Source organism: Pyrus communis, chromosome 1 (assembly GCF_041283825.1).
Source record: "Pyrus communis isolate YQ-2024b chromosome 1, ASM4128382v1, whole genome shotgun sequence".
Taxonomy (NCBI): domain Eukaryota; kingdom Viridiplantae; phylum Streptophyta; class Magnoliopsida; order Rosales; family Rosaceae; genus Pyrus; species Pyrus communis.
Window position 1 is genome coordinate 22726580 of NC_142565.1, and position 72089 is coordinate 22798668.

Below are 72089 nucleotides of genomic sequence, written 5' to 3' on the forward strand. Positions count from 1 at the left end.
GCTCAACTCCACCGTAGCATGATGTTGTCCGCTTTGGGCCCCGACCATGCCCTCACAGTTTTGTTTCTAGGAATTCACACGAGAACTTCCAGGTGGGTCACCCATCATGGGATTGCTCTCGCGCCCTACTCGCTTAACTTCGGAGTTCTGATGGAACCCGAAGCCAGTGAGCTCCCAAAAGGCCTCGTGCTAGGTAAAGATGGGAATATACATATAAGGCTTACATGATCCACTCCCCTAGGCCATGTGGGATGTTACAATCCACCCCCCTTAGGGGCCTGTGGTCCTCGTCGGCACATATCCGGCAAGGGCTTGACTCCACCGTAGCATGATATTATCCGCTTTAGGCTCCGACCATGCCCTCACGGTTTTGTTTCTGGGAACTCACACGAGAACTTCCCGGTGGGTCACCCATCATGGGATTGCTCTCGCGCGCTACTCGCTTAACTTCAGAGTTCCGATGGAACCCGAAGCCAGTGAGCTCCCAAAAGGCCTCATGCTAGGTAAAGATGGGAATATACATATAAGGCTTGTAGGATCCACTCCCCTGGGCGATGTGGGATGTTACAGAATGTGCTACAATCTGGAAGAATTAGGATTGAGGCTTGGAAGACAAGGAATCAGAAATTAAAAGGAAACCTTATCCAATCTTATCTTATCCAACCTTATCCTTAACAAACCTTATCTAATCCTATACTATCCTTATTCTATCTTACCTTATCTCCAGCTGCAAGGAGGATTCCTTATCACATTCAACCACTTCTAATCTGATTTAAGGAGTCCTAAAACACTGCAAACAACTCAATCCTTTTCCACCACAAAGTAGGTCGTGCCCTAGCCCTATAAATACAAGTTATTGCCACAACTTTTAGGGGAAAAAAAAAAGACAGAAAAAATAGAGAGAAATAGAGGTGTGCCACAAACTTGGGAGGAAAGGAAGAGCCAAATCTGCCATCTAGGAGAGGGGGTGCCGAATCTGCCATTGCTGGAGCTTTTCTAGGTTCTTTCTATCCTTAGTTTTAGTTTCAATGTTTAAATTAGATTGTTTTTATTTAGTTATGACAAACATGTGTAACTAAATTTCTTTTTAACTAGAGGTGAATTCGAAGCCATGATCATATATTTTATATAAATTGATTACATCAAGTTATTGTTTCATAAAACATGAATGTGATTTACTTATCTATTTTATTAAGAACTTGTTCTTGTATGTTTATTAAGGATGCACACTTAGTTTTCATGCAGGGATTTGATGCTAGAATATAAGGGAATTTCACCTAATCGTTATGAACTTATATTTGCAAGTAGTAAAGGTCAGTAGTCATGATTGTGTTAAGTAAATACCTGGCAGGAGTATCATGTAGTTCATAGTTACGAATGTCTTGTCAATGCTTATGATTTTCACAAAACTTAATGATCTTTGATATATATCTCTATCATGATGTTCATATAGGGAATAGAACGATCCCTACTTACTCGTACTACGATTGCATAATTAAAGGGTTTAATTTGTGTGTTAGTTTCTACCACATAACAATTCTTCCAGCTTTCAAGCTCATTAAAAAAATCCTGCAATCTGGATCCTCGGTAAATCTCTTTATAGCATTATCCCTTGCAGACATAGTCATGAAAAACTAAACGTATAAAAAAATATATAAGTTAAAAGATTAAGCTCATGAACCACAAATTTATACAAGTATTAAAACCACAATTCAATAAACACAATGACAAACTAACTTGTAAAAGCAATAGAAGAAGAAGCCAAAGCAAACTTCTAAATAGTGCACACCTCTCTTACAAAACCAATAGTACTCAAATTAACAATAGGTCTTAGTTTAATATGGAACATACATTTTGTGAGAGCAGTAGCTACTGTTTATAATAGATCAACCTAATAATTCTCCTATTAGAATCACCATAGGATACCAACTATGAATCCAAACATATTATGAGTGCATCAACAAAATAGACTTCCAGTCCCACAAAGACTATGATAAGCTGAATTAATTCCTACAAGAATTAGCATAATTTTAAGTTTTCTAGCAAGTCTTTTCTATGTCAATTGAAACACTACGACTGGCTATAATATTCAGTTTCATACTCACATTCTAACATTCTCCCACTTGAGTATGAAACAAATTAATCACACAGCCTTTCATTTCATAGAAGTGAACACCAAGTTTTTTCAGTATGAAACAAATTGAAACACTACAATCGGCTGTAATATTGAGCGTACGTTATGTGTTCCTTGGCTTTAGTCCACAACAAAAGGGTTACCGATGTTATCTTCCATCCACTCGACATACATATGTCACTATAGATGTTACCTTCTCTAAAGACAAATTATTTTTTCCTCCCAACCATACTCCTTAGGTGGAGACAACCTTAATTGACGATTATGGCGGGTTCGGTGCAGTGGAAGTTTCCTCTGCTGATTGTCGTGCTAGTCCAAATGGGCTCCTTGGCCGAGATGGTGAACGCCCAGATGGCACATATGGCAATCCTGCTGGATCGAGAGACAGAGCCCAAGAAGGCAGAGCCCAAGACGGCAGAGCCCAAGAACTTGCTGCATCGAGAGATGGCATTCCCAAAAATCATGGCCATGGGCCATGCAACAGTGACAACTACTGCCCATACCGTGAAAGCCCAAGCTGGCCATGTAGCCGTCCAGTTATTGACAGCCCAAGTGGGCCTGATTTGGTAATGGGAGCTGTAGGCCTTGCACCGAATACCCAAGCTTTTGGGATGATTAATAATAACCCAAGTGAGCCTGATTTGATAGTGGCAGTTGTAGGCCCAAGTTATGGGCGTCCATAATTAAATAGACAGATGTGTAGCTCCAGTGAAGCAAAAAATGTCAACCCCCCCTATACTCCTCAAGAACGCATCCATGATCCAACGAGTATTCTTGAGGTAAGTTCTTACTCAGATAATATTAAACCATAAAATGTGTTACCTCTTCGACAAAATCGAGGAAAACCACCAGATAGGTACTCTCAAGAAGGAAAGGTGCAGTACCTCGTTGCAAACTATGTATCCACTCATCGACTCTCACCAAAATATTGTGCATTTGTTCAGCAAATGGAGACTATCAAAAAACCTACCATAGTGGAAGAAGTCTTGAAAGATCCGAAATGGATAGAAGCAATGCAAGTTGAGATGGAAGCATTACAAAAAAATAATACATGGAGTGTGGTTACACTTCCCAAGGGCAAGAAATTAGTAAGGTGCGTGTTCACTATCAAACATAAAGCAGATAGAATAATTGATAGGTACAAGGCAAGGTTAGTGGCCAAAAGATTTACCTAGACTCTTCGGGTACAGTACCAGCAAACGTATGCTCTCATTTAATAACTCATATATTTCATACATTTATACCATCCATTCCTAGTCCCCTTCTGATATTTTTGAGTTAAACTAGTTGCATTTTACCCTCTTTTGTGTTAGTGTGCAGCTAATCGTATTTGGGAGCTCAATTGAGGACAAATAAAGCAAATTGGTGCTAAAAGTGGAGAATTGAATAAGGATGCTAATGTAGACAAAGAATTAAAAGTGAAAATCAATATGGCTCTTTATAAGACCAATAACAAAAAAAAAAATGTGGGAATTAAACGCCCAATTACTGGGATGTATTGTTAATCTTTAACAACCTCTTTAACATCATAAAACCTAGCCTTTCAGCCACTTTTACACACACCTTTCATTCTAAGAGAATTTCACAACTCTAGTCACTATTTTTCTCTCTTTTCATCCACACTCAAAACTCCACCCATTCTATACACTACAACATCACCAAAGACTCATCCCGACAGGCTGTTCTTGGATAAGTTCAACATCAGAATTGCTTCAAGGGTTTCCTCTCTCTTTGATTTATGTTCACTCATGTTGTGTATTTCCAATTTCATCTCTGTGAACATGATGTGTAACTAAATTCATAGCTAGGGATTTCAATGTAGCCTTGCACAATTGACCCATGTTTTTTACGTTAAAGTATTCAATTCATCAATCTGTCTCTTGTTTCATTCACTGAACCTATTGTTAAATTTGTTTGTTGATTTTAATTTTTGATCACCATTGGGGTTAACTACAGATCATTTGATCAAGATTATAGTAAACATCATACTTAATTTTGGTAGACATGTGAATGAATGAAGAAAATGCTATGCAAACAACCTGCCATGTATTTTCTTCGGTTCTTTAACGTTTTCTTGCATGCTAAAGACCCTTAATTTGAAACCGAAGTTGACCATCCCAATTAGGTTGTTAATTAAGAGAATTTGAACAAAACCACACATCATATGGCTGATCATATATATGTAAAACGAACTATGCAAAACAGGTTGGTAATTGAATACGGTTTAATTTTATAAACATGGAATTGGTTTTGTAATGGTGAACTCGAAATCCCTGGACCCATCCTTATTGTTTCTCAATCAGCATATCAATCACTGTTACATTTTTCTTGCATTTTTAGTTATTTTCATTAACAACACAAAACCTATATTCAATTTGTTATTTTCATTATTTAGGTAGGGTTCTTTTCAAGCCAATAATTTATAGAGGTCTAATCAGTCCCTGTGGTTCGACACCCTTACTTGTGCCATTATACTAACCATATATTGCACTCGGAAGGAACACAACACCGTTGCAAAAATGAATACCATTAGAGTTTTATTGTCTCTTGCTGCTAACCTCGACTGGCCTTTGAGATAGTTTGATGTAAAAAATGCATTTCTGCATGGAGGTTTAAGGGGAAGAGGTGTGCATGGATTTTCCATCAGGATACGGCGTTGCAAACTCCTAGCTACAACTAGAACTCCTTAGCTAACACTTTAATGGAAGAAATAAAGGTTTTTCTCGAGAAGGTTCTGAAAGAACGACTGCCTGAGTAGCCCAAAAAAGTCACAAAATTTTCAGAATTAGGTTGGAAAAGTGTGTAGATTTTGGAAGGCATTGTATGTTCTCAAACAGCCACCCAGAACGTGGTTTAAGCGGTTTACCTAGGCAATGAAAAGTAACCTTGGTCATTATATATGTGGATGATATGATTGTCGCAGGTGATGATACAATTGAGATTGAACAGTTGCAAAGATACTTGTCTTCTGAGTTTGAGATGAAAGACCTTGGGGGACTTAAATAGTTCCTAGGGATTCAAGTTGCTAGGTCTCACGAAGGAATATACCTATCACAATGGAAATATGTATTGGATCTTCTGTCTGAAACTGGTATGCTATGGTGTAATCTAGTGGATACACCTATTGTGTAGAGTCATCACCTCACAATCTATTAGGATTAAGTCTTGACAAATAGGGAGAGACACCAAAGGTTAGTAGGACAATTAATTTACCTATCGCTCACAAGGCCAGATATTGCTTACGCAGTAAGTGTGGTGAGTCAATTTATGCATGCACCTAGTGAGGATCACATGGCAACGGTTATGCGAATATTGAGTTACTTGAAGGGATCTCCAAGGAAAAGACTAATGTACATAAAGCATGGACATATGGAAGTGAAAGGGTACACAAATGCAGATTGACTGGAAATATTACTGATCAGCGATCCACTCCAGGCTATTTTATGTTTGTAGGTAGTAATCTTGTAACTTGGAGAAGTAAGAAGCAGGATGTGGTGGCAAGGTCTTTGGCAGAGGCTAAGTATAAGGGAATGGCACACGGTAATTGTGATCTTTTGTGGCTTCAAATTCTTCTTACTGAGATAGGGTTTAAGCTTAGAGGTCCTATGCTGTTGTACTATGATAATCAAGCAACACGAGAGCTAACAAACAATCTGGTGCAGCATGATAGGACTAAACATGTTGAGGTGGATAGACATCTCATAAAGAGAAACTAGATGTTAAGTTGGTTGACATTTTGTTTGTAAAAACAGATGAACAGTTAGCGGATGTTTTGACACATGCAGTCTAGGTTAGGAGGTTTCAAGATTCACTCAACAAGTTGGGCCTAGGAGATATCTATGCTCCAATTTGAGGGGTAGTGTTGGTGTGAGTCAAAGTTTTAGGTGGAATAGGAATGTATTTATATTTCCTCGTTTGATTATAATTCCCCTTAATATTCCTTGTACCACAAGGTGAAGTTGTGTATATATTACCTCCTAATAGGAGAAGAATAATAAGAAAGATTTGAAACTCTGAATTATAGTTTTATCTAACATCTCGACCGTTCAGGCTATATCTTGCATCAATAGCATCTCTGGGTCACTAACCTCTTGTTTTTAGTTACAGAATGAAGAACAAGGGGAAGATAAAATTTGCACCTAGGAAAAAAACTAATAACGATTATTATTGGGAAATGTAATTTCATTTCATTTGAAAATAATAATATTACAATGAGAGTATATATACATGTAAAATTAACACATGTGCAAAGTAAACCAAGCCTAACAAACTAAATGTCCTAAGAAATACTTAGCCTCTAAGTTTTATCCCTTGAGGAGACATTTACAATTTTATCCTTATTATTCCCCTCCAAACTAAACTGAGGAATCTGAAGAGATAGTTTGTCTCTGAGAAGAAGGAACCGAGGCTTGGACAAGGACTTGGTACAAATATTTGCAACTTGATCTTGTGTGCACACAAAATGAACTGGAACTTGCTTGGCTAATACTTTCTCCCTTATATAGTGATAATCGATCTCAACATGCTTGGTTCATGCATGAAAAATCGGATTCTTTGCCAGTGAAATGGCAGAGATGTTATCACAACATAACTGAGGAAGAGCAGGAGGAGAATAACCAATGTCAACCAACAACTTGGATATCTAGGGCAGTTCAGCTGTAGTATTAGCAAGAGATCTGTACTCAGCTTCTGTAGATGATCTTGCTACGGTTGGTTGCTTTTTAGCACTCTAACTGATGATTGAATTGCCTAGAAAAAACACAGAATCCACCAGTCGATCTTTTGTTTAATGAACATCCTGCTCAATCAACATCTGAAAATGCTTTAATTATCATGGTTGTAGAACTGTTAAAAAACCACAAACCAAGAACAATGGAACGTTTAACTAAGGATTCTTTTAACAGCTTGAAACTGAGATACCCTGAGACTATGCATGTACTAACACACAAGATTCACAACAAAGCTTAAATTAGGTCTAGTCCATGTAAGGTATTGTAATGCACCTACCAAAGACCTGTACTCAGTAGCATTTTCAAGAAGTGGAGCTTCATGATCCAATTTTTCAATACTAAAAGGAGTTGCACAAGGTTTTGCCCCATCCATGTGTGATTTTTACAGAAGATTAAGACTGTATTTTGATTGGTTGATGAAAATCCCAAATGATGATCTTTTAACTTCAATTCCCAAAAAGTAATGTAGAGGGCTAAGATCTTTGATAGGAAACAAATTCCTGAGTTGTGCAATAACTTTTTGACATGCTTCAGAAGATGGACCTGTCACTAAGATGTCATCCACATAAACCAGTGTGAATACTAAGTGAGGATCCCTTTTAATTAACAGAGAATGATCATTTTTGGAACCAATAAATCTTAAATAAACTAGAGCACCATTCAGTTTTTCATGCCAAGCTCTAGGAGCTTACTTGAGTCCATACAAAGATTTGTGAAGATGACAAACATGGTGTGGTTTTGTGGAGTCCTAAAAGGCAGGAGGTTGTTGCATAAACACATATTCAATGAGTGTACCATGGAGGAAAGCATTACTTACATCTAATTGGTTAATCAAATTGACAGGCAAGAGTGAAAAAGAATTCTGATGGTTACTGGTTTTGCCACAGAACTAAAGGTCTCTAAATAGTCCAATCCCTCTTGTTGATTGAATCCTTTTGCAACTAAGCGTGCCTTGTATCTGTTAATGGATCCATCAGACTTTCTTTTGACCCTAAATACCCATTTACACCCTACAATGTCGTGAGAGGTTGTGGAAGGAACTAAAGACCATGTCCTTGTACTTTGAAGTGCATTGTACTCTTCTTGCATAGCTTGGCGCCACTGGATGTTTTGATGATTGCAAATAGGTATGAGGTATATAACTTGAAGATACATGTGTTGAGAGTGGATGCTTTGTTGCATTAAGGGCCTTAGGTTTGAATATGCCTGATTTGGACCTTGTCTGCATTGGATGAGTGTTTGAAGAAGGTAAGGGATTTTGTAGATTTGTAATTTGTAAGTCTGAAGGTGGCAACTTTGTAAGAATAGAGGTTGATGACTAAGATAAAGATAATGCAAGAGGTGAGGAGATTAGAGGTGTTGGTGAAGAAGAAGATGGTGAAAGAAGATGGGATGTGATGATGAATTAATGGAGTAGGTGTGGTTATGGAAGTATATAATAAGTGGTGATATGGGAAATTGGACTCATCAAATAGCACATGCATGGAGATATAAACTCTCTTGGTGACAAGATCAAGACATTTATAACCTTTATGATGCAGGCTATATCCCAAGAAAACACAGAGTTTGCTCTTTGGATGTAACTTGGTAGGAGAATAAGGTTGTAACCAAGCCAAAAGCTCTGAGTGTACTGTAATTAGGTAATCGCTTTAACAATAACTCCCAAGGTGAAGACTTTGATGCAGTTGGTAGTCTATTAATGAGATAGATGGCAGTGGCAAATGCATCAACCCAATATAAATGAGGAACCTTAGAAGCTATCGATAAAGTCCTAGCAGTTTCACCAAATGCATGTGTTTCCTTTCTGCACACCCATTTTGCTTGGGAGTATGATGGCAACTAAGTTGATGTTGAATACCATTATCAACTCAAAACTTGGAAAAGGTAGTACTCATGTATTCACCACCAGAGTCAAACCTTAATGCAATGATCTTAGTACACAGAGAATTTTCAATAGTATTCTTGATTTGCACAAAGATAGAGAACACCTCAGATTTATATTTCAAAGGAAAAAAACCAAGTATATTTGGTGTAATCATCCATAAACAATACATAAGATCTAGAACCATTGAGAGAAGACACAGGTGTTGGCCCCCAAACATATGTGTGAATGAGTACTAGGGGCTTACCTGTAATGCAAGTAGCTAATACAAATGGAAGTCTAGAACACTTGCCTAATGCACAATTTGAGCAAAATGACTTATTTTGACTATGTAAAACTGAGATACATGATTGAGTGACCAATTTATTTAAAATCTTAACAGAAGGGTATCCTAACCGTTAATGCCACTCTTTACTTGAAGCTTTAATAGTTGCAGTTAAAGCTTTAGGATTCACAGCATGAGACGAAGATGGATGAAAGGGGTAGAAGCCATCTTGGACATGACCTTTAAAAAGCATCCTCCCCGAAGAAAGATCCTTCACAGTGAAGTGAAAAGGATAAAGATGCATTGAGCACCAGTTATCAAGCAAGAATTGATTGGCAGAAAGTAGATTGTGCTTGAGATCAGGTACATGAAGAACATTATGAAGGAATAATATGTGAAAACAAGTTCATTTGAGCAACGTCTATGCATGCAATTAACAATTAAAGACGGAATCATGCTTGTATGCACTCAAAAACAAAACTTTACCCATGAAATTCAAGGCTTGGTAGTTGTGGTGAACCAAGACTCAACTCAAATCTTAAAGAAAAGAGTTGAAATTTTTTTATACCTTTGAAGCACCTCTTTGCTTAGCAAATGATATTCACCCATGTGAGGGCCTTCTTTCCTTAGTCTCCTTGCTCCTTGGCTCCATGGATGTGGATGGAGGAACTTTGCTTCTTGGCTCCATGACTTCTTGGATATGAATAAAGGAATGGATTCTCCAAGTTCCCGATAAAGGGAACCTTTAAGTTTCCACACCAAGGAGAGCATTGAGGAAGATATGAGTGACCTAGGAAGAAATGGATGCTAGTCCATTCTACCTAGGGTGGCCGGCCTCCTAAGAGAAGAGAGAGCCTTTTTGTGTTTTTCTCTTTTCTCTCTAGAAAACCCTTAATGAGGGAATGGGTTATAATTTCCGTTCTATAGCCACTTACATTGAGTGGCATAATTGAAATTAAAACCAACTCTCCCTCTATGGCCGGCCATGTGGGTTCATTGGGCTTTCATGCCCTTTGTGTTTTCAAGTTGTCATACAACTTGAGTTATTAGACTTGATATTCGAAGCCCATTGGGCCTTGAGGCCCAAAACTAACCCGAGGTCTAAAATGAACTTATTCGTTTGATTAATTAACATATTAATTGATCCTAGCCATAAATAATCAAACCATTTAATTATCCAACCATTTAATTATCCAACTCTCTACCTTACTCGATGTACGATCCATTAGGTTCCTTTTCGCGAGGCAGTGGGCGATTAGAACTCTTCAAATTGATTGTGAATTGAAACTTACTTTTCAATTCTCCCTTTAGGGATTATACACCTTTAGGACTTCTACAAACCATGAGTGACACCTAGCAATATGTCATGGCTACCCAAGCTAATCAGAAGAGGTGGAGAACATATTCAGTTTGGGATTAAAATGCAATACGACATTTCTTAATACAATACTCTTGACCACAATGTTTGATTTGATAGTTTATTCATGTCTTCTATCCAATGTGATTCCCTTACTTATATGATTACCTTGAAAGTGATTTGGAATGAATTCCTAAATCTCATTCATACTCTGGCAAGAGATTCTTAATCATATTATAGAGTATTCTTCCTCAAATGGTTTGAAGGTTAGAGATCCCTTGTTGTGCATTCACTTGCCTCCATGGCTAAGTGGCTTAACCCTAACTATGCCAGGGACACCCTTCGACGAAGTGACTTTGACATAGTCAAAGATCAAGGACTTAACCATAAGACAACTATGATGCCTCAGGTTAAGGGACTACTTTACATTATCCCAACCATGAGTTTTCATGTGACATGAGTATGAGAACTCCTTGTTGATTGCATTTAGTGGACTCATTCTCTATTGAGCATCTACATGCTTGTCTTGGTGTCAATCATACCAATGACTCGAGACCAATCGCGCTCTCTAAGAGAAGACATAACACATACTGATCTTAACGGACTGTCAATGCCCAATTGGCAATCCTATGATCAGGAACGTTTTGGATATGTATACAAAAGAGAATGGTCTCATGAATCTAACTTCTTTAGATCACATTCTCCCAATTACATATTCCTTGGGACTTATCGTTTAAGCATATAACATGTGAAATGTCTGTAAAGTATCATCATATGATTGGCTTCAGGGCACATTTCCAACACATTATGCAATTGAAAATTATAATTGGCAGCAGGCAAATTAGAAGAGCCAGAGTGAGAAATAGGTAAACCTTTTCCATCGCCAATATAAACTTGTTCTGGACTTGTATTTGCTTTTGGAATTTAAAGATCGGCATAAAATTTGGTCACATGATATGTAGCCACTGAGTCTACAAGCCAAGTATGAGTGGAATTAGATGTGTTGGCCACCATTGTAGAGTGAGAAGACTTGGCACTATAGTTTGCATTCATCCGTTGAGGGCAATCCCAAGCTTCATGTTCAAATTGTCTACAAATTTAACAGGAGATTTTCTTGCCAGGGTATTGAAAATTGTTGCGACCTCCACGATTGAAATTCTACCTTTGATTATTGTTACGATAATAATTATGCCTCTGATTGTTGTTGTTGTTGTTTCGAAAGTTGCCCCAATTTTGATTATAATTGTGATTCAAATTGTTACGATCCAATCCACAGCCTTGATTGGAGAAATTTTGAGAAGTAAAGGCTTAAGAGTTAGGGTTTATGTTTGGTGGTGTAGGAAGAATACCAGCATATGAAGAATAAGCCTGAAACGGTGTTGCAGAAGAAGCTTTCTTGCGATTATTAAGTTGAATTTCTTTGCTCAGAAGCAAACCATGAAGTTCATCAATAGTTGTAGAACCAATTTGAAATTGTATCGCATCCACAAAGGAATCAAATTCAGGAGGCAAGCCATGGATGAGTAATAGATATGAGTTCAGAATCCTTAACTAGAGCCTGCACTTGCAAGAGCATTTGCAATTTCTTTAATTTGTTGCAAGGATTGAGCGACAGTGGATTCACCTTTTGTAAGATTGCAAAGACAAGATCGGAGCTCATGAATGCGTGATTGAGAGGTGGTGGCAAGTCTAGATCCCAATTTTGCCCAGAGTTCACGAGTAGATTGTAATGCCAACGTTGTAAGGAATCAATGATTCTGAAAGCATTAAGTTGATCCAGATGAGAATGTTTTGATCATTCTCAAACCAAGTCACAAACTCTGGATTCAATGTAGTAGTGTGATTGCCTAAAACATCGAGGAGAAACTTAGGCAGTGCTGCCATGGATCCATCAACCAAACCCATGAGATTATACCAACAGAATATTGGAGCGAAAGGAGCACTCCATGTCAATTAATTGGTGGTAGTAAGCTTAATAGGAACCATAGAACCTATGTTCTAAATCGTGATGGAGGTGATTGCAAAAGAGGTTGAGGAATTAGGGCTTGGAATTGCTGAAATTGTCGAAGGAGAAAGATGAACGGGAGACGCTGTGGCCGATGATGAAGAAGTAGAAGTCGCCATGGCCAAGATTTAGGGTTAGAGGTCGACGATCATAGAAGACGTTAATCGAAGAAGAAGATCAGAGCGAGAGCGGGATATTGGATTGAAAAAAGTAGGTCGTTAGACAGAGAGACCGTTGATACCATATTGGGAAAGGTAATTTCATTTCATTTAAAAATAATAATATTCCAATGAGAGTATATATACAAGTAAAATTAACACGTGCAAAGTAAACCAAGCCTAACAAACTAACTGTCCTAACAAATACATAGCCTCTAAGTTTTATCCCTTGAGGAGACATACAATTTTATCCTTAATAATTTTGCGTGAAACAATGCCTGACCACACGCTAGAGAGAGAGAGAGAGAGGGGTACGGAATAACATACAACAAACGCAAAGTCGCGCTACATATTCACATCACGAACTCTGTGTAAACGGGTTCCAAAAACAATAAGATCATCTTGATACAAGCATTCACAAAGAAATCCAAATTCGCCCAGAGAAAATGTGTGTTCCATTTTTAGTTGTATACTGAGATCCCACGCGCCCGCTCCAAAAGGGTTAAGTTTGGTGGTTGTTCCTTCATGTTAGCCTAATCTTGTGGACTCCTAGCCTCCCAGGATCCCGGTTTGTCGCATACAACTTCATATGAATCCATAAATTGTACCATGTTATCGTGTAAATAGTCTCCGACGATATACCTCTCTTGAGTCTTTGGTGGTTTTGCAAAACCAATATCGTCATCTATGGCAGTCCGTTGTAGTCAAACGTCGCAGTAGTTTCTTAGCCACACAGAAGCAGATTTGAGGATACGAAGTTCACCATTGAGGAGATCCCGAGCCATTTGCCGTCGGATATAAAGTCTTTCACATGTAATGGGAGAACTTACAAGTCCCAAAGACTATGCATACACTCAAGAAGCACATAAAGGAGTTAGTACATTTGTTGTCAGATGCAACATTATGTTACAACATGTCAATATGCGTATGCTTGAGAATTCCTTGATTCAAAAGAACTGTAATTGGTGTATGCTCTCGTGAATATTAGCATTATCATAGAAAATAATGAACTCTTGTTTAACTTAGCTTAGGCAAGTTCTGTAAACGGAAGGGGTAAAATACCTAGCATCTTTACCATGATAGATGCATCATAATCCTCAGCTAATCGGGTTAATTTTGATAACATCTGATGTGCTTTAATCTCTCCGCTGCTGTTTGTTAAAGGACGTCGAGCCAATCGACCATCATGTTCTGTAGCTTCCTTGGCCAGGTCACTAAGTTCTGAATATTAAGAAACTATTTGCAGATGGGTCACAAAGGTAAAATGAGCTCAGAAGCACATCAAGCAATGCATACGAGTAAGGTAACATGAAGAGAACACACCTTGAGGAGAGGTGCAACATAGAACACGAGCAAATGCACGAAGTGACTCTGGAATTCCTTTCCCTTTTCCACTAGCAGACCTAACTTCCCTATGTCATCATACAGTTATTGTAAAAGATTTTCATCACAAGTTATCAAGTCGTCACGTGGATAAACGCATTAATTAAACAAGACTGGATATGGAACAAAAGAAGCAGAATATTTGGTGACTTCACATATTACCACTACATTCGGGGGACAAGGACCATCACGTAGGCAAAGGAACAAAATGAGGGGAAAAACAAAAAAGGAAATAAAAGAGATACAGTGCATCACTACGATAGCGAAAGAATCCACTGAAGAGTCGAAACAATTGACATCATTACTGATTGGTCTGTGATGTCTCTTCAAAAGTTCCCACTTCATTTCACGAAGTACATCATGATGAGGTATATTGCCCTGGATCTGGACCTGAAAATAGACCATAGGCATCCCTAAACATTTACAGATTACATATATCAAAACCATCATCTAAAAAGAAATGATGTAGAACATGTATTCAATATCTTACTAATTAACATTGGGTTGCAGAATATTCTTGTTTATCGAGTCTTCAGCAAACTTACTGAACAAAGAGATTACAAGTACTCAACTAAATTGCAATTACTATGCTCCCATGAAAGACATCCAACTTATCAAAGAGGTTCTTAAGCAAGTGCTAGATCAAAAATATTCTTGTTTATCGAGTCAAAGACAGAATAGTTTTGTTACCAAAAACAAACTTCTAGTCAAAGTGTTAAATCAAAGTAAGAAGTGTGAACTAAGTAAGCTACAGAAAGATTTTCCCAACATAACAAAGCGATCATTGTGACTAAAGGAAGCTGAAATCCAAGACTGACCTGGTCGTGAATGTTGTATGAATGTGTAAACCCAAAGTCCAGCAGCAGGGTAGCATTTGAAAATTTTCCGTATCTTATCAGTACCTATACAAATAAATTGAAGTCCAGAGTTACAACTTTAAACAATCACTTCTGCAACGTAACCATAGTCACAAACTGCTCCACAGGGTGTTGCCATGTACCTTCCATTCAAAATATATAAATGCATAATAGGGAAGTTAGTGAAAAGAAAATACATACTGTAAGTAAAACCCCAAACTTCAGTAATTTCTAAATATTAATTCCACATCATATCTCAAACAATATTGTGCTTTTTACTCTAACATAGACCCTATGTGCATGTGCTGTGATCCGTTATCTGTTAACAAACAATGACCACCAAGGAATAAAAAGTTTCGCAAATTTATTTAAAAAATACATAAGAAATTAGCAGAAGGTCATGAAATCTCAAACCCAAATGAGATACATCTAAATCGAGTATGAGTAGTCTAGAAAAACTGTGCATCACTCTTCTTCAGTGAATTTTGACCATTTCCGGCCAAGGTAAGCCTCGAAATTGGTCCCTATCATTGTAGATCATGTCTAGGTTCATGATTGGTAAGTTTTTGGGTGGTTTTGGTGGTGTAGGAGCTCAGAAAACACAAAGGAAGGTCACTGATCATTATGAAAGTTTCCAATCCGTGGTGGTTTGGCCACTTTCCAGCCATTTTTCCAGTCAACTCCGATCTCCATTGGGCCTCCTAAGGGTATGAATCTCTTCTCTACATTTCTAACTTCAAAATGGTTTTTTAATCATCAAGTTTGGTTAAGTATTGAACTAGAAAGTAGTTAAGAAAGTTGGGAATAAATTTCCAGATTTCTGGAAAATTTGGCTGATGTGATATATAATAGCACTCAAATTAAACCCTCTTTTTGACAATTGTAGTATAGATATAGTAGGGATCGTTCTAGGCCGGGGATTAGGAGGGATTGCTAATCTAATGAAAACTGACTCAAAGATACAAAAATATGCTTAAAAACACTTAAACAAACTCAAAGACTCTTAACTAAACTTATATGACTCAAAACAAACTCAAAAGACTCAAAACAACACAAAACAACCAAATAGACTCAAACTAGACTCTAAGACTTAATTTGGGCGAAAATAGGTTTGGTTTTGACTCAAAATACTCAAAAACACTAATTAGGACAGATTTGACACAACTAAATAAAGGGGATTGGGTTTTTGACGAATTTAAGATAAAAACAAGTAACTAAAAGACTTAAATAGGATTTGGACGAATTTGGGAAAAACGATGGATGATTAGATAGCTAGAGGGTCCTTCTCCACACATGACACACTTGCATACAAATTGATTTCCAGTTGCTTTTCGATAAACCATGAACCTCAACACCCCAGATTAACCGTGACATCACTAATTAACCCTCAGATTTTCCTTAAGTTATTGGATTGGATGACATCATACGACAACCCAAAGCATTCTTCAAAAGTTCCCTACATGACATCATAATAGAGATACAATCAAAGATCATTACGTTCAATGAAAATCATAAGCATTGACAAAGCACTTGTAACTATGACATCATGATACTCATGCTAGGAATTTACTTAACATGATTGTGAAAACAACCTTAACTACTTGTGAATATAAGTTTGTAACGATTATGTGAAACTCCCTTATATTCTAGCACCAAATTCAAGCATGCAAATTAAGTGTGCACCCTTAATCAACAAACAAGAATAAGTTATCCATCAAACGGTTAAGTAAATTGCATTCACAATTTATGAAATCACAACTGAAATTAATCAATTCATATTGCAAATATAATCATGGTTCAAAGTCTCCTCTAGCCAAAACAAAATTAGTTCCTCATGTTTACAACAAAACAAAGAGAATATAAATTAAACATTGAAAACAAAGATTGAATACACCTAGAAACGCTCCAACAATCCAAGTTTGAATGGCCAAAACGTCCAAGGCTTCTCCTCTCTTCTTTCTCCTTCTTTGTTGCGGCACAAGGGTGTTTGGGTATGAATTATGGTGATGGATGGATAGGTTGGATGGTGGTAGGGGATGGATGATGGCTGAATGAATGGAGAGAATGAGAGATAATTCGTATCGATGTGTATGGATGTCTCCAGTCCCCAATATGTGCGGCAGATTGTGTTTATATAGAAGGAGAAAGGTTAAGGCAATAAGTTATTAATTTGGGAAGGTTTTTAGTTCCAAATCCTCAAGGAAAAAGGGTAACAAATCAGAATTCTAAGAGGAAAAGGAAAGGAAAGTTGCGGCATTGACTAGAATAAAAGGGGAAAGAAGATATATGGCAGATTTTGGAAGAAAAGGGTAAGAAAGGTGCGGCATAGACTAGGATAGTGCAAGGAATCTTTGGTTTGTGTCCTAAAATGCATAAGATACCTTCAAAGTTGCTGGAACTTAGGGATATTTAGGATTAGGAAAGGTCAAACAAAAATAGGAAACCTTGGCTTAACTTTCCTACTTCAAGTAGGAAACCTTCTTTGACTAGGAATCCTTCTTTGATTAGGAATCCTTCTTAGATTAGGAATCCTAACACCTTTAGGTCTTCAATTTCGTCCATTCCTTTTGCTCCAAGCATAAGCTATCCATTCCAAGCCCAATTTTGCTCCAAAATGCTTCAAAATGCACCCTTTTGCTTCCTTAGCCATATGAACCTAAAAACACACGAAAATAGCTTAAACTACTAAATTAACTATGAACTAACAACATAAATGTATGAAAACAAGCCAACTAAGTCGCCTAAATATGCTCCTATCATTGGCTGTGACCATTTGACCATCTTTAGGCCATTTTTCCAGCCAACACCGACATAAACTCCGCTCCAATTTGATATGGATTTTTTCTCTACATTTCTAGCTTTAATATGGCCCTTGAATCATTGAATTTGGTTGAGAATCGAGCTAGAAATTAGCTCTGAAAGTTGGGATGAAATTTCCTAGATTCTGGAAAACTTGGACCCGTGGCCATTTGGCCACTTTCAGACCATTTCCCCGGCCAACTCCGGCCACTTTTTGACTTCAAACTGGTACAAACATGTTCCCCACATTTCTAGCTTCTAGTTGGCTTGTGAATCATTGAAATTGGTTGAAAATCAAGCTCGAAATAAGCTCTTAAAAGTTAGGGGGAAAATCACGACCCGAATCCGCCCTCCGTTTTCTGAAATTCGATCATTTCAACATAGTTCTTTTATTAGCCGTACTTTGTATGAAAATGCGTTTATACGTTAGTACGTTACACATTTATATAAATGGTTTCGTTTTTAGGCAAAACGTATCGCAAGGACTCTCGATGCTACGAGACGGGTTCGACTTGACAACATGATTTGTGAGTGGGTCTTTTCCTTTTTATACTATACTAGCCTCTCCGCACGCACGTGAGGCATTTTTGCATCACGGGCACTACGCGCCTCTAAAGGTATATTGTGTTAGTTTTTCCCATTGTAATTGTCAAGATATACTTTAAATGTATTGTGCAAAGAGGAACTTTTTTTTTTTATCATGCACATCCTAAAAAGTTATCATGTTTTTCATTTTTACTTTGCGTAAAGTAATGATTTAAATTTATTCATGCACTTATCAAACAACATGCGATTTTAGATGCAAGTTCCTACCTAAAGCCCATGAACAATAGTAAGTATATGTAAATAAAAAAAATAGTAGATGACAACATTAAGTACTCGTAGCAAACTACAAAACAATTTAAATGTCAAAATATAAATCCTACATAACAATATGTACATTATTCACAATACTCATAGAGTTTATATGTCACTGTTTCTTCTGAAAAGAAAGTTTACATATTGACATCAATGCTGCAATTTCCACCCATTTGTTCATGATTGATGCTTCAAATTTTCATTGCCAATCTACAAACGATAGTGAGAAAATTAAAAATCAAATAAAAAGAGTTAATTGATAAGTGAGAAATGCATACTAAAAGGTTATCGTTAATAAAGTTGTTACCTACTAGGAATCACCATAATTAGCTGGAATGAAGCAAGACTTCTTTGTATACTACATTCCGTGTAAATACACCTTGTTGGCCTACTATGGAGCCATTTTTTTACTAACACGGTTGTGGTTGACTTTGAGACCCCCCTCGATAAAGTCACATATAATTATCCATGGCTAAAGACATGATCTGGAAGGTAAACGCCTACATGTGGTATTGTCTGACCTTGAGATTTGTTTATAGTGATAGAGAAACTTAGTTTCACTGAAAACTGCTTTCTTGTAAGTTCAAATGGAAGCCTAGCAATATCAGTATTTTTGAAAAGGATTTTTGGTAAGAAAACTCTGGAACCGGCAAATTGTCCAATTAGAATTTCAGCATCAATAAGATTTCGATAAGAACTACGACACAATAATCTTGTACCATTGCACAATCCCAATTTTGGATTAATATTCCTTAAAAGCATGATTGGAGCACCTCTTTTCAGAGTTAACTTATACGGAGGCAAACCATTAAGTGAGATTGAATTCAAGAACTCTGGTTGATACAAATTACTTGTGTCATCCTCAACTAAATCAAATGAATACATTGTCTCTTCTAAACCCGGAAACATATTGATTATCTTTTCATTCAACATATCAACGTCTTCATTTGTAGGAGTTACCACTGCCCTTTCGACCATGTAGGTTGCATCATTTATATGATCCTCTAAGTCAGGGAAGATTTTGGCAATTAATTGATTAATGGAATGCTCACTCTCCTATGGTATCACCATGCATTCAGGTAGTTTTACCATATCATCCATAATAACATCTTCATTCTCATCACCAACACGAAGTAAAAATTCTGAAAATTCACGATCATTTATGGATCTCATGTTTTGTTTGAGTTTTAAAATCTTTACCTATGACCAAAATGATGCCTTAGCAACACTTGCTTGGATTAGTTCAGACTTGGTTCCTTTCCGGATTGGATTAGTTCAGACTTGGTTCCTTTTCGGATAACAGGAAGAACTTGTCGAAAATCTCCCCCAAATATCATTATCTTCCCCCCAAATGGTAAGTCAATATCTGTTAAGTCTCTGAACGTTCAATCGAGTGCTTCAAATGCATGACGATGTGTCATTGTTGCTTCATCCCAGATAATTTCCTTTGCCTTTTGTTTTAGCTTTGCTAAATCAGATTGCTTACCGATTGAACACATCGATGATGCATTGAGGCTAAGTGGTATCTTGAATTTAGAATGTGATGTCCTCCCACTGGGCAATATTGTAGCTACTATTCCAGATGATGCTGTTGCTAATACTATATGCCCTAACCTTCTCAAGCTTGCTAACAATGTGGGATATAAGTAAGTTTTTCCAGTTCCACTGGGACCATCCATAAAAAAAGTTGTATTATCCGATCGTTGAATTGCACCCATTATTATGTTAAACGCACTTCTTTGGTCATCATTTAAGCATTCAATTGCATTAAGATCTTGTTGGAATACTTATGGATATTTCATCTTCAATACATCTTGTCATTCCTGAACTTGATTCATTTCCTCTTGTCATTTGGGGCAAATCAAACTCGTTTATACTGTTATTAAATTGAACTAAAAGTATGTTCAACTCACGCACGAGTCTATCGATAGCAAGTGTGGGAGTTATGTTAGTCATGGAAACATAATCTTCTATCATGAATGGATAGAACTCATCCAGTAACCCTCGAACACCAATTGGTGTACAATATACCAATATGGTGATGAATAATCTTCTTAAAGCCAAAGGCATCTGAATTGTGGAGGCCTCTAACAAACATTGTCGAATACTGTCATCTCTTTCTAACAAACTCGTTGTTCTGTTGCCTGCTGAAATGTTGGATGCAAAACCCCATTAACTATTCTCAAGTTTGTGAAGGATGTTGGTCCTCTAACATGATTAAGAAGAATCCGAAGGTAAAATTTTTCGCCTTCAGCAAGTTAAACTGCATATATTCGCCCAATAACCTTGTTACGATTCATTCATTTAGACCACTTTCTTTGAGCTTGAATCCATCTGTAATGTGATGGGATCTCCATGTATAAGTACTATCACGCTTCTGCATCCACATGATTAAGTGTAAAAAATTCAGTCAACATTGTCTTTCTTGTACTCTCATCATGTAGAATATTTGTTATGCTCTCGTCGGCACGAAACTGAACTTGGTGCATATTAGGAAGATATATTTGCAATCGCTTAATAGATGGGTAAATTCGATTAATAATGAACTTGAATATCTTCCATAATGCCTCTGGTGTGCAAACCCATCTTGCATCCTGAAATTGCTTTATTTCATCGTATTCATGATCTGATTGCACTTCGACTGTCACTCTATCTCGGCCTTTGTAAACATACTTATATAAGTGCTTAACACTTTTTATGCTTGCACAAATTTCAACATTGATATGATAATCATATCTTAACAGTAACCATGGATTATAAGGAATGACCCAACTATTATCAACCATTATGTTTCCTTGTCGATCAAGTGAGACGGGCAATCTATTTCCTCACCTTTGATAAATTGGATACGATTCACTCCTTTAAACAGTGACTGGTGCAAATGGTTTGCGAAACTTTCTCTTACAACTCCCATTTTTCATACATGGAGATTGAGGATTATGAATCCCACACGGGCCATGAATCATATGCTTTAACACCACATTATAAAGTTAAGGCTCTACATCTTCATTTGGTATTTCAGCTCTAACAATTCGGTCATATTCATCTGGGTTGTTGATCTTATCATTTTCATCTAACACCACCACCATATGCACATGTGGAAGACCACGTTTCTGAAACTCAATAACGTATGCGTAAGCAACAACACTGCCCAATACCCCCTTTTCAATAATGTCTTCTTTTAGTTGCTCAAGTTTTGCACGAAATACTCTAGTGAGTAAGTCAGGGCAATCTTGTGGAGTTTTTCCAGCGAGTAATTCCCTTTTGATTTCTTCCCAACATGGGTTACATGTCATGGTAATAAAAAGATCTGGCTTTCCAAATCTTTGAACCAGAGTCATTGCGTCTTGACATGGTTGGTACATGTCACGTGGGCTTCCAACAAATGATGATGGTAAAATAATTCTACGTCCGATGCTACTTGATAATTTTTTATTTTCAATTAGCTATTGATGCGAAACTTATGTGACACACAAATTAAACCCTATTTGTGACAATTGTAGTAATGATGTAAGTAAGGATCGTTCTAACCGGGGATTAACTAGGGGTGCTAATCTAATTTGAATTGACTCAAAAACACAAAAACTTAAAGACTCTTAACAAAATATGGGGGGGATTGAGTTTTTGGACTAGATTAAATAAAATGCACAGATTCTAATTTAAAACAGATAGTAAAGATGAATGTGATGAAAATATGGATTGAATGCTAGCTAGAAGGTTCTTCTCCACACATGTTACACTTGCATACAAGATTGATTTTCAGTTGGTCTTTCGATAAATTATGAAACTCAACACCCCGGATTAATTAGGTCCGCTTAAACTAACCGTCAAGTTCTCCTTAAGTTAATGAATTGGATGGGTTTGCGCAACGCAATTCACAACATTCTCCAAAAGTCCTTTACGTGAACAGCACAATAAAGATACAATCAAAGATCATTAAGCATCATGAAAACTATAAGTGTTGATGAGGCCTTCGTTACTATGAAAAGCATGAAACTAGTGCCAAGAATTCATTTAACGCGATTGTTTATAAGCAACCTCCACTACTTACTATTAGGTGAAACTCACTTATATTCTAGCGTCATATTCATGCATGAAAATTAAGCGTGCACTCTCAATAAACATACATAAATAAGTTATCAATCAAACATTTAAACAAATTGAATCCACAACTTATGAAATTCCAACCAAAGGTAATCAATTCATATTGCAAGCACAAACATGGTTTCGAATCACCCCCTAGCTAAAAGGGGTTTAGTTCCTCATACGTACAAGACAAAGAGAATTGAAATTAAACATTGAAATCAAAGAAACACCTAAACATTCCAACAACTCAAACTTGAATTGTATGAACGTTTAGGCCCTCTTCTCTTCCTCTTTGTTGCGGCACAAGGTCTAAGGATAGGTTTTGGGTTGGTGTGAAGTGTTTTGGAGGGATGGGGAGTGGTTGGAGTGGCTGCAATGGAGGAGAAAAACTGCAGAAAATGGAAGGGGATGCACGGCACAAAGGTTGTGTTTGTGATGGTGTGTTGTGTGATTGTTTTGTGGTGAATGGGAATGGTGTGTATGAATGCATTGCATGGTTTTATAGGGAGAGAATGGATGGGAGAGCATGTGAATGGCAGCTAGGAGGGAATGATTAAAGAGGGAATGCATGTGGAATGACAACTAGGTTGGTTGGTGGAAAGCTGGAAATGCAAAGGGGAATGCTGGAAATGGCATGGGAGTGCACGGCAAAGGTGTGTTTGGTGTGCATATGGCTAATTTATTTGTTGGGAAAGCATGTGGCTGCCAACTAGGGTGAATGATTGATGTGGGAATGGAAGAATGTGGTTGCAATGATGAAGTGAGAAGGCTGAAAATGCAAGGGAATGTGCACGGCAATGGTTTGTGTATTTGTGATGCATGTGGCTGAAATTGGTAGGTTATGCATGGGTTAGGATGGAATTTGGGAAGAGAATGGGCTAGGCCCTTTTTTTTATGTCCTAAAGTGCATACAAGGCCTTCAATTTCATCCAACACTTTGGCTCCAAGCATAAGCTATCCATCCTTAGCCCAAAAGTGCTCCAAAAGGCCCCAAAAAGGCTCCACAATGCATCCTTTCGTCAAATACGTCTTATGATCCTGAAAACACACAAAAGAAGCTTGAAGAATTAAAATAACTAAGAATTAATAACATAAATGCACGAAAACGAGCCAACTAAGTTGCCTAAATATGCTCCTATCAAATTCCCCCACACTTAGCTTTTGCTAGTCCTCGAGCAAAACAGAAAAACAAAACAAAACCTAAACCTTCCAACAATGGTCTCAGGGGTTCTTAATGCACATGACATGTTCAAGAACATTACTCACATAGATTTTAATCATCCTTACACTTAAGTACATACTTAATCATAGTCACCACATATTAGTTCACAATTAAGCATTTAAAACCATGTTTTGAATGTAGTAACATGCCTTAGAGAATTTGCTCAATTCCTTACAAGTTATGCACTCAATTTTCACTCAGATTTTCTAACTACACACCCTAATCTAGTTACATGTGAGAAGATTGATGTAAACATGAAAACGAACACTCACATATATGTATCACAAAGAAAGCAATTTCTGGAGTTAATAAGCATGTTTAGGTATGATCTCATGAATGGAATGCTACTACTTAGATGTGAGAACCAGTGACACCATATGCTCATACCAAGTTCAAACTCCACAAATTGAAACACATAACACTCAAGATTGAAGTCACGGGTTGTACTGGGGCTTGGGGTGTTTGGATAACAAAGAAAGGCTATGGAAAACAAAGGTTCTTTAAAAAAAATAGTGAGCAAAGCACTTGAATCAACTTAGAATTCACTTTTGAATGAAAACTCAACTTTTGAACAAAAAGGGAGAATCTAGACAATTTAGGGCCAGATTTGGTGTTTTGGACCCTTTCTTTCTTTCTTTTCTTTTCTGTTTTTCTTTTTCATACGTTTTTCACAAATTTTTTTTTTTTTTTTTTTTCTTTTGAATCTCAAAACATACATAAACACTTAAGAACAAAACATTCTCTCCCCCACACTCATTTTCTTTCATAATGTAACTCAAAAGGAATTCATTTAAGTCATGCTGACTATCTTTTAAGAACAAGGGTGTGGACTGTCCTAAACTAGGCTAGGTGAGGATAATGTGGGTTAACAAAGAATAAAGGCTAAACAAGGCTCAACGGGGTTAACTTAAACATATAATGAAGTAGGATACATGGCAATTTGGCTTAGGTGGTGGTCACTACACAACTTCTTCTTGAATATGTGTTATGTAAATCAATTAACATGCTTTGAATGAAATGGGCATGAGTTCTAGCATTTGGAACTATATGATGAAACGCCTTCTAAGTAGTAACCAAGCAAAGAATAATGAGACCATGCAACGACTTTAGAAAACAATAATGCACATATTTTAACTCTCTAAATAACGTTTAGGCTCAAGTCTCACAAGGTTGTAGCGTTTGTTTGAGTTCCTTCCTTCAAGCATGTTACAAAAACGAATTTTTCTTTTATGATTGCATGTGAAGTCATACATTATAACCATAACCAAGCATATACCAAGAGTAAATCAAACTTTTCTCCATGTTTATAACTCTTTTTAACAGTCATGCAATTAAAAACCAAATCCTCATCATTGTGTTGGAAGGTACCCTAAGACACAAACACACAAAAACGACTCAAAACACTATTTTTAGGCTTTTCAAAACATGTTTTTCAAATTTTTATGTGATTTTCGGAGTTTTAAGTCAACACACACTAAAACACTCTAAAATAGCTTAAAAACACTTAAAAACGGCAAGGAACAAGCAGCAAGGAACAACATTGGAGTTTATGGGTGATAAAATCCCACGAATTTGCATCAACAACATTAGTTACCCCCTCATACTTAACTCAAACATTGTCCTCAATGTTTTAAGCATAGATTCACACAAAACATAAGTAAACACATAAACAGCAACTAAACAAACTAAACATGGCAAAATGTAACTAACAAAGAGAAGAGTTTAGGGACGCAAATCTGGTTATGGAGTGTAAATTCCATCTTCTCTTTGGTGATTGCATTGAGGCTTGATCTTGGTGATTCCACAGGCTTATTCTTGAACTGGGCTGGAGGATTCTTTTGGTCTCCCCCGAAGGTCTATGAGCGGTTTCAGGATTCAGACACATGGCAGGCAAGTACGAGGTGGAGGTGCTGACCTGTTTCTTTGTTCAATCTTTCCAATTCGTATTGAATACGAATTGGAAAGATTGATGTTTCATTGTCACTCGTCTTAGCTGTTCTCCAAGCAGATGTGGTCCCTTCTCTGGCAGTGTATCAACCGTTGAAGATGACTACTCGAGAGCAATACTAGGTAAGCAACCAGGAATAGATTCTAGGTAGTTGGTTCCAGATCGGAAGACTGACTCCAAGTGCCTCTGATTGCTCTCTTTCTCTTTGCCATGCGAGTAAGAACAAGGACAAAGGAAAGGACAGGGAAAGAGCATGATATGAGATACCTTTGCTTTCGCCTTTGATGATATGAGATACTTTTGCTTTTGAAGAAGCAGCGAATGAATCAGCACATATATTTGTTGCGCTTGTCTCCACATGCTTCGATCTACCGTTTCCTCCTGCCTCATCTGTACTCCAGGCATCTGGTATCTTCAATGGTTGAATAGGTGTTCTCAAGGGAAGAAGAAAACTGAGCATGTTGAGAGGTTTGGTTGCAGCTACATTCTCGGCCGAGAAGAAGAGTCATGCGTTTGTGGATGTATGCCTTGCCATGAATGTTGACATATATAGAATTTTTAATGGCAAGTGGTGGTACTGTTCCTCTTTGATTTCTGAACAAACGCCTCTTCGATTTTTGAGCAAGCATCTCTTCGATTTCTGAACGACAAGTAGTAGTGCGGATGCGGCTCTGTCACCCACGCTTGTCGGCAAAAGTGTGTATTGGGATGATGACCTCCACGTGTTTTCAACTTTGTCAGAGATCTTTTGACAAAGTTGCACGCGTTATCTGAAAAGCTGAGATTGCGTCTGAAAAGTGTTGGCGAACTTTACGCAGGAAAATCCGGCTTTTATGCAGGAAAATCCAGCTTTACGCAGGAAAATCCGGCTGTTTGAATCGGTGGTTGTGTCGCCTCTCCTGTTATAGTGGTATCGATCACCTCTAACATGCACACTTTGAAAATTGCCCATTCGTGAAAATCGTATCCGGCCCTTTGAGATTTTACTACATCCAACCCTTCTCTTTTAACATCTTTGAAAATGGCCAACCCTTCTAACATTTGCTTAGATTTGAGTCTCAGCAGTGATCCGGGTGTGCCGCGTTAAGTAAATGTATGGTGCCCGTCTTTCTTATCTTCTAATGGCCCTCTTACAGGTGAAGACTCCATGATGAAGGATGCAACAACAGCTACGATAGTAGCTAGGAACCTCCTCACTCCTAAAGATAGTAGGCTGCTTTCAGGACGGTCCGATGAGTTGGCCGTTCAAGAGTCCCTAGCTCTCAGTGTTCAGTGTGTGGGCTCTGTGTCCAACATGGGCCAACGCCTACTTGCTCGATCCCGCCAAGTTGAATCCTTGATGGCGGAGGTGGAAAGTCTTAAGCAAGAGATCAAACAGCTTAAGCACGAGAATAGAAGTTTGCACGTGCTTGCAAATAACTATTCGACAAGCATGAAGAGGAAGCTTGATCAGCTGCAAGAATCTGAAGGTCGAATTCAAAGTGACCGTCAAAGGCTTGCGGCTTACGTCCAGAGGCACCTTTTTCCTGCGTCATCTAGCGTTCCACCAAGTATTGAGGCCTCGAATGATCCATCTTCGATGTCTCCCGCTCCTGGAGTTTTGCCAAGTAGTGGGGCTTCACGTAAACGACCTTTGTGAAGGCTCCAACCTATTCATTTTTTTATTTTTTATTTTTTATTTTTTTATTTTTTATTTTTTAATCAATGGCATGGAATTGATCTTTGAATGGAAGGTGATACTTGAAATGATCCGGTAACACGTTATTCCTTGATTGAAGATCAAATGTACCAACGCTTTGCATTTGGGACCTTTCCATAAGCTGTGACAAAAGAGAAGCATTATCAAGTGCCATGTTGTGCTTCTCTAGTACCTAAAATCAACAAACAAAACACAAATAAAAAACTAAAACTAAAATACATAACAGAAACGAACAATCCAAGGGATTAGCAACTTTGCTAATCCCCGGCAACGACACCAAAATTTGATGCGAAACTTATGTGACACACAAATTAAACCCTATTTGTGACAATTGTAGTAATGATGTAAGTAGGGATTGTTCTAACCGGGGATTAACTAGGGGTGCTAATCTAATTTGAATTGACTCAAAAACACAAAAACTAAACTTAAAGACTCTTAACAAAATATGGGGGGATTGAGTTTTTGGACGAGATTAAATAAAATGCACAGATTCTAATTTAAAACAGATAGTAAAGATGAATGTGATGAAAATATGGATGGAATGCTAGCTAGAAGGTTCTTCTCCACATATGTTACACTTGCATACAAGATTGATTTTCAGTTGGTCTTTCGATAAATTATGAAACTCAACACCCCGGGTTAATTAGGTCCGCTTAAACTAACCGTCAAGTTCTCCTTAAGTTAATGAATTGGATGGGTTTGCGCAACGCAATTCACAACATTCTCCAAAAGTCCTTTACGTGAACAGCACAATAAAGATACAATCAAAGATCATTAAGCATCATGAAAACTATAAGTGTTGACGAGGCCTTCGTTACTATGAAAAGCATGAAACTAGTGCCAAGAATTCATTTAACGCGATTGTTTATAAGCAACCTCCACTACTTACTATTAGGTGAAACTCACTTATATTCTAGCGTCATATTCATGCATGAAAATTAAGCGTGCACTCTCAATAAACATACATAAATAAGTTATCAATCAAACAGTTAAACAAATTGAATCCACAACTTATGAAATTCCAACCAAAGGTAATCAATTCATATTGCAAGCACAAACATGGTTTCGAATCACCCCCTAGCTAAAGGGGGTTTAGTTCCTCATACGTACAAGACAAAGAGAATTGAAATTAAACATTGAAATCAAAGAAACACCTAAACATTCCAACAACTCAAACTTGAATTGTATGAACGTTTAGGCCCTCTTCTCTTCCTCTTTGTTGCGGCACAAGGTCTAAGGATAGGTTTTGGGTTGGTGTGAAGTGTTTTGGAGGGATGGGGAGTGGTTGGAGTGGCTGCAATGGAGGAGAAAAACTGCAGAAAATGGAAGGGGATGCACGGCACAAAGGTTGTGTTTGTGATGGTGTGTTGTGTGATTGTTTTGTGGTGAATGGGAATGGTGTGTATGAATGCATTGCATGGTTTTATAGGGAGAGAATGGATGGGAGAGCATGTGAATGGCAGCTAGGAGGGAATGATTAAAGAGGGAATGCATGTGGAATGACAACTAGGTTGGTTGGTGGAAAGCTGGAAATGCAAAGGGGAATGCTGGAAATGGCATGGGAGTGCACGACAAAGGTGTGTTTGGTGTGCATATGGCTAATTTATTTGTTGGGAAAGCATGTGGCTGCCAACTAGGGTGAATGATTGAAGTGGGAATGGAAGAATGTGGCTGCAATGATGAAGTGAGAAGGCTGAAAATGCAAGGGAATGTGCACGGCAATGGTTTGTGTATTTGTGATGCATGTGGCTGAAATTGGTAGGTTATGCATGGGTTAGGATGGAATTTGGGAAGAGAATGGGCTAGGCCCTTTGTTTTATGTCCTAAAGTGCATACAAGGCCTTCAATTTCATCCAACACTTTGGCTCCAAGCATAAGCTATCCATCCTTAGCCCAAAAGTGCTCCAAAAGGCCCCAAAAAGGCTCCACAATGCATCATTTCGTCAAATACGTCTTATGATCCTGAAAACACACAAAAGAAGCTTGAAGAATTAAAATAACTAAGAATTAATAACATAAATGCACGAAAACGAGCCAACTAAGTTGCCTAAATATGCTCCTATCAGCTATATATATATTGTACACACTTTAAACAAAGTTATATTTCTAAATAACGATGACTAAAATAATTTATATACCTGCATTGTGTTGATCTGCATTTAAAGAGTCTTCAAGTCCTTCGTAGAGATCCGCTTTAACTGTGGCTTGATTAGAACGCAACCATCTAAGTTTTTGTGATTCAATTTTAATGTAGTTATCTACATCATATTGTTGCAAGAGACGTCCACCTCGAAGCAAAAGTGATGATCCATTATGGCGTATTTGCAAAAGCAAATTTCATATATTGCTTTTAATATGGGAATCATCATTCATCTATATTTCATATTATGTTATTATCTCCACTAATTGTGAGAAAGTCTTCCACTAATTGTCTCCACCACGATAATCCTTCCATTTGCAATTGTGGTATTATCTCCATTTATTATAATTGCTGCAACTTGTGATGCTGTTGGTAGACTATACTGATGCAGATCTATTGGTTGCTCTTTGAGGATCAACTTGCAATTCGGCAAATCTTGGCGTTGTCCGAGGCTTCGCAATGTATAAGCACAAGGATTATGGTTGTTCAACATTTGTTGTATCTTTTCAACTACACGTCTATCTAAAACTTCACTTTCACACATTCGGTTTTCAACTTCATGCTCAGTGTCATATATATAAGCTTGTAAAAATCGCAGCATGTTCCCTTCATTAGGTAAAAGTCCACCAATCTTATGATATAATGCACCTTGAGCACGAAATGTGTAAATCCCACGACCACCAATATTTATTCTTTCATCCACGTGTACTCCCATTGAAGTGAATGCAAATGCATGATTGTAAGCTCGAATATTTTGCCTGAAGTGTCTACCCTCATTTGTTTGATCAGAGAAAAGAGCAACCATTTCTGGTGGAGATTGTATTGGGGGTAAAGCAATTCTTCCTTTCAAGCAACACATATTCAAAGTTTCTCGAGTAAACAATCGTGCATAGCAATATAGTCATGTGGTTGGAGCAGGTAATTGGCAACCTAGGATACCTCGATTCTCATTTTAATTTCTAGCACAATTGTGGTTTTTTCTTCCTCTGCTTTGGCGCACATGACGATTGGTTCTATTTGCATGTTCGTCTTCTGATATTTTTACATGAATATCCAACACTCAGTATAAGAATTTTCTTTTTAACTAATAATATATCCATATATAGATAGAATTATATACTAAGCTCACCATTGTCGGGAGGAATTGAGAGCATCCCATCAGATATTTGTGACCTATTTGAATGTGCCAATTGTCTCATATGAGTACGCATTCTAGTAGAAGTTTGGCCATCACGATTTGTGATATCTGACAGAACCCTTGAATTCGCGCTTTCATGCTCAATTTGTTCTAATAAATAGACCACATTATAATATGATTAGTTAAAAATTTTGTGTTTAATATTTAATATATTTAGTTGTGAGTCTAATATTTCGTAAGACTACCACTAAAAATAACTACAACATGGAGATCAATATGAGAGTATCGAACAAAAGAATAAAATGAGATTTCAATTCACAAAATTTTGTTCTAAAAAATTACCTAATTTTTTAAATGTGAAACAAATACAAATAAAGAAATTGAAATAAATACCAGGAAATTGTTCTATATTACTGGGGTCGACCTCAACATCATAGTTAGCCAACTGAACTCGTTCTTGTATATTATTGAGACCTACTTGTTGCATAGTTAAAAGAAAAATTAGAAATTAGATTTTTTTTATTAATTTTTTATTTTTTTGCATTAGTATGAGTTAAAGAAAAAGGAATGTGAAATAAATACCAGGAATTTCTTCTTGTATGTTACTCGGGGATGTCATAGTATGATCATCATATAGAGTTGGAATTTGTTGTCTTTTTTCTCGTGCTATTAGACGTCGTCGAGCTAGATATCTTTGATGTTCTTCAGGACTCAATGATTGACGCCATTGTCTTGCACGACTTTGAGCACGCTACATGGAAAAATTTATCTAAAAAATTAAAAAATAAACATAATGAACCTAAATTGAATACAAATTCTGTGACATTCCATAAATACGAAAAAGTCTACACAGATGCCTATGAACAAAAGAAGAAAAAACATTTATCTACACATCACTATAATACAAAAAAACAAAATAAAATGATCACAAAATACTTTTGAAGTGTAATAATTATCAGTGCAAGGAAATTACGGGCCTATATACACTTGCCGGTTGGTGTTAGGACTAGATATGATGGAGCTTTCATGTTTTTTTCTTTTATAGAGTTTTAATTTTTATGTAAACTGGGTGAGTAGAATTTTAAACTTTTTTAATACCCCTAAACTCTATCATAAATGACAGATGTGGGCTGGACATAATATAAAAAGTTTTTAGAAATGTGTAATACCCATAATAAGAGGCTAGAAAGACTACCACATGACAAAGAAGAATTTGTATTCAATGTAGGTTCATTATATTTATTAGTTTGCTCTAATAACTCAACAATGCACATATAAGCTCTAAAGTGTTATGATATCCTTAATTTTAGAAATTTTGGTTTCTCAGTTATTATGTTTATTAGTAATTTTGGTTCATTAGTTTTGGGGTGCTTTGTTGGTCATTGGGGTGCGCATGGGGATGGGATGATTCGGTTCAAATGGATATAAAAGAAAACAAAAAAAAAAACACAATGTATGTACGCAAGGTTCCTTAACAAAATCATAATTATGAATAACTGTTATGATATTCAAAATCCTTCTTGAACCCGGTCGGTGTTTAGAGATGATTTTGGACTACATGGATATTTGAGATTATGAAGAAGATCAAGAATAACTAAACATGGGTCAAAATTTTATTCGTTACAGGACAACAATTGTTCATAATTGGTGTGATCTTGGACATAATAAGAGTTACGAATATTTGTTTTCTTCATAACTGAAATGTTGATCACATTATCTTCTCGAATTGGGGTTCAACATTAAAAGTTCTTTTCTCAAGTCTCAATGTAACATCCCGTCCCGAAATTTATTAAAACGTACGTGCGAAATGACCCTTTTGCCCCTGGTTTGTTTTCGTTGTGTTGATTGGTTGTTTGTGTGGTGTTGGCATGTGTTGGGCCACACACACACACACACACTGTCACTATCCCTCTCCCTCTGTCTTTTCCCTGTCTCTCTCTCCCTCTCCCGTGCTCCCTTCCTCTCATATCCATTGAAACCGTACAGACACACACATAACCACATCAAACTTTAGCAGATCGAAGAAACCAATTACCTTTTTGAACTCGTGAAGCTCGTGCGAGTGCAACCGTACCATTTTCAGGTGAGAATCCTAACGTGTTTTAGTAAGATTTTGGGATTTTGAAGCTTGTAGGTAGCTTGGTGGAGTCCCCAAGAGCCTCGGAGTAGATCGTTGGACAAATTTGGACGTCGGAATCGTGGTTTTTGAAGTTGGCCGGTTTTTGGATTGTGTGGACAGGTATGATCGCGTGATTTTTAGCCCTTGAAACTTGTATATTGTTGTTCTCCTAGTTCTAGGCTTTAATTTGGTGCAAAAATCGTGGAAAATGGTTGAAAAACGAGTGAGAAAACACGGTTGGAAGTTTTTCCAGTTTTCCAGCGCCGGAGTCTCGCCGGAGGTTCGCCGGAGAAGGAGACGGAATATTCCGTCAAGTCTGACGGAATATTCCTGACGCCGTTAACAGAATCTGTCAAAACTGACGGAATATTCCTAAAGGCGTCAGTTGACGCCGTCAGCGTGCCAAGCACGTGCCTGCGCGTGGCCGTACCTTGGCCGGCGCGTGGGGGCGCGTGCGGCGGTGGAAAATTTTTCTAAAAATATGGGGATGTTCCTGAGGTTGAGTAGGTCACATTGGTATATTCATTTGTCCATTTTGAGCAATGTATGAGAAGTTGTTACGAGAAGTTGGTTATGTGCTTTAAAATTAACGTTTCTATAGTTGTTTCGCATATAGGTGATAAGTATCCCGAGGACGAGCGTGGTCACTCGAGGCAGGGGGCTACGACCCTTCCACTTACCAGTGAGTGGGCTTTTGGTTTTCCTTATATACCTATATACTATATTTTCCCAGAAATTGAATAAATGTTTATTAGTTTATTCCATGCATTACATTATCGTCATTCATGCGTCGTTGGTTATATTAGTAGTTGCATATACATATACATATACATATACATATGCCAGTTTTGGTTAGACCAAGTTGCGTTTTTGGGGCACATCATTTCTGCTCAGGGTATTTTGGTGGACCCTCAGAAGGTTGCAGCTGTGGAGAGTTGGGAGCAACCGCGAACCGTCACTGAGGTGAGAAGTTTCCTTGGTTTGGCGGGGTATTATCGGAGATTCGTTAAGGATTTTTCGTTGATCGCCTTGCCACTGATGAGATTAATGAGGAAAGACGTTAAATTTGAGTGGGATGACAAGTGTGAACAGAGTTTCCAGCAGTTGAAGCATTGTCTCACTCATGCACCTGTTTTGGCATTCCCGGACGATAGTGGTGATTTCGAGGTTTACAGCGATGCTTCCTTGAATGGTCTGGGATGTGTGTTGATGCAGCATGGTAGGGTGATTGCTTATGCTTCACGGCAGTTAAAACCCCATGAGTTGAATTACCCTACACATGATTTGGAGTTGGCTGCCATCATCTTTGCGTTGAAGTTGTGGAGACACTATCTTTATGGGGAGAAATGTAGGATCTTTACAGATCACAAGAGTCTTCAGTATCTTTTTACTCAGAAGGAACTTAATCTTCGTCAACGGAGGTGGATGGAGTTGCTCAGCGATTACGACTTCACGATTGATTATCACCCTGGTCGTGCAAACGTAGTGGCTGATGCACTTAGCAGGAAGTCTCAAGGCCGTATCAATGCGTTGTACGCTAGTCGTATTCCTCTTTTGGCGGACTTGCGTGCTACAGGAGTGAGGTTAGAAGCAGAGGACCGAGATGTGGCTTTACTTGCAAATTTTCAAGTTAGGCCAATTTTAGTTGATCGGGTGCTTGAAGCTCAGGTAGCTGATCGGGAGACTCAAGAACTAATTCAAGCTCGAGAGCAAGGAAGGAGGAGAGACCTCAGAGTCCGTGATTCGGATGGCATGTTGATGAAGAGGGTAGAATGTTCGTGCCTAATAATGTAGATTTGAAGAAAGAAATTCTCGATGAAGCACATATCTTGGCTTATGCCATGCATCCAGGAGCTACTAAAATGTATCATACCATTCGACCATTTTATTATTGGCCGGGTATGAAGAGGGAGATAGCTGAGTATGTGAGCAGGTGTGCTGTTTGTCAGCAGGTTAAAGCGGAAAGGAAGAAGCCGTTTGGGTTGTTGCAGCCGCTTCCCGTTCCAAAGTGGAAATGGGAAAATATCACTATGGATTTCGTGTACAAGCTCCCGCGTACACATAATGGCTTTGACGGCATTTGGGTGATCGTTGATCGGCTCACTAAATCGGCACATTTTATTCCAGTGAGGGAGAAGTATTCTTTGAGCCGTTTAGCGGAGTTGTTTATCTCGAAGATTGTGAAGTATCACGGTGTCCCTGTGAGTATTGTCTCGGATCGTGATCCATGATTTACATCCAAGTTTTGGGTGGCTTTTCAGGAAGCTTTGGGCACGAGATTACTTTACAGTACATCGTATCATCCACAGACGGACGGGCAGTCAGAGAGAACTATTCAGACCTTGGAGGATATGTTGCGAGCTTCGGTGTTGCAGTTTGGTGATGCTTGGCACCAGCGGTTGGATTTGATGGAATTTGCTTACAACAATAGTTTTCATTCGAGTATTGGCATGGCGCCATTCGAGGCACTGTATGGTAGATCTTGTCGCACACCGTTATGTTGGTCAGAGGTTGGAGAAAGAGTTTTAGTGGGTCCAGAGATTATTGAGGAGAGTACTCAGAATGTTCAGGTAATTAAGTCTAACCTGAAAGCAGCCCAGGACAGGCAGAAAAGTTTAGCAGATCGGCATGCTACGGATAGAGTGTACGAGGTCGGAGATTGGGTATTTCTGAAACTTTCACCGTGGAGAGGTGTCGTGCGGTTTGGAAAGAAGGGGAAGTTGAGTCCCAGGTACATCGGACCATACGTGGTCACGGAGCGAGTTGGTGAGGTAGCTTACATGTTGGAGTTGCCTCCGGAGTTGGCTAGAGTGCATAATGTTTTTCACGTGTCTATGCTCCGACATTATGTTGCTGATCCATCTCATGTGATACCTCCTCAACCGTTAGAGATTAATCCAGATTTGACGTATGACGAGGAACCGGTGACGATCATCGATTGGAAGGATAAGGTTCTGAGGAACAAGACGGTGAACTTAGTGAAAGTTTTGTGAAAGAATCATTCAGTCGAGGAAGCTACGTGGGAGACAGAAGATCGGATGAGAGATTTGTATCCTCGATTGTTCTTTGATCACTAGGGGTTGTAATTTGGTTGTTTGGAATTTCGGGACGAAATTCTATTAAGGTGGGTAGGTTGTAACATGCCGTCCCGAAATTTATTAAAATGTACGTGCGAAATGACCCTTTTGCCCCTGGTTTGTTTTCGTTGTGTTGATTGGTTGTTTGTGTGGTGTTGGCATGTGTTGGGCCACACACACACACACACACTGTCACTATCCCTCTCCCTCTGTCTTTTCCCTGTCTCTCTCTCCCTCTCCCGTGCTCCCTTCCTCCCATATCCATTGAAACCGTACGGACACACACATAACCACATCAAACTTTAGCAGATCGAAGAAACCAATTACCTTTTTGAACTCGTGAAGCTCGTGCGAGTGCAACCGTACCATTTTCAGGTGAGAATCCTAACGTTTTCACGTCGATTCGAGAAGCTCCGATTTGAGCACTATTCATGCAAACGTGTTTTAGTAAGATTTTGGGATTTTGAAGCTCGTAGGTAGCTTGGTGGAGTCCCCAGGAGCCTCGGAGTAGCTCGTTGGACAAATTTGGACGTCGGAATCGTGGTTTTTGAAGTTGGCCAGTTTTTGGATTGTGTGGACAGGTATGATCGCGTGATTTTTAGCCCTTGAAACTTGTATATTGTTGTTCTCCTAGTTCTAGGCTTTAATTTGGTGCAAAAATCGTGGAAAATGGTTGAAAAACGAGTGAGAAAACACGGTTGGAAGTTTTTCTAGTTTTCCGACGCCGGAGTCTCGCCGGAGGTTCGCCGGAGAAGGAGACGGAATATTCCGTCAAGTCTGACGGAATATTCCTGATGCCGTTAACGAAATCTGTCAAAACTGACGGAATATTCCTAACGGCGTCAGTTGACGCCGTCAGCGTGCCAGGCACGTGCCTGCGCGTGGCCGGCGCGTGCGGCGGTGGAAAATTTTTCTAAAAATATGGGGATGTTCCTGAGGTTGAGTAGGTCACGTTGGTATATTCATTTGTCCATTTTGAGCAATGTATGAGAAGTTGTTACGAGAAGTTGGTTATGTGCTTTAAAATTAACGTTTCTATAGTTGTTTCCCATATAGGTGATACGTATCCTGAGGACGAGTGTGGTCACTCGAGGCAGGGGGGCTACGACCCTTCCACTTACCAGTGAGTGGGCTTTTGGTTTTCCGTATATACCTATATACTATATTTTCCCAGAAATTGAATAAATGTTTATTAGTTTATGCCATGCATTACATTATCGTCATTCATGCGTCGTTGGTTATACTAGTAGTTGCATATACATATACATATGCATATATGGTGCTGTGGACGCACAGGTAAGTGCCAGGTAAGTGGTTTGAGATGCTTAGAGAGCTCATAACCTGCACCCCCGGTGTTAGTGCTCCCGCCCAGAGTAGGGCACAGTCCTTCACGTGATGTTCACCTCCCGCACCACACGCTCAGCTTGGATCCAAGTTAGGTGCACAGTCCTGTCGTACAGACCACTTTAGGTGGTTCCGACTCGTAGGTGACCCGCGATTATTTGCCCAGCCTTCACGTGATCGTAGCACTAGAGCGTATATATGTATTACACCTAGGCCTGTCGTACAGACCACTTTAGGTGGTTCCGACTCGTGGGCAGGTTCAGTATTTGAGTTTGAGATTTGAGCTCTAGATGTAGCCGTACAGGTCACGTTAGGTGACTCCGGCTGCCAGATTACATGTTATTGATATGATTATACCTGAGCACTTGCATATCATTATGAGATTTCGGCATGGCATATTATTGAGCACGTTTGGCATATTCTTGAGCATGATTGGCATATCTATATACATACGTATATATATATGTTAGTTTTCTGGGAAGTATACAGGTTTTACGGCGAGGGGTTAGAAAGTATTTTATAAATGGTTTTCGAAAGCTTTGTTTTTGCCCACTCACGCTTTTGTTTTGCGCCCCTCCAGGTTCTAGTTGCTTAGCAGTTTCGGTGGTTTCCCAGAGGGCTTTTCCGGCATTTCTGACAGACACTCACCAGCGTAGGGTCACCTTCGGGTGTACTGTTGTCGCATCTTTTCATTTGGACTGCTGTAGACTAATTGCTCTGAATTTAGCGTCTCACTTACGCTAGCACTTGTTCTTAGTACTTTGTATGCTAGTAGTTTTAATTATTCGTACTTTTTATTTCTACTTATTTAGCTTCTGCACGTGCACATGGCTACGTCACCTTCGCGTGGCGGCCAGCACACCCTGATCTCGGTCGGGGTGTGTCACTCAACATTCAGCAAAATGAAGAAAACAAAAGGCCAAAAGCAAAAAGCCACCTCTTCCGCTGTTATCACCTTCCCTTTTCTTCAATGCTCACTGCCAATAGAAAATGTATGGCAAGAATACACTTTCCCCCCTTTATTTTTCTTCAAGCCTCAACAAATGGGTTTGCAACCAATAAGTGTGTATGACAAATGGGTCTGCAACCAATGCCAACTGAAATAATTGAGGTTAAGCAGGAGGAGTTGATGAAGAATCAGCCAAGAGAAGACCAGGCTAAGCCAATTGAAATAATTGAGGTTATTCCTGACAACGCTATAAATATTACATCATAAAATAGTTAAGCTTAATTCAATACATCTTTTTCTGTTAAATAAGAAATAACTATGTCACAATTGTCCATATAATTTAACTGAAATGATAAACATGTTCTGTAAAACCAAGATTTTTGAAAGTCTAACTAATTGGTCAAATAGTGTCAAACATAATAGTATTTCTCCAAGTCATAGCATGTCATACTCTTAAGCTGAAGAGTAAGAATACATATATGACATTAAATTGAAAGTCTAACTAATTAAGATGATCATAATAAACATGAGGCACTGTTCTGCAAATATAACAGGGCTGCAAACCAATTGATAAAAGCACACTTTTATATGAAAATAAAAACAAAAAATTCAGTTAAATAAGCATCAGCATGCACTCCATAATGGTCTCTCTTTATGTTTTTTTTTTTATGTCAGTTTGTATGTAAATGATTTGGGAAATTATAAGAGTGCAAAATGGATAGAACCAAGAACTGAAATCAAGAGAAAACACGCATCCAATTTGGTGATGGTAAAAATGGAAAAGGGATATGATCAATACCTGATCATCACTGGCGAGAGAGCTCCGATTCCAAAACAGAAATTTTCAGGGCTTCCACTTTGTAGTCCCAATCTTGTTCATGAATCTGCAAGGAACAAAGAAAATGAAAAAGTGAACAATCAGAACTGGAATTGGGGATTTTCCCTACCTCAATATCCTAAACCATTTCAAACTTCACTCATCCAAAATTATCCAATTTTTTTCAACATAGTGCTATGTCAGTTTCTTTTCTCTCTTAGCTGATGATTTCTGAACCAATATGTATTAGGTTGTGTTGCCTTACTTTAAGCCAAAATTGCATTCAATCTACAATAGAGTAAGGGAAGCGAGACTTATGGGGACACAGTGATGAAAGATTTGATGATGCTAACATTATTGATAGAGGAAAAGATGGTGTTGTTTCACGGGGAACTTCAGTTATGCACATTTCTATGGTTTAAAGACAAATTAAAAGTCATTAAGTTCATAAATCTAGGACTGAAAAAGATAATCATAAAAAATAATAGATGTAAGAAACACTTGCCGTAAAAAAAGTAATACTGTTGGTCAGCTTATGAATTCCTTGAAATATCCTAAATTCATAAGAGCTATATAAAATTTGGAGCGCCTGCACATTGTAAAAACCAAATTGCCCAAAGAAATAAGCATAGAAAAGGCAAAGTAGCAACACAACTAATACGAAAACATGTAAGCTTGGGTTTGTCTTTCAATGAAGAAACTCAAGTCCAAGTTGAATGAAACATAGAGTGACAGATGCCAACAAGTTTAGTTTACCTGGCTATTATGTGCCACCAAGTTTACTTTCATCAACTTTAAGAGGAACTGTCGCTAACTTTCAAAAATTAATAAAGGAATCCCCATGTATAAAGGAACGGAAAATACATTAGATATAAACGTCTTCTTTTCAAAACCCATTACCAAAATCCTTCACAGTTCACACCACTACTTTCCCAGCAGTTGTTTCGTAATGTCTATCACTTTAGCGAAAACTATACTATCCTAATCCTAATCAATTCATGAGCACACATATAACTAATGTGCCCTGTCTCCCATTTTAACTAAAAACACCCCCAAATAACACCAGCCAGCCATACAAAGCCACATACCACATCAAATATTAGGCACGATTTAGGTAACGAATTCAGAGAGTTCAAATAACGAAATTTAAAGAAGTCAAAATAGTAGAAAGTCTTGGCAAGACAAAAATGTAAAGCACAAACCCAGTGAGAGTTTAGTTCAAGTTTTTTATACAATAGAAGGAACAAAAATCAATAAAATACATAGACTACTAGAGAAAGAATTGGAAAATAATTTGAAAACCTAATGGAAAAAGCACGATTAATTGGAAAATGGATTATTATAAACAAAAACTCCCTACAACCAAGAAACAAAATCCATTGAAATAAAAATTGATGTACCTTGATGCTGGAAAGCCCCCCTTGCACGCACCAAAAAAGGGATATGTCAATGAATGTTCACCACACACTAAAGTGTTGAATATTGATACATGCACTGAAAAAAGGAAAAGAAGACTGCAAACTAAAGCATGCCCTGAAATCATCATAGTGAGCAAACAAAAATAAATTTACAAAAGGGATGGGACAAAAATTATTGATGAGGGATTGGAGGTAGATGTGACTTCACCTTTAACTGTTGAAGATCAATGCTATCAATGTGGGTATCAAGAAGAGGAAGAGAGCAGTTTCATTTCCTGTAAAAACGAAGGAACACAGTATTAACAATGATTCCGAATAGAACCTTGAGTAAATTTGAAGAATAGGAGGAAAGTACCATTTTATTGAGATAGAAATCAAAAGCCAAAGAAACGAAAAGGAAACAGTACAAAATTCAATTGAAACGGAATTCAAATTAAAAAAATTAATGGCTTCACTTTTTCAAATTTTTATCAATTTTAGGATTCGAATTCAAGAGTGATGAAGTTGGAGACCGACCTCAGGGAAGAAATTGGAGACTTGGAAGCCCTGGGCAATGAAAGCGAGCAATCGCTTGAGGGCCTCGCACTTGTTTACGGGCTCAGGTTCAACTGTGGGAATTCCTTCTCCGAAACAAAATTAATACATAATTCAGAAAGTGGTGTACCTGATTTTGAAGAGCCTGTTGCCTGTTGCATGAAAACGAAAATAGATTTACTTCCAGTTATTCATCTCTAAGTATTAGTGGGGTGTATGTAGTTACTGTTGAACCTCCCACTAAACTCAGTTCAGATCGTGCGAATCCTCCAGATGAAACCGTTAACTGGTGGGTGCTTATTCCACCTGCATCATTTTTAGCACGTATTTACTTTTGATTTTTTTTTTTGTCCTTCAACACAGTTGTTGTGTTTTTACCGGTTTGTCCTCATTTTCCGATTTTTCTGGATTTGGATTGTGAAGAAAACAAAAGGGCTTTCTTGGCATTTCCGAATGCTTCACCAAACTGGCCTTCTCCCTTTATATATATAGATATTAATAGTTTCCACAAATTCTTTTGAATTGATTTATGCATATCATGCCATGATTAAATATCGTTATTAGAAATGTTGTACTATGGTGAAACGCTCAATAATCTTACGGGATATGCAGGTAAGTTTATTAATAGGTAAGGTTATTATGGTGATTGAAATTAGTGCATCATTATGGCACGCACATATATATTCATATAGTTGCTCATCATTGTTGCACCTCGGTGTTAGTGCTCCCGCCCAGGGCTAGGGCCAGTTCTTCACGTGATGTTCACCTCCCGCACCGCACGTTCACCTTGGATCCAAGTCTGGTGTCAGCTTTGTCGTACAGGTCACATTAGGTGACTCCAACTCGTAGGTGGCCTACTATTTATCGCTAGCCTTCACGTGATCGTAGCACTAGAGCGTACATATTTACACCCAGCCCTGTCATACACGTCACATTAGGTGACTCCAACTCGCGTGCTAGCATAGACTGATGAGCAATAGGTCCAGTCGTACAGGTTACATTAGGTGACTCCAACTGGCATGCTAGTTGATTATTCACACCTGACTTACATTTATTTTTTCTGAGATATTGTGTCATGGCATGCTTTTGTTGTCATCGCTTTTTTGCATTGGTTTTTCATACTTACATATTGTGTCATGGCATACTTTTGTTTTCACTGCTTTTATGCATTGGTTTTTCATACGTACATAGTCTGATTTTCTGGAAACTATATAGGTTTTACGGCGAGGGGTTATAACGTTTTCAAAAGGTTTTCATTAAAACTTTATTTTCAGGCCCACTCACCTTTGCCCCTCCAGGTTCTAGTAGCAGAGTTTTTGTACCAACGAGGATTATTGGCAAATCTTGGTGTAGACGATTACCATCGATGGTATAATTCTCACCCTATTTTGTTGTATTGTACTTATGCTCTATCATCACGTGTGAATTGGGTTCATTCCTACTCACATCACACTGTTGTATTTAGGCACTTTTAGGTTTAAATTTATTCATATTTTCCATATCATTACACTTTATGGATTCATCACCTTCCAGGTGTCGGCTAGCACAGCTCGATTCGAAGTCCTAGTTGACATTCCGGGTCGAGGTGTGTCATTGGAGGAGAAAAATAGTTTCAAGGGTTGGAGATGGTCTAAGTTGCCATCTCCGTACACATAATAGTACAGGCATTCAAGACAACCAAATTGAACAATATATATCCTGATAACAACCAAATTCAACAATGTATAACATTAACACAACCTGTCAACAAGTTTTCATAACAATACATCTACAGTGAACAAACCTTCATGACTTAAGTAATATCAACTTAATTCACAAAATTAACAAAGATTTCATCAACACAAATCATTACCAACCCACAAATATAACTTCAACAAAACAAAACAAAACAAAGATGAACAACCTATCCCTTATACGCAACCTGTTAACAACATTCAAAAACCCACAAACCATCGAAATTTTCCAAAAGTTCCACAAATATCCACCAATTTCAATTAATCTCAGCAACCAACTTGCATAAAATCAAATTAACATAAAGAACCAAATTTATTTCTAGGGTTCCATATTTCCAAACTCACCAATTTTCAAATTTATTTTGGGGAATGAAGTATGACGTCGACCATTGAGGAAGCAACAACTTGAACCCAACTCAAATCAAGCAAGCACCACATACTCTCTGTGGAACTGACTGCTCACCCTCGAACCAAACTCCCTTGAATTTCTAAGCCTCTGTGTGAGAGTGTAGTGAGGCCGGTGACTATAAGTACAACACAATTACGGCTGGGTTTCAAACAATAAGCAATTTTTCGACTGGAAGGATGTTTAAGAGTTAGCGGGAGATGGAGAGATTTGGGAGGAGAAGGCAAATTTAAGATGGTAATTGTTGATGTGGGGGGGGGGGGGGGGGGGGGGGGAGGGAGTTCAAATACCAAAAAAATTGAATTGATACCTGGTACCATTCTCAATTAGTGACGGGTCATTTATTTCCCAGTTTCACCCTAAGCTTATTTTGATGAATTGGTTTTCAATTATTCAAATTTCATCCAATGCCCACATTCAATCAGCATGCGCGGTCTGCAAAGCTCGGTCCATAACTTAGAAAACACATACGATTAAGAGATCAAATTTGGATCTCAGATGACAAACACGCTATAATGCCCAATTTGACATGGGACGTCTAATTTGCACGAGGTCTATTACTAGTTTTTCGTTAAGCTTGTTTTGGTTCGCTTCGGTTTATACCATCTCCCAAATCATAATAGGTGGTTGGTTTAATTTGGTTCTAAAACCAACCAAAACATGGTACCAACCGAAAAAACGCGAACGATATGACAAGCTTAGTTCGGTTCAATTTTCTCGGTTTTGGAGAGAAATTGGAAACAAACCAGTTTCTAAGAGAGTGTTAGTTTATTTACTAGGGCACACAAAACAAGTAAAGGAAATGGGACGTTTCTAATGTGCAAACTTTGCGTGCGGACCACGATTCGATGGCTAAAATCGGGCAAGCTCACGCGGGAGATCGCTATGATCATTATTGTATCCGTATTGAGGAGATGCGGGTAAGTGTTCGGATCATTGTGCAATGTCTTAATCAAATGTCTAGTGGCTAATTTCCTCATTGGCCAATGTCGACGTCCTGTAACGCCGTTAGGTAAGAAAGCTCCTTGTGTGAGTTCATCGAGTGTGCTTCAAGCTGCTACAGGCTTTCAATCCAAATCAGCTACAGCTAAATGAAAAAGATGATAGGCGCTTATCGTGGAGCGCGGTAATCTCCCTTAAAACCGCTACCGATTCTTGAACAGAAAGCGGTATGCTCCGCATAATCCGCTACATTAAACGGGTCAAACTTTCCTAGGTAAAACTGGTCTCTCCTCCCTTCTCCTCTCTTTTTTTCCGCAGACCACCTTATCAAATTTACTGTCAAATTCTTCTCAGTTATTTCGATTTAGTTGTACACCGTTTTGGCCAAAATCAAAATCAGTGTCATAGTTTTGTTTTGAATCCTTCTCTTGGTACAAGTAGCATTTTCATAAAAATCTGACCGATCAAGGTCAAATAATGATTTGCATTTTTTTTTTCCATGGTTGATAGAGAATAAATTTGATTTTAGACCCAAATCCAAATCCTTTACTCAAATCAAACCTCAAATCCTTTAACCAAACCTGCTTCTCTCAATCCCTTTGTTTCTCTTTCTCAATCCTACAATAAAATAGATAAGCAATATAATCTAATACATTTAGGAGCAATAGAGGTAGGAGTTAAAAATCTAACTAGGCCACAATTAGGAGTCAAAAGTGTTAACAAGTATACCATACACTAGACCTAAAAAGCTAGACGCCACCATAATAGGATGAAGGAAATAGATATATCTGGAAATGTTAGAGTTGTTTATTGCCAACCTGGTTCTATGATTCCATTTAAAGATTTTTATAAAGATTTTTCTCCCTGACAACTAAACTGAGATTCGGGAAATTTGCTCTTGGCGTAGCCAATTCGTTGACTTCTGCTGGTGGAGATTCGGGAAGAAGACGGTGGGGGTTGGGTTTTGGTAGGAGATAGGAGGACTGGGTTAGGCGGAAAGGGGGTGGGGTTGTGGCCGCGAAGAGTCAGATCGCCATGGAAGTATACGGGATGAGGTTGTGGTGGTGATTGGCTCGGATTCTGATATGAACCTTATGGTTGTGATTGTATTAATCACAATTAGGGAGTTTAATTGATTTTAAGTGAGTAATTCATGTTTAGCTTGTTTGGCCATCTGGCTTTTGGATGGGGATTTGTATAAAAGGAGCCTAACTCCCACAAATGAGAACTGAACGAATTTTACAAACAGAAATACAAACCTAAAAATATATTGGATCCCCGCTCCCTTTTACTTCATCTTCTCCATTGCCATTTCATCAGCTTGTAATAGGGTCCTGAGATTTGTTATCCTATCAGCAGTGGGGAGCAAGAACGGAGTTGATTGGGATCGGATGGACAAGAACAAGAACCTTACCAACGTGTGAAGGTGGAGAGGTGATAGGAGCATATTCATACGACTTAAATGGCTTGTTCTCGTACATTTACGTTATGTTTCTTTAGTTAGTTTAGTCCTTTTTGCTTCTTTTGTGTGTTTTCAGGATAGTAAGACGTGTTTGACGAAAGGATGCATTGTGGAGTGTTTTGGAGCACTATTGGACTAAGGATGGATAGCTTATGCTTGGAGCCCAAGTGTTGGATGAAATTGAAGGCCTTGTAAGCACTTGAGGACACAAAACAATGGCCCTAACCCAATTACATTCACCTTGCCTTGGGCTTAACACAAACACCATTCCTTGCCATGCAAGGGGGAGCAATTTGGGTCCATTTCATGTACTTAAACTTTAGCCCAATCCACAATCACTTCAAAGCCATGCAAAACCTTTCAACACCCTTTAATCATTCCCCTTTAAATTATGATTTTATTTCCTAACCCTACATGCATTATTTATTAGCATCTTCACATGCATTCACACACCATCTTCCCTTTTACAAAACACATTGCCGTGCATTTCTTCCCATTTTCTGCACCTTTCCTCCTTGCAATTCCACATGCATTCATCATTATAACCCACCTACATTCCATCTAATCCACATGCCTTCCCAACAATATAATTGAGTAAAACACATGCATTTCCAACATCAAAATCTGCCTTGTGCCGTGCCTTCCCTTCACAATTTCAGCTTTCCTCCTTGCAATTCCACATGCATTCACTTCATCATTACACCACCACTCATTATTTAATCCACATGCACATTCAATCATTCACTCAAGCACCCTTGTGCCATGTTTCCCCCTTTGTTCCCACCCATCACATGCATCATCATCAAACAAACAACACTTTGCCGTGGGCACCATTCCACATTCCAGCTTTCCCTTTTATTTTCCAGCTTTCACATGTTGTCCTAGCTGTTTTTTCCATCATTCCTCCACACAAACACCTTAAACAAACAGCCATATACATCTCCACTCCTCCTATAAATACCCTTGCATGCATTCATTCACTCCCCACTCCATATTTCCATTCACAACACTTCACACAACACAAACACAACCCTTGTGCCGCAAATCATTTCCATTTCTGTGCAGTTTTTCTCCTCCATTGCAGCCACTATCCAACCACTTCCCATCCCTCCAAAACACTTCACATAATCCCCAAAGCTCACCTTAGACCTTGTGCTACAACAACGAGGAAGAAAAGAGTGCCTAAACGTTCATACAATTCAAGTTTGAGTTGTTGGAATGTTTAGGTGTTTCTTTGATTTCAAAGTTATAATTTAATTCTCTTGGTTTTGTACGTATGAGGAATGGAAGATAAGAGTGCCTAAACGTTCATACAATTCAAGTTTGAGTTGTTGGAATGTTTAGGTGTTTCTTTGATTTCAAAGTTATGAGGAACTAAACCCCCTTTAGCTAGGGGGTGATTCGAAACTATGTTTATATTTGCAATATGAATTGATTACTTTTGGTTGGAATTTCATAAGTTGTGGATTCAATTTGTTTAACTGTTTGATTGATAACTTATTTATGAATGTTTATTAAGAATGCGCGCTTAATTTTCATGCATAAATATGACGCTAGAATATAAGTGAATTTCACCTAATCGTAATGAACTTATATTCACAAGTAGTGGAGGTTGCTTATAAACAAATCGCGTTAAACGAATTCTTGGCATAAGTTTCATGCGTTTTCCATAGTAACGAATGCCTCGTCGATGTTTATGATTTCCGTTGAACTTAATGATCTTTGTTGAATGTCTTTATCATGCGTATTCCATAGTTAGGGACTTTGATTAAGAATAATTTGGTTGTAATGCGTATTCCATTCAATCCAATGAATCTAGGGAAATCTGAAAGTTAATTTAAGCGGACCTAATTAACTTGGAGCATTGAGTTTCACAACTTATCGAAAGACCAACTGAGAATCAATATTGTATGCAAGTGTAACATGTGTGGAGAAGAACCCCTTGGCTATTCCATCATCCATATTTTCATCACATTCATATTTACATTTTGCCTTTAATTATATTCTGTCCATTTAATTTAATATCGTCCAAACACATTTCCCCCATATTTCGTTGAGTCTTAATCATTCGTATTTGTTTTATTTTTGTATCTTTAAGCTTTTGGAGTCATAAACACTTTCAAATTCGTCTAAATCAAGTTCTAGTTTCTATTTGAGTCAATTTGATTGTTTTAGGCAGTTTGAGTTTTCAAAGCTATTCTGAGTCATAGTAGTCTTGTTAAGAGTCTTTTAATTTAGTTTTTATGTTTTTAAGTCAATTTAGAAGGTTTTAGCAAGCCCTCCTAATCCCCGGTCTAGAACGATCCCTCACTTATCCATTCTACTACAATTGTCAAACGAGGGTTTAATTTGAGTGTCAAGTAAATCTCGCATCAAATTTTGGCGCCGTTGCCGGGGATTTAGCAACTTTGCTAATCCCTTGTCTTTATTTTTATATTTTTTTTTGTTTTTCGTGCATTCTTATTTCAGATTCTTAGTTTGTTTGTTTCCTTGTTTTTTTTTAGGTACTGTGTATGACTCGTAGCTCTCGGCCTATTATAGAGAACATCTCCGACTTTGACGGTGATTTTGAACGCACTTTGAGGAGAACGAGGAGTCAACAAGAGCCACCACAACCTGGGCTTGAAGAAGACGAAGTAGGTGTAGAAGAAAAGCCCACGGATCAGATTTTTGAAGAAGAACAAGCCATGGCAGCAGATAATAGAACCATCAAGGAGCTTTCGGCCTCGGGTTTGGATAATGCATTGCCTCTTTGTATCCAATACCCCACGGCTGCAGAGGGGAAGACTGAGGAATTTGAACTCAAATCCAGTTTGTTACACCATATTCCGAAGTTCCATGGCTTGTCTATGGAAGACCCCAACAAACACTTGAAGGAGTTCGAGGTGGTTTGTTCGAGCATGACCCCCGTCAATGTGGATGGGAGTATATTGAAGATGAAGGCCTTTCCATTTTCACTTATGGATAAGGCCAAAGATTGGCTCTACGAACTAGCCCCGGGAACTGTGACTTCGTGGGAGAGTATGAAGCGTGCTTTCTTGGAGAAATTCTTCCCTACTTCGAGAGTGATTCTCCTACGGAAGAAAATTAGTGGTATTCAACAGAATCATGGTGAGACATTCCCGGCTTATTATGAGCGCTTCAAGGGCCTTGTAGCTTCATGTCCTCAACATCAAATGAAGGAGGAACTTCTCCTTCAATATTTCTATGAGGGCCTCCTTCCTATCGAACGTCAAATGCTTGATGCATCAGCGGGAGGAGCATTGGTGGACAAAACACCAAGGGATGCCAAGGTTCTCATAGCCAACCGAGCGCTCAACGCTCAACAATATGAAGGAGTGGGCCAAAGGGAAGCCCCACGGCAACAAAGTGTAAATGAGGTGAGTGCTATTTCTGAAATTCAATCACAACTTGCTAATCTTACTTCTCTTGTTTCTCAGGTTGTGATTGGTCCAAAAGCACAAGAACACCAAGTTTGTGGCGTGTGCTCAATTCAAGGGCATCCATCCGACAAGTGCCCTCAACTAATCGAGAATGGTGGGTTGGAATTTGCCAATGCAATTGGTTTCCAAGGACAAAATCAAAACAACCCATACTCGAACACTTACAATGCCGGATGGAGGGACCATCCAAACTTCAAATGGAGGGAGCCACAACAAGCTGCCCAACAAGGAGGATTTAGGCCAAACCCCCCTGGTTTTTATTCCAAGCCGTATGCACCCCAACAATCCCAACAACCTTCGGCATCATCTCATTCAGGTACGTCTTTGGAAAGTAATCAAGCTATGCAATTACTAACCTCTATTTCGCAGGGGTTGCAAAATCAAAACAACCGGATAGAAAATAACGAGAAGGAGATGATGGATATGAAGAAACAAATAGGGCAGATTTCTGAGTTCCTTGGACAGATTAGAGAGCAAGGAAAGCTTCCTAGCTCAACCACAGTCAATCCAAAGGGAGGATTCGAATCCGCCAAGGCCATCACCCTAAGGGGTGGAAAAGAAGTTGGGACCAAGCCAAACAATCCCAAATCTGCCCAGAAAGTAGATGAAGAGACGACACAACCTGAGGCAGATCACCCTAACTCGGCCAAATCAGGTAATTTAAGTTCAAATTCATGTACTTCACGTCCTAATCTGCCCAATGTACCTTTTCCTCGCAGGTTCATGCAAGAAAAAAAGGAAGAAAGCGAGAAGGACATTCTTGAAACATTCCGGAAGGTGCAAGTGAACATACCGCTTCTCGATGCAATCAAACAGGTTCCAAAGTATGCTAAATTCCTCAAGGACCTATGCAATACAAAGAGAAGAAGGGCAAACAAAGAGGTAGTGAAGGTAAGCGAGAATGTGTCCGCTGTTTTGCAACGTAAACTGCCTACCAAGTGCAAAGACCCCGGTAGTTTCACGATTCCTTGTGTGATTGGACATAATCGTTTTGAACATGCCATGCTTGATTTAGGTGCATCCATAAATGTCATGCCTTATTCTATTTATGCATCTATGAATTTGGGTGAATTAAAACAAGATGGTGTAATTATACAATTGGCCGATCGTTCTAACGCGTATCCAAAAGGAGTTTTGGAAGATGTGCTTGTGCAGGTGAACCATTCTACATCTTTGCCGATTCTCCTTGGTAGGCCATTCATGAAGACGGCCCGAACGAAGATTGATGTATACAAAGGCACCTTGACAATGGAATTCGATGGGGAAGTGATTGATTTTAATATTTCTGAAACTATGAGATATCCCGTTGATGACCATTCTTGTTTTTCCATTGATGTTATCGATTCTTTGGCGCAGGTATACCTTGAAGAATTGAACGAGGACGCCCTGGAAACAACCATCACTAAGGCCATAGAGCGCAAAAATGAAGGATTTGGGCCAATGCAAGGCCACGGCAAGGAGGAGGAATTCTTTGCAATGGGTTCTAGTGAAGAAATAATTGAGGTTGTGGCAGCCCTTGAGTCATTGCCACAACAATATGGTAAGGTTCCACTCTCACTTTCAAATTCAGTTTCCACTAAGATGCTACCTTCTGTTGTTCAGGCACCATCGCTTGAACTTAAGCCGTTGCCGGACCATTTGAAGTATGTGTTTTTGGGAAAAGGCGAAACATTGCCTGTCATCATTTCATCAAGTCTCACGGCAATGGAGGAGGAGAAGCTTGTGAGAGTGCTGCGAGAACACAAAACGGCCATAGGGTGGACTTTGGCCGACATTAAAGGAATAAGCCCTACCACATGCATGCACCGTATACTTCTTGAGGAGGGGACTAAGCCATCCCGAGAGGCTCAACGCCGTCTCAACCCTCCGATGATGGAAGTGGTGAAGAAGGAAATAATCAAGCTTTTGGATTGCGGAGTGATCTACCCTATCTCCGATAGCCGTTGGGTCTCTCCAGTTCAAGTCGTTCCCAAGAAGTCCGGGGTAACTGTTATCAAGAATGCTGAGAATGAGCTTGTGCCAACCCGCATTCAAACAGGTTGGCGAGTATGTATCGATTACCGGAAGCTAAATGCCATGACTAGGAAAGATCACTTTCCTTTGCCATTCATCGACCAGATGCTCGAAAGGTTAGCCGGTCATGCTTTTTACTGTTTTCTTGATGGATACTCTGGATATAACCAAATTGTGATAGCCCCGGATGATCAAGAGAAGACCACATTCACATGCCCCTTTGGAACATTTGCTTATCGTCGCATGCCATTTGGCTTATGCAACGCACCGGCCACTTTCCAAAGGTGTATGGTAAGTATATTTTCCAATTTTGTTGAAAAGATCATTGAGGTTTTCATGGATGATTTCAGTGTATTTGGGAGTTCATTTGATAATTGCTTGGATAATCTGACCTTAATTTTGAAACGATGTGTTGAAACTAACCTTGTCTTGAATTGGGAGAAATGTCACTTTATGGTGAAACAAGGTATAGTTTTAGGACATATTGTTTCAGAAAAAGGAATTGAAGTAGATAAATCGAAAATAGACCTTGTACGTCACTTACCCTCTCCTACTTCGGTTAGAGAGGTACGTTCGTTTCTTGGCCATGCAGGGTTCTATAGGCGTTTTATCAAGGACTTCTCCAAGATGTCCAACCCTCTTTGCCGATTGCTTCAAAAAGATGTGCCATTCAAGTTTGATGAAGAGTGTAATTCGGCATTTAACCAACTCAAGGAGAAGCTAGTCTCGGCCCCCATTATTGTACCTCCAGATTGGAGCCTTCCGTTCGAGCTCATGTGCGATGCATCCGACTATGCATTAGGAGCTGTTCTAGGACAAAGAAGAGACAAGCGGCCGCATGTCATATACTATGCCTCTCGGACTCTCAATGATGCCCAATTGAACTACTCCACGACGGAAAAAGAACTTCTAGCTGTGGTTTTTGCTTTAGATAAATTCCGTTCATATTTAATTGGTACTAAAGTAATCGTTTATTCTGATCATGCAGCTTTGAGGTACTTGATCACGAAAAAGGAAGCAAAGCCGAGGCTTATCCGTTGGATTCTTCTTCTTCAAGAATTTGATATTGAAATCCGGGATAAGAAAGGAAGCGAGAATGTAGTGGCTGACCATTTAAGCCGAATGATCCACGAGGAGCATGAACATGCCGTACCTATCCCTGAAACTTTTCCCGATGAGCAGCTGCTATCCATTGAGGTAAGTGAACCATGGTATGCAGATTTAGTGAATTACTTGGTGGCTAAACAATTTCCAAATGAACTAAACAAGCACCAACGTGATAAGCTTAAAAATGATGCACGTTTCTATGTTTGGGATGACCCTTATTTGTGGAAGTATTGCTCAGATCAAATTGTACGTAGATGTGTGCATGATTCTGAATTTCACTCAATTCTAAGCTTTTGTCACACATATGCATGTGGTGGTCATTTTGGCACACAACGCACTGCCCTTAAGGTTTTAGAGTGTGGTTTTTATTGGCCGACTATATTTAGGGTTGCTAGAACCTTTTGTATGTCTTGTGATCGTTGCCAACGAATGGGTAACATAGGTACCAAGGACCAAATGCCGCAAACCCCTGTCTTTAATGTTGAAATTTTTTATGTTTGGGGCATTGATTTCATGGGCCCTTTCCCTCCATCTTATGGTTTCACTTATATCTTGCTAGCCGTTGATTATGTTTCTAAATGGGTGGAAGCAAAAGCCACCCGTACTAACGATTCTAAGGTGGTTGCAGATTTCGTGAAAACTAACATTTTTGCTAGGTTTGGAATGCCGAGAGTAATCATAAGTGTTGGAGGGTCTCACTTTTGCAATCGGACCATTGAGGCGTTGCTAAGAAAGTACCATGTCAACCATAAGGTCTCCACACCTTACCATCCTCAAACAAATGGCCAAGCCGAGGTGTCTAACCGAGAAATCAAACAAATTTTGGAGAAGACCGTTGGACCAACAAGGAGGGATTGGAGCTTACGTTTAGATGATGCACTGTGGGCATATCGTACGGCATACAAAACACCCATTGGGATGTCACCTTTTCGGCTCGTCTATGGTAAGCCATGTCATTTGCCCGTAGAGTTAGAGCACAAGGCACATTGGGCCGTGAAGACTTTCAACATGGACAGAGATGCAGCGGGAGTTCATAGGAAGCTCCAATTGAATGAACTTGAGGAGATTCGGAATGAAGCCTATGAGAATGCCCGGATGTACAAAGCCAAGACCAAAGCATTCCATGATAAAATGATTCGAACCAAGACCTTCACAGTTGGGCAGAAAGTGTTACTTTTCAACTCTCGCCTACGTTTGTTTCCTGGTAAGTTGCGTTCTAAATGGATTGGCCCGTTTGTTGTTACTAATGTTTTCCCTCATGGTGCAGTGCAAATCAAAAGTTCAAGGACGCAGCAAGAATTCAAAGTGAATGGGCATCGATTGAAGCCCTATTACAAGACGTTTGAGGAGCATGTCGTGGAGGAGGTACCCCTCCATGCCATGGAACCTAGTCAAGCTTAAACGGAGGTACCGTCCGGCTGCAAGACGTAAAAGAAAGTGCTACTTGGGAGGCAACCCATGCATTCAACAAAGGAAGACTTAGAAAGCACTCCAATTCCAGATTCCTAAAAACTCTTCTCTTTGTTGCTATTTCGTTTTTGCCTTGTTAGGTTGTTTAGTTGTTATTGTTTGTTTGTTTATTAATTGTGTGAGTCTATGATTGTAACATTGAGAAAATGTTTGGTTTATTGATAGGCACTGCTAAACAAAGAAAGATGGAGCCTTCACAAAGGGCGTTTACTTGAAGCCCCACTACTGGGCAAAACTCTAGAAGCAGGAGGCATCGGAGCGGAAGGCGTCGAAGCGGAAGGCATCGGAGCGGGAGGCATCAAAGAAGAGGCCTCAATACTTGGCCAAACGCTGGATGAGCCCGGAAAAATGTGCCTCTGGAAGTAAGCCGCAAGCCTTTGACGGTCAGTTTGACGGTCACTTTGCATCCGACCATTGGATTCTTGTAGCTCATCAAGCTTCCTCTTCATACCCGTCGAATAGTTGTTGGCAAGCACGTGCAAACTTCTATTCTCGTACTTAAGCAGTTTGATCTCCTGCTTGAGACTTTCCACCTCTGCCATCAATGATTCCACCTGACGGGAGCGGGCAAGCAGGCGTTGGCCCATGTTGGACACAGAACTCGCACACTGAACACTAAGTGCGAGGGATTCTTGAACGGCCAACTCATCGGACCGTCCTGACAGCAGCCTACTATCTTTTGGAGTGAGGAGGTTCCTAGCTACTATTGTAGCTGTTGTGGCGTCCTGCATCACAGAGTCTTCACCTGAAAGAGGACCGTTAGAAGATAAGAAAGAAGGGCGCCATACGTTACCTTGACGCGGCGCGGCCGTATCACTGCTAAGGCTCAATTCTAAGCTAAGGTTCGATGAGTTTGCCATTTTTCAAAAGTGTTCAAAGAAAAGGAAGGGATGGAGTAAATTTCAAAGGGCCGGAGACGACTTTCAAGAATGGGAAATCTTCAGAGTGTGTTTGTTGTGGTGATCGATAGCTCTATAAGAAGCCAAGGCAACGCGTCCACCGATTCAAAAAGCCGGAATTTCCGGCGTAATTTTGGCGACGCTTTCTCAGCTTTTCAGAAGACGCGTTCCACTTTGTCAAAAGATTTCTTCTTTTCAGACAACACGTGGAGGCCATCATCGCAACTACACATCTTTAGCCGACAAGCGCAAAGTCCGGCGACGCTTTCTCTGCTTTTCAGAAAACGCGTGCAGCTTTTTCAAAAGGAGCCGCATCCGCACGACTACGTGTCGTTCAGAAATCGAAGGGCCACCTGCTCAGAAATCGAAGGGGCGTCGTTCAGAAATCGAAGAGGCGCCACTATCTCTATATATGTCGACCTTCGTCTCTTATGGCAAGGCAAACTTGAAGAAAATGCCCAACTCTTCCTCACCTCTGAGGGCGCACTCCCAGCGAAGCCTCTTGAAATACTCAATTTTTTCTCCCCCAAAGAAGATACCAGAAACCTGGAGTACAAATGAGGCAGAAGGAAACGGTCGATCGAAGCATGTGAAGACAACCACAACAAATACATGTGCTGCTTCATTCGCCGTTTCTTCAAAAGCAAAGGTATCTCATATCATCAAGGTCTAAAGCAAAAGTATCTCATATCATGCTCTTTCCCTGTCCTTTTCTTTGTCCTTGTTATTACTCGCATGGCAAAGTAAACAAAAGCAATCAGAGGCATTTGGAGTCAGTCTTCTGTTCTGGAACCGACTGCCTGGAATCCATTCCTGATTGCTTACCTAGCGTTGCTCTCGAGTAGTCATCTTCAACGGAGCAAGTAAGGCAAGGGAAAATGATACATTGAAGCATGTGGAGACAAACATAGGCTGAGTTATCCTCCAACCCTTTTCAATACGAATTGGAAAGATTGAACAAAGAAACAGACCAAAGGAGTAAGCTCAGACCTTCGGGGGAGACAAAAGAAGCCTGCTGCCCAGTTCAAGAGTAGCACAAAGGAAAATCAACGATGGGAGCAGCGCAGTTCAAGAGGAAGCCTGTGGAATCACAAAGATCAAAGCCTCAATGCAATTACCAAGGAGAAGATGGAATTTACACTCTATAACCAGATTTGCGTCTCTAAACTCTTCTCTTTGTTAATTACATTATGCCATGTTTAGTATGTTTAGTTGTTGTTTGTATGTTTACTTATGTTTTGTGTGAATCTATGCTTAAAACATTGAGGACAATGTTTGATTTAAGTGTGGGGGGGTAACTAAGTATATTTGATGCAAATTCGTGGGATTTTATCACCCATAACTTCAAATGTTGTTCCTTGCTGTTTTAAGGTGTTTTTAAATTGTTTTAGAGTGTTTTAGTGTGTTTTGTTTTATAACTCCGAAAATCACATAAAAATTTGAAAAAAAAAAAAATGTTTTGAAAAGCCTAAAAAGAGTGTTTTGAGTTGTTTTTGTGTCTTAGGGAACCTTCCAACGTTATGATGAGGATTTGGTTTGTAATTGCATGACTGTTAAAAAGAGTTATAAACATGGAGAAAAGTTTAATTTACTCTTGGTATATGCTTAGTTATGGTTATAATGTATGACTTCACATGCAATCATAAAAGAAAAATTCATTTTTGTAACATGCTTGAAGGAAGGAACTCATACAAACGCTACAACCTTGTGAGACTCGAGCTATTACCTTCTTTGGAGAGTTATAATCTGTGATTCTGTGTTTTCTAAAGTTGTTGCATGATCTCATTATTCCTTGCTTGGTTGCTACTTAGAATGCAATTGTATCATGATAGAACTAAATGCTAGAACTTATATCCGTTTCATTCAAAGCATGACATTGAATTGCATAACATATATCAAGATGAAGTTGTGTAGTTGCCATCATAGCCAAATAGCCTTACTTCCCATATTTCGTATATATTAGTTTTAACCCCGTTGAGCCTCGTTTATCCTATTTTCTTTGCTAACCACATCACCCCTTACCTAGCCTAGAGTAGGACTTTCCTATACCCTTGTTCTTAAAGTATAATAAGCATGACTTAAATGAATTCCTTTTGAGTTACATTATGCAAGAAAATGAGTGTGGGGGAGTAAAAGTTTGTTCTTACGTTTATATGTATGTTCCGAGATTCAAAAAAAAAAAAAAAAAAAAAGAGTGAAAATAAGTAAGAATGAACTCACAAGCGTTGATGGGTGAAGAAAGGGTCCAAAAAGTTGAATATGGCCCTAAGTTTTGTGTGACTTTCCCTTGGGTGTTCAAAGTTGATTTTTGCGTTCTAAAGGGAATTCTAAGTGCCTAATTCAAATACTTTGCTCACTATTGCTTTAAGAATGTTTGTTTATCCTTCACCTTTCACTGTTAGCCAATACCCTAGCCCCGTTACACCCCTTTGACTTCTATCTTGAGTGTTGTGTATTTCAATTTGTGGAGTTTGAACTTGGTATGAGGTTATGGTGTCACTGGTTCTCGCGTCTAAGTAGTAGCATTCCATTCATGAGATCATATTCATGTCATTGTCGTAAATCCAGAAAATGCTTTCTTTAATATAACATATGTGAGTGTTAGAATTCATTTTTACATCAATCTTCTCACATATAGCTAGTGTAGGGTGTGTAGTCAGAAAATCTGTGTGAAAAATGAGTGCATATCTTGTAAGGATTTGAGCAAATTCTCTAAGGCATGTTACTACATTCAAAATATAGTTTTAAATGCTTAATTGTGAATTAGTATGTGGTGACTATGATTAAGTATGTACTTAAGTGTAAAGATAACCAAAATCTGTGGGAATAATGATTTTTAACATGTCATGTGCATTGGAAATCCCTGAGGCAACGTTGGAAGGTTTAAGATTGTGTTTGGTTTGTTTCGTTTCGTTTTATTTCGTTTTTTTTTTGTTTTGCTCGAGGACTAGCAAAAGCTAAGTGTGGGGGTATTTGATAGGAGCATATTCATACGACTTAAATGGCTTGTTCTCGTACATTTACGTTATGTTTCTTTAGTTAGTTTAGTCCTTTATGCTTCTTTTGTGTGTTTTCAGGATAGTAAGACGTGTTTGACGAAAGGATGCATTGTGGAGTGTTTTGGAGCACTATTGGACTAAGGATGGATAGCTTATGCTTGGAGCCCAAGTGTTGGATGAAATTGAAGGCCTTGTAAGCACTTGAGGACACAAAACAATGGCCCTAACCCAATTACATTCACCTTGCCTTGGGCTTAACACAAACACCATTCCTTGCCATGCAAGGGGGAGCAATTTGGGTCCATTTCATGTACTTAAACTTTAGCCCAATCCACAATCACTTCAAAGCCATGCAAAACCTTTCAACACCCTTTAATCATTCCCCTTTAAATTATGATTTTATTTCCTAACCCTACATGCATTATTTATTAGCATCTTCACATGCATTCACACACCATCTTCCCTTTTACAAAACACATTGCCGTGCATTTCTTCCCATTTTCTGCACCTTTCCTCCTTGCAATTCCACATGCATTCATCATTATAACCCACCTACATTCCATCTAATCCACATGCCTTCCCAACAATATAATTGAGTAAAACACATGCATTTCCAACATCAAAATCTGCCTTGTGCCGTGCCTTCCCTTCACAATTTCAGCTTTCCTCCTTGCAATTCCACATGCATTCACTTCATCATTACACCACCACTCATTATTTAATCCACATGCACATTCAATCATTCACTCAAGCACCCTTGTGCCATGTTTCCCCCTTTGTTCCCACCCATCACATGCATCATCATCAAACAAACAACACTTTGCCGTGGGCACCATTCCACATTCCAGCTTTCCCTTTTATTTTCCAGCTTTCACATGTTGTCCTAGCTGTTTTTTCCATCATTCCTCCACACAAACACCTTAAACAAACAGCCATATACATCTCCACTCCTCCTATAAATACCCTTGCATGCATTCATTCACTCCCCACTCCATATTTCCATTCACAACACTTCACACAACACAAACACAACCCTTGTGCCGCAAATCATTTCCATTTCTGTGCAGTTTTTCTCCTCCATTGCAGCCACTATCCAACCACTTCCCATCCCTCCAAAACACTTCACATAATCCCCAAAGCTCACCTTAGACCTTGTGCTACAACAACGAGGAAGAAAAGAGTGCCTAAACGTTCATACAATTCAAGTTTGAGTTGTTGGAATGTTTAGGTGTTTCTTTGATTTCAAAGTTATAATTTAATTCTCTTGGTTTTGTACGTATGAGGAATGGAAGATAAGAGTGCCTAAACGTTCATACAATTCAAGTTTGAGTTGTTGGAATGTTTAGGTGTTTCTTTGATTTCAAAGTTATGAGGAACTAAACCCCCTTTAGCTAGGGGGTGATTCGAAACTATGTTTATATTTGCAATATGAATTGATTACTTTTGGTTGGAATTTCATAAGTTGTGGATTCAATTTGTTTAACTGTTTGATTGATAACTTATTTATGAATGTTTATTAAGAATGCGCGCTTAATTTTCATGCATAAATATGACGCTAGAATATAAGTGAATTTCACCTAATCGTAATGAACTTATATTCACAAGTAGTGGAGGTTGCTTATAAACAAATCGCGTTAAACGAATTCTTGGCATAAGTTTCATGCGTTTTCCATAGTAACGAATGCCTCGTCGATGTTTATGATTTCCGTTGAACTTAATGATCTTTGTTGAATGTCTTTATCATGCGTATTCCATAGTTAGGGACTTTGATTAAGAATAATTTGGTTGTAATGCGTATTCCATTCAATCCAATGAATCTAGGGAAATCTGAAAGTTAATTTAAGCGGACCTAATTAACTTGGAGCATTGAGTTTCACAACTTATCGAAAGACCAACTGAGAATCAATATTGTATGCAAGTGTAACATGTGTGGAGAAGAACCCCTTGGCTATTCCATCATCCATATTTTCATCACATTCATATTTACATTTTGCCTTTAATTATATTCTGTCCATTTAATTTAATATCGTCCAAACACATTTCCCCCATATTTCGTTGAGTCTTAATCATTCGTATTTGTTTTATTTTTGTATCTTTAAGCTTTTGGAGTCATAAACACTTTCAAATTCGTCTAAATCAAGTTCTAGTTTCTATTTGAGTCAATTTGATTGTTTTAGGCAGTTTGAGTTTTCAAAGCTATTCTGAGTCATAGTAGTCTTGTTAAGAGTCTTTTAATTTAGTTTTTATGTTTTTAAGTCAATTTAGAAGGTTTTAGCAAGCCCTCCTAATCCCCGGTCTAGAACGATCCCTCACTTATCCATTCTACTACAATTGTCAAACGAGGGTTTAATTTGAGTGTCAAGTAAATCTCGCATCAAGAGGAAGATGAACGGTCTGCTCACAACGTGTGAAGGTGGAGAAGAAGAGGAAGAAGATGGGAAAAAGAAGAAGAGTTGGACAAAGAGAAAGAGAAATTAATATATTTTTGTTATAGATATTATATTAAAGTGTGATTGTGTAAATTTTAGATTAGATTTGATACGAGTTATTTTTTCCTATTTGCATTGTATTTCTTGGAGAAGAATGATCATTTCCTCCTTTATTACTATAAATAAAGGCATTGTGTAGGGAACATAACACTTGCTCACTACAACCCTACAAACACCTCTCTCACCCCTCTCTCTAGCTTGTTAGATTAAATAAGTCACAAAACATTATCAGCACGCTCCTATCGCTACGCTTAGGAATTTGACGTATGATGTGTGGTTTTGATCAAATTCTCCTAATCTACAACCTAATTGGGATGTTCAACTTAGGTTCCAAATTAAAAGTCTTTAGCATGCAAGAAAACGTTAAAGAACCAAAGAAAATACTTGGCAGGATGTTTGCATAGCATTCTCTTCATTCATTCACATGTCTACCAAAATTAAGCATGATGTTCACTATAATCTTGATCAAATGATCTGTAAGAAATCCTAATGGTGATCAATCATTAAAATTAACAAACGATTCAGTGAATGAAACAAGAGACAGATTGATGAATTGAATATTTTAACATAAAAACATCGATCAATTGTGCAAGGCTACGTCGAAATCCCTAGCTATGAATTTAGTTACACATCATGTTCACAAAGATGAAATTGGAAATACACAACATGAGTGAAAATAAATCAAAGAGAGAGGTAACCCTTGAAGCAATCTGATGCTAAACTTCTCCAAGAACAGCCTGTCGGGATGAGTCTTCGATGATGTTAGAGTGTATAGAATGGGTGGAGTTTTGAGTGTGGATGAAAAGAGAGAAAAATAGTGACTGGAGTTGTGAAATTCACTCAGAATGAAAGGTGTATGTAAAAATGGCTGAAAGGCTAGGTTTTATGATGTTAAAGAGCTGTTACATATCGCCAATACATCCCAGTAATTGGGCATTTAATTCCCACATTTTGTTGTTGTTATTGGTCTTATAAAGAGCCATATTCATCACCATATTTAGTTTCCACTTTTAATTCTTTGTCTACATCAGCATCCTTATTCAATTCTCCATTTTTAGCACCATTTTGCCTTATTTGTCCTCAACTGAGCTCCAAAATACGATTAGCTGCACACTAACACAAAAGAGGGTAAAATGCAACTAGTTTAACTCAAAAATATCACAAAGGGACTAGGAATGGATGATATAAATGTATGAAATATATGAGTTATCAAATACACCAAAACCTGGTTTTTGCTGGTCTTTGAGCAAAACTAAAATTGAAAACAAACATAACAAAGAAAAATCTAACTAGACCACTTTCTCTGGCTAAACGATTGCACTGACCTCTAGGTGTCCCTAGTAGGAGGAGTTGTGTCTCCTGAGGGTTTACAGCGATGACGCCCATAAACATCTACAGACTTGACAAATGAATTGGTTAAAACTCACTTGAAACAAACTAATAAGAACCAATGAATGTTTAGTCATACCATCAAACAAAACACTGCCACTTCAAAGAATCATATCATGTGTGTAGTGTAAAAGTATTGCTCCATGACTCATGACTTCAAGAGCACCATACTCAAAGACAGAAGATAGAATTTGCCTCAACTCTAATTCTCAAAGATTGCCACGCAAATTTTCACTTAGATCCTAAGGTTTTGTCTCTCATCAAACATATATGAGTGAAGTTATGTAGAAGGGAATCAAAATTCTCACATATGAAATATGAAATAAAAGCACAGTTTCTGAATATATCTCATGAAAGGAATCAAACACTAAGAATATGGATGGCACACATACTTACCAGCACCCATAAATATATCCCCAAAGATCAGCTAGGTATTTCACTAGGTTTTAATGTAAGGCTTAGGCTAGGGCTACGAAAGAATGGATAGGAAATACTAGAGCTTGGGACATACCAAAGTGTCTTTGTTGTAAAACCAACAAGCTCTCCTCTTGACTTGATCTTACTTGTTTGGCAACCAGGACCCATGTGCGATAGTGAAAGGACTTGGAAATTGCATTTTCTTTGATCATCTTTATTTTTTTGGAACTTATTTTATTTTGCAATTCCAGCACATGTTACCTCGGTACATGCCACTTTTTTTATGTAGAGCTCAATCATTATCTGTCTTCATCACTTTGTTATTTCCCAAACTATAGGGTATGGCTGTAATGGGCTAAGTATCTCTGATTGAGATGAAATGGTAGGGAAATATAGTGGTGAGAGAAGAAAAAGGCTAAAATTGTTTTGCTTCAAAAATGATGAATGGAACACATAAAGGGTTAGGAATAAAGCCATTTGGTGGTTAAAACATGCGTAGCCTAACATCGTCTCAATGGGTTCATTCATAAGTGATAATAAACACATGGTATCTGCAACAGAGAATTATTCTTAGCATTCAATCAAAGAAGCAAATAGGCTTAAAATAACTCACTAGGGTAGCCTCCACTATTCTTCTTCCAGGACTTGAGAATGACACTTTAATCACCATAATTCAAGAGTAATAACTTTGTAAACTACAAAAATTATGATATGGAACTTTTCATGATAGCACCATAGTCAGATTGTATACACAGCCATCATATACATTCACATTAGTAAGCAAAAGCAAACTTTAACAAAAATGCAAAAGCAAAAGAAAATTTTCAATTTCCAACACCCCCAAACCTAAACCAAGCATTGTCCTCGATGCTTAAAAATGAATGGAATACATGTAATGTGAATAGGTAGAGTGCACATGGAATAAAACAAAAACAAAGAACACACAAATAAAAGGAAAGAACACAAACCCAGGTAGGTTGCCTCCTAGCAAGCGCTTTATTTAATGTCTAGGCAAGACATGATAGCGTGTCTAAGTTGTCGTAAACTCGAGAGAATCTAAAACTTGAAAGGCCTGCTCCTCTGCAACATTCTCCAAATAAAGCTTCAAACGCTGCCCATTGACCTTAAATTAGGTGTCATTCTTGATGTTCTCTATCTCCATAGCTCCATGGGGAAATATTTGAAGCACTTTGAAGGGTCCAACCCATCTAGACTTCAATTTACCTGGAAAAAGTCGTAAACATGAGTCATACAAAAGCACTTTCATACCTGGTTCGAACTCTTTCCGGAGAATTGCTTTGTCATGGTAGAGATTGGTTCGTTCTTTGTAAATCTTAGCATTCTCATATGCTTCATTTCTGAGCTCTTCCAACTCATTAAGTTGGAGCTTCCTTGCTACACCAACTTCCTTGAGATCAAAATTGAACTTTTTTATGGCCCAATATGCATTGTGCCCGAGCTCCATTGGCAAATGACATGCCTTTCTGAACACAAGTCGATAAGGGCTCATTCCAATTGGGGTCTTGTATGCTGTTCGATAAGCCCAAAGTGCATCATTCAACCTAAGTGACCAATCCTTCCTTGTAGGGCTAACGGTCTTCATCAAAATGTTCTTTATTTCCCTATTACTGATCTCCACTTGGCCCGAGGTTTGAGGATAATATGGAGTTGCCACTTTATGTATGATGTTGTACTTCTTCATCAATGCCTCGAAGGGTTTGTTGCAGAAGTGGCTGCCACCATCGCTAATGATAGCTCTCAGACTTCCAAACTTACAAAAAATCAGATCCTTAAGAAAATTCAAAACAATCTTGTGATCATTAGTTCGTGTAGCTCCTGCTTCAACCCATTTGGATACATAATCTACTGCCACTAGTATGTATATGTATCCAAAAGAGGATGGAAATGGTCCCATGAAGTCGATTCCCCACACATTGAACAGCTCCACCACCAAAATGTTGTTCAATGGCATTTCATTCCTGCAGTTGATGTTCCCCATTTTTTGGCACCTATTACACTTAGAACAAAAATCAAAAGCATCTTTAAATAATGTAGGCCAAAAGAAACCAGATTGTAGAACCTTTAAAGCTATCTTTTTGGCACCGAAATGTCTTCCACATGCCAATGCATGACTGAATTTTAATATACTTTGTTGCTCACTCTTCGAGACACATCTTCGGATGATTTGGTCAGGGAAATACTTGAACAGATATGGCTCATCCCAAACATAGTGTTTCACCATTGAAAGGAACTTTTTTTTCTCTTGAAAAGTGAACTCATCTCTAATACACCATAAGCAAGATAGTTAACAAAATCAGCATACCATGTCTCTTTTTCTTGAATGACAAAGAGTTGTTCATCCGGGAATGATTCATTGAGAGGTAAAATTTGTCCATCTCCATGGTTTTCATCAACAATGCGGGACAAGTGGTCAGCAACAACATTTTCACTCCTTTTCTTGTCTCGAATTTCCAGGTCAAACTCTTGTAACAAGAGTACCCAAAGAATCAAGCATGGTTTAGGATCCTTCTTTGTCAACAAATGCCTAAGAGCTGCATGGTCAGAGTAAAGAATTACTTTAGAGCCAACAAGACATGAACGAAATATTTCTGAAGCAAAAACAACAGCAATCAACTCTTTCTTGGTTGTGGAGTAATTGAGTTGAACATCATTTAATGTCCAGCTTGCATAGTAAATCACATGTGGAAGCTTATTCACTCTTTGACCTAAAACAACACCAATAGCGTAGTCAAAAGCATCACACATTAATTCAAAAGGTAAAGACCAATCTGGTGCCATAATAATAGGAGCAGAGGTTAGTTCATGTTTCAAGGTATTAAATGCATTCATACAATCTTTATCAAAGTGAAATACAACATCTTTAGCCAAAAAATTGCACAATGGATGATTGATCTTGGAAAAATCTTTAATGAAACGACGATAAAACCCAGCATGTCCTAGAAAGCTTCTGACTCCCTTCACTAAAGTAGGGGCTGCCATATTTGAGATGATGTCAATTTTTGCTTTGTCAACTTCAATTCCCTTGCTGGATATTACATGACCCAACACAACACCTTGTTTCACCATGAATTGACACTTTTCCCAATTGAGAACCAAATTTGTTTCCTGACATCTTTGAAGCACTAGAGAGAGGTGGTTAAGGCAATCAACAAAAGAACAACCAAAAACTAAAAAATCATCCATAAATACCTCAATAAATCTCTCAACCATATCCGAAAAGATCGCTAACATATATCTTTGGAAAGTTGTTGGGGCATTGCAAAGTCCAAAGGGCATCCTCCTATATGCAAAAGTGCCAAAGGGACAGGTGAATGTAGTATTCTCTTGATCTTTCGGAGCTATTGCAATTTGATTATAACCTGAATATCCATCAAGAAAACAATAATGTGAGTAACCAGCTAATCGCTCAAGCATTTGATCAATAAAAGGCATAGGAAAATAATCTTTTCTAGTGTGTAAACTCAACTTCCTGTAATCGGTGCAAGCACGCCAACTAGCTGCAGATCTTGTGTGTACATCTTTGTTCTCATTTTTTACCACTGTGATTCCAATCTTCTTAGGCACTACTTGAACAGCACTGACTCGTTTGCTATCAGAAATTGGGTATATGATACCCACATCTAGCAACTTCAACACTTCATCTCTCACTACTTCTTTCAGGTGTGGATTGAGCCTTCGTTGTGGTTCACGGGTTGTTTTCGGTCCTTCCTCCAATAAAATCCGATGCATGCACATGGTAGGGCTTATTCCCTTGATATCTGCAATAGACCAACCAATGGCTAATTTGAACTCTTTTAACACCCTAATTAGCTTATCTTCTTCCATTGGGGGTGAGGTCAGATGCTATGATAACTAGAAGAGTTTCAAGTTTAGCTATGTAAGCATATTTTAGATGTGGTGGAAGTGGTTTAAGCTCAAGTTTTGGAGGTTTAGCAATGGAAGGTATCAGATGTGTGGCAAACGGTTGTAATGACTCTATAAGAGGTGAAATGGTGGGAGGATATGGTTTTAATGCTTCCAAGGCAGCCACAACTTCCATGAGTGCATATTCTTCGTCAAACTTATCATGAGATTGACTTAAAACAAATTGTAACAGATCATTAGATTGTGTCTGCAAAAACTTACAGAAAACAAATGAGTCAAACACAGCAACCGAACAACAATCAAGTGAACTAGAAGGGTGAGAAAGAGATTCAAACACTTTGAATTGTACAGTTTCTCCTAGCATGGTCATGGTGAAAAAACCATTTTGCACATCTATGATAATCTTTGCAGTGGCCATAAAGGGTCTTCCAAGCAAAATAGGTAACTCACAATCATGTATAAGAGCTTCTTCCATATCCTACACTACAAAATCAGCAGGCAAAATTAGTTTGTCAACTTAAACGAAGATATCTTCCACTATACCTCTTGGATATTTCACTGATCGATCAGCAAGTTCCAATGAACTAGTTGTTGCCTTCAAATCCCCCAAACCAAATTGAAAGTACACTAAATAGGGCATTAAATTGAAGTTAGCACTCGAATCGAGCATAACCTTTTTTACTAACTTGTCTTCAATAGTGACATTGATAGAAAAACTACCTGGATCTTTGAGTTTTGGTGGAAGCTTTCTTTGAAGCACAACACTCACATTTTCAGACACCATCATCCTCTCATTGGGTCCATACTTTCTCTTATAGTTGTTCAGCTCCTTGAAGAATTTCCCATACGCTGGCATATTCCTAATGACATCAAGCAAAGGTAAATTAACATTGACTTTACTTAAAATATAAAAAATTCCTTTAAATGACTTATCCTGCTTGCTTTTGGCAAGTCTTCCAGGAAATGGGATGGAAGGAGTGTAAGGTTTTTCAGCCTTATGAAGATTTGGTGCTTCAAATGAAAAAAATGACATTGCTTGGTTTTTCATTTGGTTTCTCATTCTCTTCTTGAGTCGCACCTGCATTCACATGATCAAATTCATTAGTAACTTCATTGCCAACTCCATTATTAATAACCTTACCACTTCTAAGTGTAGTAATTGCTTTGGCCTACCCTTGGTTCCTTTGAAGTATCCCCGGTTGGCTCGGAAACTTTTCGGCCTCTCTTTGACTCAAAACATCTTCAATCTGACCTAATTGTGTCTCCATTTTGGTTAGAGCAGCCGAATGTTGTTGGAGAGTACTATTGGTAGTTTACTGGAATTAAACGGTGTTTTGGGCTAGAAATTTGACCATATCTTCAAGTGTAGTGGTAGGCTTTGGTTGGAAATTTTGAAACTGATTGTTATTTTTCCATGAGAGGTTGGGATGATCTCTCCAACTAGGGTTATATGTATTAGAGTATGCATCATTACTTGGCCTTTGATTGTAAGAGTTCATGAGATTCACTTGCTCTTGGACGAATTCGGGATAAGCCTCACTAGCTGAGCATTGATAAGTAGGATGACCTGGTATGTTGCAAATGGCACATACCTCAGCTATCTTGGGCACCATATTGAGCACATAATCAAGCTTCTTTTCCAAACTAGCCACCTGCAATGCAAGATCAATATTAGAACTCATTTTATACACTCCAGCCCGTTTACCTCTTGTATCTTTGTTTTGAGCATTAGATCCCAACATCTCATAGATGTTATATGACTCTTGAGCATTCTTTTTTTTCAAAGCTCCACCTGCTGCATTATCAACAATCGATTGAGATGTTTGGGCTAATCTATCATAAAAAAATTGCATTTGTAAGTAAGGAGGTAACCCATGATATGGACATTGCAGCAAAAGGCCTTTAAAGCACTCCCAACATTCATTGAAATGTTCCCCATCATCTTGGTTAAAGTTAAAGATTTGCCCCCTCAAAGTGGTGTCTTTTGAGTAGAAAAAAACTTCTCTAAAAATTTCTTAGCTACGGCATCCCAAATGGTCAGCAAACCAGGTGCTAAAGTCATTAGCCAACCCTTAGCCTTATCTTTCAATGTGTTCGGAAAGACCCTCATCCTCAAATTTTCTTCATTCGCTCCCTGCAAAGGTAAACCACTCACAACATTATAAAATTCTTTAATATGGGCTAGCATATCTTCGTTAGGTAAACCATAAAAAGAAGGAAGCATATGAAAATGTGAAGATTTGAGATCATAGTTTCTAGCTTAAACATGCAACAAGATGCACGAAGGTGAATTTGGTATAACCGGTTGAGCATAATCCCCCAAAGCTTGATTGTCATCATTATTGTCAGCCATCTTTTCTTCTCCATCTGAATTAGAGTGCTCAGAATAAGCACCTACACTCACTGATCTAGAAGATTGATCGTCCACTTCTTCACGGTTAATTTGAGCACTAGTTGATAGAAAGTTCTCAAAAGTGTTACTCTTTATATGTTCAAGTCTTTGGCCTATCTCAGCAAGTTTGTCGGACATATAATACCTGAGAAATAGAAAGAAAACAAATGAAATTTAGAAATCTAAACTAAAAATGAAAATAAATAGGGTTTGAAGAACAAGCAATTATAGGGGGCTCAAATCAGTCCCCGACAACGGCGCCATAATTTTTTTGTGTTCCGTCCGATTGCAATATATGGTTAGTATAATGGCACAAGTAAGGGTGTCGAACCATAAGGATTGATTAGACCTTTATAAATTACTAGCCTTGAAAGAACCCTAACTAAACGATGAAAATAACAAATTAAATGTAGGTTGTGTGTTGTTAATGAGAATAACTAAAAATGCAACAAAAATGTAACAACGAATGATAAGTTGATTGAGAAACGATGAGGATGGGTCCAGGGATTTCGAGTTCACCATTACAAAACCAATTCCATATTTATAAAGTTAAATTGTATTCAATTACCAACCTGTTTCCAGAGTTCGCTTTACATATATATGATCAGCCATATGATGTGTAGTTTTGATCAAATTCTCCTAATCTACAACCTAATTAGGATGTTCAACTTCAGTTCCAAATTAAGAGTCTTTAGCATGCAAGAAAACATTAAAGAACCAAAGAAAATACATGGCAGGATGTTCGCATAGCATTCTCTTCATTCATTCACATGTCTACCAAAATTAAGCATGATGTTTACTATAATCTTGATCAAATGATCTGTAAGAAATCCTAATGGTGATCAATCATTAAAATTAACAAACAAATTTAACAAACGATTCAGTGAATGAAACAAGAGACAGATTGATGAATTGAATATTTTAACATAAAAACATGGATCAATTGTGCAAGGCTACATCAAAATCCCTAGCTATGAATTTAGTTACACATCATTTTCACAAAGATGAAATTGGAAATACACAACATGAGTGAAAATAAATCAAAGAGAGAGGAAACCCTTGAAGCAATTCTGATGTTGAACTTCTCCAAGAACAGCTTGTTGGGATGAGTCTTCGATGATGTTGGAGTGTATAGAATGGGTGGAGTTTTGAGTGTGGATGAAAAGAGAGAAAAATAGTGACTAGAGTTGTGAAATTCGCTCAGAATGAAAGGTGTATGTAAAAGTGGCTAAAAGGCTAGGTTTTTTTATGTTAAAGAGCTGTTATAGATTGCCAATACATTCCAGTAATTGGGCATATAATTCCCACATTTTTTTTGTTGTTATTGGTCTTATAAAGAGCAATATTCAACACCATATTTAGTTTCCACTTTTAATTCTTTGTCTACATCAGCATCCTTATTCAATTTTCCACTTTTAGCACCATTTTGCCTTATTTGTCCTTAACTGAGCTCCAAAATACGATTAGCTGCACACTAACACAAAAGAGGGTAAAATACAACTAGTTTAACTCAAAAATATCACAAATGGACTGAGAATGGATGGTATAAATGTATAAATATGTGAGTTATCAGGAAATGTGCCCTAAAGCCAATCATATGATGGTACTTTACAGACATTTCACATGTTAAACTAATCTAGTTTAATACACACACACACACATATAAAGGGCAAAGATTATTGTTTAAAGCCGTCTCATACAAATGTTATATGCTTAAACGGTAAGTCTAAGGAATATGTAATTGGGAGAATATGATCTAAAGAAGTTAGATTGATGAGATCATTCTCTTTCGTATGCATATCCTAAATGTTCCTGATCATAGGATTGCCAATTGGGCATTGACAGTCCGTTAAGATCAGTACGTGCTATGTCTTCTTTTAGAAAAAGTGACTGGTCTCGAGCCATTGGTGTGACTGAAACCAAGACAATCATATAGGTGCTCAATAGAGAATGAGTCCACTGAACGCGATCAACGAGGAGTTCTCATACTCATGTCACATGAGAACTCATGGTTGGAATAATGCAAAGTCGTCATTTGACCTGAGGCATCATAGTTGTCATGTGGTTAGGTCCTTGATCTTTGACTATATCAAAGTCACACTGTCAAAGGGTGTCCACGACATAGTTAAGGTTAAGCCACTTAGCCATGGAGGCAAGTGAATGCGCAACAAGGGATCTCTAACCTTTAAACCGTTTGAGGGAGAATACTCTATGATATGATTAAGAATCTCTGGCCAGAGTATGAATGAGATTTAGGAAGTCATTCCAAATCACATTCAAGGTAATCATATTGATGCGAAACTTATACGCACACAAATTTAACCCTCTTTTTGTCAATTGTAGTAAGTATGTAAGTAGGGATCGTTCTGGACCGGGGATTAGGAGGGATTGTTAATCACTTGGATTTGACTCAAAAAAAACGTAAAAACACAATATAAAACACTATACTAGACTCTAAGAATGCAAAACTAAACTTTAATTCACTAAGACAAACCTAAAGACTCAAAATGCTTTAAAAACACAAACTAAATTGATTTCTAACTAAATTGAACAATAAAGTAAAGGGGGATTGAGTTTTGGACGAGATTAAACTAAATGCACAGATTCTAATTAAAACAGATTGTAAAAACGAAATTGATGAAATAAAATGATGAAAAACTAGTTAGAGGGTTCCTTATCCACACATGAACATAAGCATATAATTTGACTCCCAATTATGACTTCAACAAACGATGAATGACAATGCTCCAAGTTAATTAGGTCCGCTTAAACTAACTTTCAGATTTCCCTAGATTCATTGGATTGAATGGAATACGCATTACAACCAAATTATTCCTAATCAAAGTCCCTAACTATGGAATACGCATGATAGAGATATTCAACAAAGATCATTAAGTTCAACGGAAATCATAAACATCGACTAGGCATTCATAACTATGGAATATGCATGTTAATCCAGCCTAGGGTTTACTAAACACAATCGTGACTAGCGATCTTTACTACTCATGAATATAAGTTCATAACGATTAGGTGAAATTCCCTTATATCCTAGCATCAAGTTTAGGCATGCAAATTAAGTGTCGACCCTCAACCCACATACATAAACAAGTTCTTAATCAAAACAGAAAAGTAAACCACATCTAAAGTTCATGAATTCATAACTGGAGTAAATCAAATCATAACCAACATATGTACATGGCTTCAAATTCGCCTCTAACTAAAAAGAAATTAGTTCCACATGTTTAATATAATTGAACAACAAGTTAAATTAAACATGAAAACAGAAACAAAAGAAGAAAGAACTCCAAAAGTTAAAGATGAAATTGATGGAATTGAATGGATGAATGCTAGCTAAGGGGTTCATCTCCACATATGTTATACTTGCATAATAAAACGATTTCCAATTGCATTTCAATAAACCATGAAACTCAACGCCCCGGGTCAATTAGGTCCGCTTAAATTAACCGTCAAGTTTTCCTTAAGTTAATGAATTGGATGGGTTAGCGCAACGCAATTCACAACATTCTCCAAAAGTCCTTTACGTGAAAAGCACAATAAAGATACAATCAAAGATCATTAAGCATCATGAAAACTATAAGTGTTGACGAGGCATTCGTTACTATGGAATACGCATGAAACTTATGCCAAGAATTCATTTAACGCGATTGTTTATAAGCAACCTCCACTACTTGTGAATATAAGTTCGTAACTATTAGGTGAAATTCACTTATATTCTAGCGTCATATTCATGCATGAAAATTAAGCGTGCACTCTCAATAAACATACATAAATAAGTTATCAATCAAACGGTTAAACAAATTGAATCCACAACTTATGAAACGCAATTAGAAGTAATCAAATCAAAATGCAAGCATAAACATATATTTCGAATCACCCCCTAGCTAAAGGGGGGTTTAGTTTCTTATAACTTTGAAATCAAAGAAACACCTAAACATTCCAACAACTCAAACTTGAATTGTATGAACGTTTAGGCACTCTTCTCTTCCATTCCTCATACGTACAAAACAAAGAGAATTGAATTTAAACATTGAAATCAAAGAAACACCTAAACATTCCAACAACTCAAACTTGAATTGTATGAACGTTTAGGCACTCTTCTCTTC

The 72089-nt window shown here is 38.3% G+C and overlaps 1 protein-coding gene, 1 non-coding gene and 1 pseudogene across 2 annotated transcripts; 1 reads left to right on the forward strand and 2 right to left on the reverse strand.

The window, feature by feature from the left end:
• Positions 1-12618: 12618 nt before the first annotated feature.
• On the reverse strand, positions 12619-19406 carry LOC137719723 (uncharacterized). Its single transcript, XM_088698349.1, has 6 exons — positions 18933-19406; positions 14733-14816; positions 14174-14304; positions 13855-13946; positions 13607-13752; positions 12619-13373 (listed from the first exon to the last, which is right to left on the reverse strand). Exons 1-6 carry the CDS (start codon positions 19404-19406, stop codon positions 13236-13238), a joined length of 1065 nt encoding a protein of 354 aa, XP_088554475.1. The 3' UTR covers positions 12619-13235.
• Positions 19407-29513: 10107 nt separating this feature from the next.
• On the reverse strand, positions 29514-31148 carry LOC148699372 (uncharacterized; annotated as a pseudogene).
• Positions 31149-67442: 36294 nt separating this feature from the next.
• Positions 67443-67549, forward strand: LOC148699373 (small nucleolar RNA R71). The gene has a single exon (XR_015966593.1). It is a non-coding gene; the product is annotated as a small nucleolar RNA R71 (small nucleolar RNA).
• Positions 67550-72089: the final 4540 nt, after the last annotated feature.

What these genes read in the sequence shown, in the direction of transcription:
- LOC137719723 (XM_088698349.1), bottom strand. Translation starts at nt 19,406, where the DNA reads ATGGTCGAAAGGGCAGTGGTAACTCCTACAAATGAAGACGTTGATATG. An exon ending in CATACAACATTCACGACCAG is followed by an intron (nt 14,305 to 14,732) that starts GTCAGTCTTGGA and finishes GTCTATTTTCAG; the next exon opens with GTCCAGATCCAGGGCAATAT. An exon ending in TCAGTGGATTCTTTCGCTAT is followed by an intron (nt 13,947 to 14,173) that starts CGTAGTGATGCA and finishes TGTATGATGACA; the next exon opens with TAGGGAAGTTAGGTCTGCTA.